The sequence below is a fragment of the Heteronotia binoei genome, chromosome 17 (genome assembly GCF_032191835.1).
Source record: "Heteronotia binoei isolate CCM8104 ecotype False Entrance Well chromosome 17, APGP_CSIRO_Hbin_v1, whole genome shotgun sequence".
In the NCBI taxonomy this organism is placed as follows: domain Eukaryota; kingdom Metazoa; phylum Chordata; class Lepidosauria; order Squamata; family Gekkonidae; genus Heteronotia; species Heteronotia binoei.
In genome coordinates, this window is record NC_083239.1 from 22,095,679 (window position 1) to 22,166,903 (window position 71,225).

The window sequence follows — 71,225 nt, forward strand, 5'->3', positions numbered from 1 at the left end:
TGCACACGTAGCAGAAGACACTAGTATTTTGAGCAGTTTTGGAGAATGAGGTGGTTGACAGACAAATGATTATTACTCTGTAGGATTTACAATAGAGGTAGTACAGAATCCCTGACATGGTGCAGTTCAATTAGAACAATCTGCTCCAGAGAAAAGTGGATCCAAATGGTTTACTGACAGCCCTTGGTTGATCTCAAAGCAGGAGGTCAGCTCCACAATAAGACACAATGGCTCCTAAATGCTTTCTGTTGCTTGCAAAAGGGTAATCAGTAGGGATGCTGTGAATGTAGAGTTGCCAACTCAGATAGTGAAATTCCTGGAGGTTTGAGGGGCGGAGCCTGGGAAGGGGAGGAACCTCTGCAAAGTATACTGCCATAGAGTCCATCCTCCAAAGCAACCATTTTCTCCAGTGGAACTGATTCTTGTTTTCTGTAGATGACTTGTAATTCTGGGAAATCTTTAGGCCCCACTTGGAGGTTGGCAGCCCTATGTGATTTTTTTGAATGTGTTGAACAGTCAGATGTATCAGGTCTGAGTGTGACAATCAGATGTGAGCAGTTCACTGGGTCTGTTTAGTTTGACACCAAACAGCTCGAACGCCTGCTGGTTGGCATCATACTACCCCAAACTCTGCATGCACAAAAATGTTGCTGGTCCAATAAGATCAGCAGCTATTAACTTCACCAAGGACTACTCAGATCAGGGGTCCCCAACACGGTGCCCGTGGACGCCATAGTGCCCACTGATATCTTTTCTGGAAAGAAAGTGGGCAGGACCAAGTGGGTCTTCATCCAGCAAAGCTTCTGATTGGTCACTGGAGATTTGACTGGCTGCACAGACTTCTTTAAAATGTTGAGCAGCCACTGCCAACACAACACAGGGATCTTCACTGTGTGACTGAAAGTAAGCTGTGAAAGCCATTATGTGGCTGGCTGTGCCTCCTGGTGGCATTGTGTGACAGCCATTTTGTGGCTGTGCCCACCATGGTACTCCAGAATTCCAAAGGTGCCTAAAGGCTCAAAAAGATTGGGGATCCCTTGCTTAGAAGCACACTGTACTATGCTGTGAGCAAGGAATATGGTGCAGCCTGCCAAACAGACATGGAAGAGTCAGTAGGGAAAGGAGAAGGGCGAACAGCCCCCCAGGATGCCAATGTGCTTGGAGGCTGACCTAAATAAATTGAAAAGGGTCCAGAGCAGATGAATGATCCAAGAAGACCTGAAATTGTTCCACAACTGCTTTCTCAGCCACCTAACCTAGAAAGGGCAGATTAGAGAAGAGTGGGTGATAGTTGCTAACTATTACTTGGCCTACTTGACTGCATCATTTTTCTGTCAGTTTTTTGTAAGGATAACTGCCTCTTTGATTGACTGAGGGGAAGGTGTCCAGAGCCCATGACTGAGTAAGGAAGTGTGAAAAGAGACCTGGTGGTGGTGGTGAAGGTAAGGCCTCTTCTGAAAAAAATTAACATTAGATCCTTCAGATCTGAGCAGTGTTTAATGCATCTTTTCAAAAAATATGATACTGGGGAAAATGGTGGTTTCCCAACACCAGACATTTCTAAATGAGGCAAATTATTTAGATCCTTTTCAAGGTATATTTTGTCCTAAATGTAGCTCAGAAATCACCTTCATCACCCTCATTGACAATCAGCACCAGTGTACTAATAGTGGGACTCTCCTGGACCTTGTTGGCTCTCCTGGATCTCTTAGCAGCTTTCAGTACCCTTCTGTAAGCTCCATGATGGTGTGGCACTGAAGGGAAATTCAGTCCTTCCTCAAGGGTAGGCCTCAAAAGGTGTCACTGGTCTTCATCTTAGCCACTGGCCTTGATGGTTTATCAAGGTTCCAGCTTGTCCTTCCTGCTGTTTAACATCTCCACAAAACTACTGGGAAAGATCATCAAGAGATTTGGAGTTTCACTAGCATGTGGGTGACACTCAGCTTTCCTTTCCATCTAATTCCAGGGAGTTGGTGAAGAATATGAACAAACTGAAACTCAATCTAGACAAACCAGAAGTGCTGTGAATTGGAGGTAAAGCTGATTAGGGGATGGATATTTATTTTGTTCTGCACCCACTCTGAAGACCAAATTTGCAGCTTGGGAGCACTCCAGAATTCTTCTCTGTATATATTTAGGAACTCCGGAGCACTTTTTAACTATGTCAGGCATGTTTTCCAATTGCAGCTGTACCTGGAGAAAGCTAATTTGAGTACTGATAAACATAACTTGATAATATCCAGGTTGAACTATCTTTACAGGCTCTACCTGGGCTGCCTTTGAAGGCAGTCCAGACTTTTCAACTGGGTAAGCATCTAGTAGCCAGAATGCAGCCAACATGTGTCATAGGGTTGCCAGCCCCCAGGTGGGAGCTGGAGATCTTCTGGAATTACAACCAATCTTCAGACGACAGAGATCAGTTCCCCTGCAGAAATTGATGCTTTGGAAAGTGGACTGGAGTCCCTCCCCTTCCCAAACCCTGCCATCCCCATCTCCCCCAAAATTCCAGGAACTTTCCAACTGAGAGCTGGCAGTCCTACATTTTATACCTGCAACACTGGTTTTTCTTCCAAGGAATACAATGGGTTTTGAATGCTGGGCAGGACTTTGTATGTTGCCTGGAGTCACTGTGATTTGTGGGAATTAAGGTTGTTGATACCAGGTTGGGAAATTCCTGGGAGATCTGGGGGCGGAGCCTGGAGACAGAGGGGTTTGGAGAGGGCAGTGACCTCAGTGGGGTATAATGGCATAGGTTTCACCCACCGTAGCAGCCATTTTCTTCAGGAGAATTGACCTCTGTAGTCTGGAGATCAGTTCTAATTATCTGGGAGATCTCTTGGCCTCCCTCATCTGGAGATGGGCAACACTGAAGGGAAAGGTGGAATATAACTATTTTGATGAAAATGAATAGTTTGGGCCCCAGGTAAACTCCACCAATGTATATCTGCCCATGCACTGAAACTGTTCAAGAAAGCACTGCTGTGGGAAGAAACCTACTGGTTTCAGGCAAGGCTGGCTGGGACTCCCACAGTATCCCACCTGCACCAGATAGGTGTACCTTGCTTGGGATGACAACATATTTTAAGCCAGTCCTGGTGAGAAGTGCCAGCTGTTTTTCCAGCCATGCAGAACCATCAGATTTGTGAAGTAGGGTTGTCATCCTCCCGGTGGGACCTGGGGACCCCCTAGGGCTGCTATCCTCCAGGTTGTATCTGTAGATCTCCTGGGATTATAACTGATCTCCAGGTGACAGAGATCAGCTCCCATGGAGAAAATGGCTTTGGAAGGTGGATCATGGCATAATACCCCATTGAAGTCGCTCTCTTCCCCAAACCCTGCTATAGCAGCACCAACTTCACGGCCTCACTGGATCTCTATATTTCAGTCTCTTCGGGGTATTTTACCTTGTTATTTGATGGAAATAGAATTCTCTTCATAGGGGACCACAGCAGCTTTGTTAGTTTTTCCCAAAAATATAGGCTCTCAAGAACTTTAACTCAAACCACAGATTTATTATAACACAAAGTCTTAAACTGGGGATATGGGAGATATTTACACAGGCTAACACGTTGCTCAGTTGTTTCAGGCTTCACATTAACTTTTTCCTTCTTGAGTCTCTCAGGTTTCAGTTCACAGTTTCCCTATAACTCACTCTCCACCTCTAGCCAAGGTCTGGCCTCTTGGGAATGCTGTGCCAAGTCTCACCCCTCGACTGGAGCCACTACTACCAGTCCTTCTGGTGTCTCAGACCCACATCCACTCCCTCAACCACCTCACTAGATCTTCAGAGTTGTCTATAGGTGTCTGTGACCGTTCAGGTCTTGACTGACTCACACTTGTTCCTCACACACAGCCCTCTTGGCTGGTTTTGTCGAGCTTGCAGCCTCTGGAAGTCTTTCCCGCCACTGTCTCAAGCTCCTTCACAGGATCAGCTGCCCTCCCAGCCTCGGTCAGGCATGAACTGACCCACTCAGTCTCTGTCAGGCCCCAACACTGACAGACTTCTCTGACAGGCACCAACTCTGTCAGACACCAACTGACTGAATGACTGCCTCAGCAGTTTCTGTCACTCAACCACTTTCCTTCCCTGAGAGCTCCGAGCACTTTGCCCCCACCCTCAGGTCACCTGACGCAGGCCCTGTGCATCTTCAGTTACTGGTTAACCCCTAGCTTTCCGTCACACCTGCCCTCAGGTTCCACCCCCAAATCTCCAGGTATTTTCCACCCCAAAGCTGGCAACCCTAGGATCCCCCAGAATTGCAGCTCATCTCCATACTGCAGAAATCAGTCCCCCTAGAAAGAATGGTTGCTTTGGAGAATGGACTCTGTATGACATTGTATCCTACTGAGGACCCTGTCCTGCCCAGGGTCCATCCCCAAATCTCCAGGGATTTCCCAACCTGGATCTGGCAACCCTACTCCCCCCACCCCCATTGGTGACTGGAGGAGGGGACCTGGGAACCCTACTGTGAAGGAGAGATGAAGCTATCATCAGTTAAAACCCCCAGTGATATTTTCTCTCCCTCCTCTTCCTGGGATCCTCTGAAGCCTTGAAATATTTATGAAAGATTTAATTGAAACAGTTAATTAGCAAGCCCAAGGGAGATAGGGATACCTCCTTCCTGGGGGAGAGAGGGTCTGCCGTCTGCCGCTTTAGCAAATGAGCATGCACATATTGGGGAGGAGGGGTGTTCCTACTTCCTGAGACCAGAAACTCTTTGGTCACAGAGACGTTCTCTCCTTCAGCCAAAGACGCACAGTTCCTGGGAGCAGAGAGGAAGGTGGTGCCCTTGGAGGAGACTGTGTGTATTTTAAAAACATTCACAGGTGCCGTTCCTTCCCTTTCCAGCCTGGGACATAAAAGTACATTGGGTACAGAAAAAATACAGAGGACAGAGCCACTCCCATGTAATCTAGTGGCATGGCTTGTCCTTCTCACTTCAAGGTATGCTGAAAGAGTGACATAACAATCAAAATCTATGTCTCTGAACAATCCATAAAGGACTTTCCCTCTTGGTTATGCCCCATACATTTTGACCTGCACATTGAAATTGTCAGTAGGGCTGCCAGCTCTGGGTTGAGAAATACCTGGAGATTTTGGGGGGTGGAGCCTGGGGAGGATGGGATTTGGGGAGGGGAGGTACCTCAGCAAGGTACAATGCCATAGAGTACACACTCAGAAGCAGCCATTTTCTCCAGGGGGACTGATCTGGGTACCAGGAAGTTGTGATAACCCTAGCTGTCAGCCTTAGAACATACATTTTAGGTGTGCATTGAACAGCTGTTGGATCTTCAGAAATTAGCCAGTGATAATATTGTTCTCAGGCCCTATTTCTGGGTTAAGAACTACCTGGAGATTTTGGGGAGTAGAGCCTGGGTTTCCAGAAGGGAAGGAACTTAAGTGCTGAATGCAATACCATCCACCTTTCAGGCAAGCTGATCTCAGAGTCTGGAGATAAGCTGGAATCCCAGGAGATCTCCAGCCACACCCTGGAAGTTGGTAACCCTAGGCCCATAATAGGGGGGCACCATTGCTATCATTTTCAGACGGGCACCAAACCTAATGCCCTTTCAGTGCCTGTCTCTTTTTCTACATGTGTTTTTTAAAAAAATTCAGCACAATCGTATGCAGAATTACTCCTGTCTAAGGCAACTAAAATTAATGGGCTTTGACTGGAGTAACTCAGCTCATGATTACATTGTTTGTCATGTTGCTAACCTTCCATTTGAACTGTTTGTTCCATAATATGTGCAGCTGCTGCTTACTTTAATTTATTGTTTTGCTGCTGGATTTTATTATTATCCAGCAGCTTTATTGAATTAAATTTATCATATTGAGATCATTATATTTTTTAAATCTGTTCGTAATCTGGACAGTGCCTCAAGGACTCTGTTGAAGATGGGATAGAGAAGTACATTTAATAAATAAAGCATTAAAAATACCAGCCCCGCTTCAAATGTTTAAAACAGTAGCCATCAAATAAAAACCATAGAGCCACAGTGTGATGATTATAACACACAGAGGCCAGAAAGGTGGGATTCAGCCTCCAAAAGCTGTGATACCTCAAAGAGGATTGAGAAAGCACAAAGCAACGTTAATTTGGGAGGGAGTCCATCAGACAATGTGCCACCTGCAGGAGCATCCCAGGATGAATTCTGATGATGATAGAGTTGCCAGCCTCCAGGCAGGGCCTGGAGATCTTCTGGAAGTACAGCGGATCTGCAGACTATAGAGATCAGGCTCCCTGGAGAAAATGGCTGCTTTTGAGGGTGGACTCTATAGCATACCCTGGTCACTCCTCTTCCCAAACCCCTCCTCTCCCACTCTCTATCCCCAAATCTTCAGGAATTTTCCAACCTGTAGTTGAAAAGGTTATCTGGAAGGTCAGGGGAGGTGAGGTTCTGCTTCTTCTCTCTCAAGTTGCCAACCTTTAGGGCTCTCCGGGGTCCCAGGCAAAGAAGGCCACTGGACAAACCTTTCTCTCAAGAAAGCCCAATAATGAACATGGGACCTCCTCCACGCAAAGCATATGTTCTTCCACTGAGCTATGGCCTTCTGGGGGAGATGGACTAGGCCTTTCTCAGGCAACCAGCTACAGGCCTTTTGTTCCCAAAGCGGGGGAGGGGGGGAAAGAGGTGGCAGCAGCCCCAAAGTGACCATCCATTGACTGTAGCACATACCCCCATGGAATTTGCAGACATGCTATAGTTCACCCTCACCCCTGCACATATTTTAAAAGGAGGTCAAAAGACATGGAGATTGTCTTGCCTTTATTTTGTCTCTCTTGTGGTTGAGGTTCTGGCTGCTTGTTGTTACCCCAATAGTTTGTTTAATACACTTCTTTGTTGTCTTTTTTCCTTAGCTTGTTGCTGTTTCGCTTTCAGTGCGCTCAACTTATAATATTGCTGAGAGTTTGGCAGTTATACTATTGTAAGTGTGACTCCTGGACTTTTAAAAAGCTAATGTGGTGTCACCTGACAGAGTGATAGGTTTTGACAAAAGAACCTGCGTCTACCTTTAAACTGTTGTGGACATTTTCTGAATGGGCAAGTCATGTGCCAGAGGGGAGGGTCTCAGACCAATGTTCTACAAGATATGTATTTACTGGCGTTGAACTGCAGTCTTGGCATCTTTTAAAATGAGAATGTGGGAGTTTGAGAGTGAGTTAGCTAAATCTGGGGGTGCATTTGAGAAGGTCACCAACATAAGTCTGGGGAATCTGCTGACTGCTATAGGAGAGCTTGTTTGAGTCCACCTGTGTGCTACTTATAGCTTTATAAATCAGCAGCTGTTACAAAGGTGCTGTAGACCTCCAGGGCTTTTTAATCCAAAGGTAACTAACCTAGCCATTCTGCCCCTGGGAGCATATAAGGAGTGGGATGATGTCTCTTTGGAGATAAATTGTGAGCTGGTGTGGTTGAACCCCAGTGGAAAAACTGAGGAGCATTTTATATGAAGAATTCAGATCATTGTTGCAGTGAATGGAAGGCCTTGAATCATGCACAAACAGCTTAAAGTGGGACGGAACCTAAACGTAGCTGATGTGGAATGGGGTGTCACAATCTGTGGAGACACACGGTGAGGTGCTACTGGCATAGTATATGTCAGCACAGTATATACCAGAGCAAGATTCAAATCCAGCAGCACCTCAACAACCAACAAGATTTCCAGGGTAGAAGCTGTTGAGAGTTAAAGCTCATAGGGATGCCAGTCTCCAGGTGGGACCTGGGGATCTCCTAGAATTACAGCTCATCTCCGGACAACAGAGATCAGTTCCCCTGGAGAAAATGGATGCTTTGGAGGGTGGACTCTATGGCATTGTACCCTCCACTGAGATTCCTGTGCTCCCCAGCCTCCACCCCCAAATCTCCAGGAGATTCCCAGCCTGGATCTGGCAATGCTTCCCGCCATCTCCCACAGGTGGCCAGGAGGGATTTGGCAACTCTACTGACAAAGCTTTTGACTTTTGAAAGCTTATATCCTGGAAATCTTTAAGGTGCTACTGGGCTCAGATCTTGCTCTTCTGCTACAGACCAGAGTCTACCCACCTACAAATATACTAGACAGATGTCAGTATGGCAGTCTGGCCCAAATCTGCACTTAAAGCAGCTTGAGTGTAAGGAAGAAACTTTCCTTCCACTTCCTCCCACTCCTGTGCTAAGGGATCTGCGGGCTGAGTTTTTACACCTAGCTCACGAAGCACTGCAATCTGGGCAGTGACGTGCATGAACACACACAGAGCTAAAGGGATCCTCTCACAAAGTGGTGAAGCTTCTCTTCAAGCTTGAAAGAAATTCAGAGGCTCTGGACTGGGTGAAATGAGATTATTGAGGAGCACAGTACTATCAGTTGACCTGGGGAATGAGTGGACTCCAGCAGGCACCACAAGATCAAGCATTCAGCAATGTGGCCCAACTTGTCCTTGTTGGGCAGGATTGCTGCAATTAAGATGAATATTTTGCCAAGAATAATGTATTTGTTCCAAACTATTCCGATTGTGAAAGATAGCAAACAATTCAATAAATGGCAAAGGAAGATTTCCGATTTTGTATGGGCCGGGAAGAAACCAAGGATTAAGATGAAAATTTTAACAGATGCTAAGGAGAGGGGAGGTTTTCAGCTTCCAGACTTAAGATTGTATCACGATGCAGTTTGCTTGGCATGGATAAAGGATTGGATAATGCTGTTAAATAAAAAACTGTTATGGCTAGAAGCTCATGGGAATAAATTCGGCTGGCATGCTTATATGTATTATGGGAAAAATAAGATGGATGGTCTTTTTTCTCACCACTATATTAGAAATAGCTTACTAAACACTTGGATAAAATATAAGAAATATGGTGATGAGAGAAAGCCGCTTTGGATAGTGCCAGCAGAAGTAATAAAAATATCAGCTGAATCTGATGAAGAAAGAGCGATGTCATATAATCAACTGCTAAAAATTCAAGGTGATAAAGTTGAATTAAAATCTGCAGAAGAGTTAAATAATAAGTATGACTGGTTTCAAATGCAACAAATAAAAAGCTTGATGGAAAATGATATTAAATCTGATGGAATTAGACGTGAGCAAACGGAATTGGAAAGGGTTCTGCTTGGAGATAACGAAAAATTAATATCGAAAGTATATAAATTATTATTGAAATGGTCTACAGAAGAAGAAGTAGTAAAATCTCAAATGATTAAATGGGCAATTAATGTGAACAGAGAAATACAAATGGATACATGGGAGTATCTTTGGAAGAACTCGAAAATATCAACATGTCAGAATATTAAAGAGAACTGTTTTAAGATGATGTATAGGTGGTATATGACTCCGAAAAAACTGGCAAAGATGAGTAAAAAGATGTCGGATAGATGTTGGAAATGTAAAAATCATGAAGGTTCTTTTTTTCATATGTGGTGGACTTCTGAAAAAGCGAAAAAGTTTTGGCAGATGATACAACAAGAAATTTCAAAAATTTTGGAATACGACTTTAAGAAAATTGCAGAGACTTTTCTGCTGGGATTACAAATGGAAAAATTTCCAAAAGAAGATAGGACTCTAATTTGGTATTTGCTCTCAGCTGCTAGGACATTGTATGCGCAGTTGTGGAAGCAAGAAAAAATACCAGAGAAATGGGATTGGATTGTGAAAGTTTTATCGTGGAGTGAGATGGACAAATTAACAAGAACTTTAAGAGACTATGATTTGGATGTGTTTAAAAAGGAGTGGAAGAAATTTAGAGGATACATAGAGAAAGAGTGGAATGTAAAAAAACATTGGACAATTTTTTAATATGAATATGAGAAAAGAAAGATATTGAACTTTGATTGGTTAAGGGTACCTTTATAACTGAACTTAAGTATATAACCTCGGCGGGAGTCTAGTAACGGAGGGAGGGGGGATTGGAAAATATTATATGGGTTAGAGATAATGATATAATTAGATATTGTTACCATATGTTATCAATAAAATTGTTTAAACCATAGCAATGTGGCCCAACTAGAATATTTGATTCAAAGAATCCAAAAAACACTCCCCCCTCCCACACACTGGATTCAGTCATTGACCGATTCTTCACCTTGGCAAGGTTCAGATGGGCAACAAAAAATTTAGAACATAAGTATATAAAGATGGACCCTAAGGTCCATCTAGTCAGGCTTCCTGTTTTACACAATATCCTGCCAGTTGCCCTGAAAAGCCAGCAAAGAGGGCTCAGAGGCCAAGACCTTTCTTTGATGCTGTCTCCTTGTATCAGACACTCACTATCTCTGGATGTGGAGGTTCCCTCAAGTCAGCTAGGATCCCTCCTCCCAAATATGTCTAATCCTGTTTTAAAGCACATCTATATTAGTGGCTGCCCTGATCTGGATAGCCCAGAGTAAAGTTCTCTCATCAGTTCTCAGAAACTAACCGGGGAAAGTCCTGGTTAGGACTTAGATGGGAGATCACCAAGAAAGTCCAGGGTTGCTGCATAGAAGCTGCAATCACACACGCTAAATAATGCACTTTCAATCCACTTTCAGTGCACTTTTCAACTGGATTTTGCCAGTTCACACAGTACTGCACTTAAAACAACTTGAGTGTAAGGAAGAAAGGGGCATTGTTTAGTATGTGAGATCGCAGTCAGAAGCAGGCAATGGCAAACCACCTCTGAACATCTTTTGCCTTGATAACCCTACGGGGTTACTGTAAGTCAGCCACATTAGCAAGAAACCCCAAACTTGTGAGCTACTGGTAGCTCACTGACTGCTGCAGATTAGCTTAGAAGACTGAGAAAAAGATTGTGGAAACATCCACTGTGTGCTTTAAAACTGTTTTTTTTTTAATAGGATTTTTTTCTGTGCTGCTTAGCCCACGGCTTCATTTCTGGTGGTCTCTCTAGTGCCTGTTCTGTTACTAGGACAGAATAAAACTTAGCAACATGCTGGGGGGATATTTTTCATTACTCAGAACTAGGTCTTATTACATAAAAGGTTGTCGACCTCTGCTCTATCTTGTCTTCCATTTTCTTTTGTTCTAAACTGAAGAGCTCCAAGCCTCTCTTCATAGGAAAGGTGTTCTAACCCCTTGGTCATTTTTGTTGCCCCATTCTGCTCTTTTTTCTAGCTCTGCGGTATCCTTTTTGAGATTACAACAACCAGAACCATACACAATATTTTGAATGTGAGCATGCTGTTGCTCTATACAAGGGCATTACAATATTGGCGGTTATTCCTCAATTCCTTTCCTAATAATCCCCAGGGTGGAGTTTGTCTTGAAAGCCAGTTCGTAGCACACAGACTCTAATCTGGGAGAACCGAGTTTGACTCCACACTCCTCCACATGCACCTGCTGGTGGTCCCAGTTCTCTCGGAGCTGTTCTTAAGAGCAGTTTTGAAAGAGCTCTCTCAGCCCCACCTACCTCACAGGGTGTCTGTTGTGGGAATGGGAAAGAAAAGGAGAGTGTAAGCCACTCTGAGACTCCGAGTGAAGGGTCAGGTATAAATCCAAGCTCTTCTCTTCTTCTTTTTCACTGCTGCTGCATGCTGAGCTGACATTTTTCACAGAGCTATCCACTACAACCCCAAAGTCTCTTTTCCAACAAGTCTGACCAAGTTCAGACTTTGTTAACATATAAAGTTGGGATTCCGCCCCCCCCCCCCCCCCCGGATAGGAATCACTTTACCCTTACCAACACTGATCGTCATTTGCCCTGTAGATGCCCATTTACCCAATTTAGAGTAGGTCCTGCTTGAGCTCGTCACAGTCCACCTTGGTTTTCACTACCCTGAATAATATGGCATCATCTGCAGACCTGGCCACTTTGATGTTCCAGGTAATTTATAAATAAATTGAATGGCACCAATCCCAATCCTTGTGGAAGCCTATTGCTTGCTTCCCTCCACTGACAGAACTGTCCATTTATTCTTATTTAGTGCTTCCTGTCATTTAACCAATTGTGATCCATAATAAAAGCCATGATGTTACACATATTCTCATTTCAGCTCTTTAAGGAACCCTCAGGCATTTACCATCTGGACCCAGACATATTTTAGCTTTTAATTGGCTCAAGAATCCTAGAAGTCCAATCTCTCATCACTTCAGTTTAACTCAGTTCTTCAGACACCCTTCCCAGAACAGCAGGTCTGCCATGAGTGTCCACCCACATCTTCCACGGTAAAAAGAGATGCCAAGAGCTCATTCAGTTTTTCTGCCCTCTACCCACCTTGAAGCAGTCCTTTCCTTCCTTTGTCATCCAGTGTCATCCTTGGTTGTTTCTCCGGTTCAGTCTGGAGTGGAGAAGCATGGGCAGATCCAGCACCCCGATGAGCCTGTATATTGTGCACGTCATGCATTGGAGCATCCACACCATTGCAGAGTGCCATCCATTTAGAAAGGTTTTAAAAGAACACTTACCCATGTACATAAGGGCACCACCAGACTTTGAAGAAAGAAAAAACCTGCCTGGAACAGATTGGCAGATTCACACCACCAACTTTGTTTGCACTCCTCTGCAGTCAGACGTCCAGAATTCGGGAGGAATGTGCTGGGAGCCGTCTACTCTGTCTTGGAGTTATCAGAGAGTGTGGCCAGTGCGAGAGGGGAACAGCCAGTAGCTGTGCCCTTTAAATCCATTCTGGAAAAGTGCCTATGATGGGCTAAAATGCCCATCTGAATGCAGCCCTAGTCTAGCTTGGTAATTGCTAACCATTACATCTGACATCAATCAAGGTAAGCTGGATGTGGTCAAACAAGAGATGGCAAGACTGAACATCAAAATCTTGGGAATCAGTGAACTAAAATGGACGGGAATGGGTGAATTTAACTCAGAGGATCACTACATCTATTACTGTGGGTAAGAGTCCCGTAGAAGAAATGGTGTGGCTTTTATAGTTAACAAGAGAGTGAGGAAGGCAGTAATGGGATACAATCTCAAAAATGACAGAATGATCTCAGTCTGTATCCAAGGCAAACCATTCAGTATCACAGTAATCCAAGTCTATGCCCCAACCACTGATGCAGCTGAAGTGGACCAGTTCTATGAAGATCTACAACACCTTCTAGAATTAACACCAAAAAAAGATGTCCTCCTCATCATAGGGCACTGGAATGCCAAAGTCGGAAGTCAAAAGGTAACCAGAACAACTGACAAGTTTGGCCATGGAGAACAAAACGAAGCCGGGCAAAGTCTAATAGAGTTTTGTCAAGAGAACAAGTTCGTCATAACGAACACCCTCTTCCAGCAACCTAAAAGGCGACTCTACACGTGAACATCACCTGATGGGCAACACAGAAATCAGATTGATTATATACTCTGCAGTCAAAGATGGAGAAGCTCCTTAACAGTCAGCAAAAACAAGACCTGGAGCTGACTGCGGCTCAGATCATGAGCTACCCATTGCAAAATTCAGGTTTAAACTGAAGTAAATGTCAGAACTGGAACGAACTTCAGACGATTCCAAGACTTGTTACAAAGTATAGGATCTTTATTAGAGAACTACAGTGCTAGAGCTACGAGATAACAGTAATGCCGAGTCCGGCATTTGGTTACATTTTATGCCTTCAGCAAAAGTACAATAAAACGATCATTCACACGGGTTACAGACAAGTGTCTCTTTCCCAAGCTCTGTTATCAGAAGGGAGGATGCTCTCCCGTGGCGAAGGCCAAACGGCCCGGCTTCAAAGGGCACCTGTGGATGTTGACCAGAGCCTATCTGTCACCCTTCAGTGAGCACAGAATATTTGGAATAGCTGCAAGGCACTTGGGTTAATTGCTTAGGCTATATGTTCTGGGTTAGTGTTAGGTTACAACATGGAGTCGGTTTGGCTAACAATAGGCAGAGAAAGTTACAAGTTCTGACAGTAAACTAGGGAAGCTATTAGGCCAACCTTGATCACATTCCTTATGAATATAGAGTGGAGGTGAAGAATAGGTTTAAGGAACTAGAGTTGATAGACAGAGTGCCTGAAGAACTATGGGCGGAGGTTTGTGACATTGTACAGAAGGCAGCAATCACAACCATCCCAAAGAAAAAGAAAAGCAAGAAAGCAAAGTGGCTGTCTGATGAGGCTTTACAAATAGCTGAGGAAAGTAGGAAAGCAAAAGGCAAAGATGAAAAGGAAAGATTCACCCAACTGAGTGCAGATTTCCAGAGAACAGCAAGGAGAGATAAGGAGGCCTTTTTGAAGGAACAATGCAAAACAATAGAGGAAAATAATAGAATGGGAAGGACAAGAGAACTCTTCAAGAAAATTGGAGAAATCAAGGGAACGTTTCGTGCAAAGATGGCCATGATAAAGGACAAAAATGGTAGGGACCTAACAGAAGCAGAAGAGATCAGGAAGAGGTGGCAAGAATACACGGAAGAATTATACAAGAAGGATCTCAATGTCCTGGACAACCATGACAGTGAAATCACTGATCATGAGCCAGACATCCTGAAGTGTGAAGTCAAATGGGGCTTAGAAAGCATTACTAACAACAAAGCGAGCAGAGATGACAGTATCCCAGTTGAGCTATTCAAAGTCCTAAAAGATGATGCTGTTAAAGTGATGAACACGTTATGTCAACAGATTTGGAAAATGCAACAGTGGCCACAGGATTGGAAAACATCAGTTTATATTCCAATCCCAAAGAAGGGTAATGCCAAAGAATGTTCAAACTATCACACCATTGCACTCATTTCACATGCCAGCAAGGTCATGTTAAAGATCCTACAAGCTAGGCTTCAGCAGTATGTAGATCGGGAACTACCAGAAGTTCAAGCTGGGTTTCGGAGAGATAGAGGAACTAGAGATCAAATTGCCAACATTCGATGGATTATGGAGAAAGCACGGGAGTGTCAGAAAAATGTCTATTTCTGTTTCATTGACTATGCTAATGCCTTTGATTGTGTGGATCTCAACAAACTATGGCAAGTCCTTAAAGAGATGGGAGTACCAGACCACCTCACATGTCTCCTGAGAAACCTCTGTAAGGGTCAAGAAGCAACTGTCAGAATGGGATATGGAACAATTGATTGGTTTAGAATAGGAAAAGGAGTTCGACAAGGATGTATATTGTCACCCTGCTTATTTAGTTTATATGCAGAGTACATCATGCGGAATGCTGGCCTGGATGAAGCACAAGGTGGAATTAAGATTGCCGTGAAAAACATCAACAACCTGAGATATGCAGATGACACCACTTTAAAAAAAAAAAAAGTGAGAAGGACCTAAAGAGCCTTTTGTTGAGAGTGAAAGAGGAAAGCACAAAAGTAGGCTTGAAACTCAACATCAAAAAACCTAAGATCATGGCATCCGGCCCCATCACACCTTGGCAAATAGAAGGAGAAGACATGGAAGTAGTGACAGACTTCACATTTCTGGGATCCAAGATCACTGCAGATGGTGACTGTAGCCATGAAATTAAAAGGCGTTTGCTCCTTGGGAGGACAGCTATGGTAAACCTGGGCAGTATAATAAAAAGTAGAGACGTCACCCTGCCAACAAAAGTCCATATAGTCAAAGTGATGGTATTCCCAGTAGTAATGTATGGTTTTGAGAGCTGGACCATAAGGAAGGCCGAGTGCAGAAGAATAGATGCTTTTGAGCTGTGGTGCTGGAGAAGAATCTTGAGAGTCCCTTGGACTGCAAGAAGATCAAATCAGTCAGTCCTAAGGGAAATCAACCCAGACTGTTCCTTGGAAGGTCAGATGCTGAAGCTGAAACTCAGATACTTTGGCCACCAAATGAGAAGGGAGCAGTCATTGGAGAAGATCCTGATGCTGGGAAAGACAGAAGGCAAAAGAAGAAGGGGATGGCAAAAGATGAGATGACTGGACAGCGTTTCTGATGTAACAAACACGAATTTGAGCAGACTTTGGAGGATGGTGGAAGACAGGAGGGCCTGGCGTGACTTTGTCCATGGGGTCACAAAGAGTTGGACTCGATTGTGCAACTGAACAACAACAAAACATCTGACATCATGTGACTGTTCAGAGAAGCCTGTGGCTCAGTGATAGAGCATCTGCTTGGCATGCAGAAGGTCTCCAGATAAAAGGACCAAGCAGCATTTCTGGTCCCAGGCCTAGGGAGGGCACAGGATCCACTACAGGTCCTTTGCTGAAGTTAAGCAAAGCTGGATCAGGTCCGTACCTGGATGGGAGATTTCCCGAGGCACCCCCCCAAAAAAAACTCCCCACACAGACTATGCACACTAGCTTTACCGGGATGGCTCAATCTCATTGACTCTCAGGAGCTAAGCAGGGTTGGCCCTGGTTAATGCTTGAATGGGAGATCACGAAGGGAGTCCAGGGTTGCTATGCAAGGTATTGGGAATAATCTCTGAACATCTCTTGCCCCAAAACCCCTATCGGCCCCAGTCTCCCATATGTACACAGTTCAAGTTGCTTTCTGTGGGAATTTTCTGCTTCTTCACTTCTGCTTATGCTCTGTGGATTTGTGAATAACACAGATATTACAGAAACCCCTAATGCTTTTCAGCTGAATTAAATACAGTGCTTTTCTAGGAATTTTTGCACAGCTTGGGGAAATGGGGAGCACAAAAGCAAGTATGGGCTCATATAAGCAGTCCTCTGATCCATAACATTGGATCAACTATGTTAAGGAGCTCTGGTTGGATGCTGTTTAAGTCTGGGAAAGTTGAATCCTGCTGCAGAAAGGCCAGGGAGGCTTGTGCAGAGATGATTCCAAAATAAATGAGTTGTTTTCTGACCGCCAAACTTTAAAAAACAGTGTCTTGTAATGAATGATGCTGGACCAGCAGAGGGCGCAAAAGGAAGCCTTTGACAATCTAAATGGGTCCTGCCTAGATTTGGTAAAAGAAAAAAAACATGTACCGTAATTGATAAATGGCAGATCAAGAGCCTGGCCTCTCTTTTTGGAACTTTTGGTCACTTAGAGCTCTTCATTTTTGGGAAAGGATTATAGGGAGGGAGAAAAGAACTGTGCTGGATAAGGCAGAAAGTCCAAGTAGCACCCTTCGCAGGTGGAGGCCTGCAGTTGCCATCCTCCTGATGGGGTCTGGAGATCTCCTTGAATCACAACTCCTGGAATCACAACTAATCTTGTGATAACAGAGATCAGTTCCTCTGGAGAAAATGGCTGCTTTGGAAGGTGGATTTTACGGCATTATATGTTACTGAGTTCCTCCCTCCCTAAACTGCATCCTTTCCAGGCTCTGCCCAAAATCTTCAGGGATTTCCCCACCTAGAGTTCATAACCTTAGGTGCAGCAAGACATGCCCCCTCAAAATGAGAGCCAGTTGTGAGAGCCAGTTTGGTATAGTGGTTAAGTGCATGGACTTGTATCTGGGAGAACTGGATTTGATTCCCCATTCCGTCACATGCAGCTACTGGAGTGGCCTTAGGTCAGTCACAAGTTCTCAGTAGAGCTATTCCCTCAAGAACAGTTCTTGGAGAGCTCTCTCAACCCCACCTACCTCACAGGCTGTCTGTTGTGGGGAGGGGAAGGGAAAGGAGATTGTAAGCTGATCTGAGACTCTTTCAGGTAATGAGAGATTCCTTTGCGTAGTGAATCAAATTTCTTCTTCTTCTTCTTCTCCCTCCTCGTATTCTTTTTCTTCTTCTTCTAAACATATGAATGGGAGCGAAATGCTATGCAAGGCACCTGTGTGCAGCAACAGTGCATTTCAGTGGGGCTTGCGTCTGCATGCCCCATGCTGCCTATTCACCAGTTACCTGACAATGCTTCGCCAAGGCAGGGCTGCCTCTGCAGTTCTGACTGTAGCAAAGTGATGCTGACCAGACAAATGTGTTTTCTGATTGGGCACATCTTAAATAGAGTTGCTGGCTTTGGGTTGGGAAATGCCTGGAGATTTTGGGAGTGGAGCCTGGGGAGGGCTGGGTTTAGGGAGGAGAGGGACCACAGCAGGGTATAATGCCATAGAGGCCACCCTCCAAAGCAGCAGTAGGAGGCACAAAGAGGAAGTGGGGAGGGAGGATCCGCTGTATATACCCTGCTGACTCCTTCCCCCCTTTTATGACCTGAGGCTGAAACACTTGTGTTGCACATCACTGCCTCCCCCACCTGCAGGTGGTGGTCTGCTCTGAGGGTGGGGGAGCCATGTTGCCCCCCCCCCAGGCAGAATAAAGAGGAAGACACATGAGTTGGGATTAACTAGGGCCACTGGATTGATTATTTGCCATTACTGCAGCAAAGGCATACTCTGGATGCAGACTTCAGGCAAGGCAGGTGTTGGCCCACTGATGAGCTCCTTGCCTCATTCTATGTGTGTGCCCCTGCCCTGGATGTGAGCCATGCCACCTGGCTCGCCCCCCAGCCGACAATGCAATTAGAAGCTGCCTTGCAAGGGCCCAGCCTCCCCAGGCCATGAAGCCCACAGAGCCAGAGCAGCTCCTAAGGCAGCCCCGCAAACGCTGTGCCCTAGGTCGCAAAGCCTGTAGGCAGATCCTGATGGACCCCTTGTTCCCCTAAACAGGGCAGGTGTTCTCTGATGCTCACCATGTCGGCTTTACCCATTTCCCCCAATCTGCCAAGGCCAGGGCTCTGCATCCCTTAGGACTCTGCATCCACCAGGCAGCCCAAGGCAGCCCAAAGCCCTTGCTGCAGGTCTTCTAGAAAGATGTCATTGCCCTTCTCAGGTGCACCCCGTCCCCATGATCAAACCCTGCCTGTATCCCAGGATGTGGTAAAAACCATCCCAACCCCTCCCTTGTCCATGGCCATTTTCTTCAGGGGGAGTGATCTTGGTCAGCTGGAGGTCAGTTGTAATAGCAGGAGGCTTCTGGGTGCCACCTGGGGGTTGGCAACCCTACCTTTAAACTGGGCTGCTGTCCATGCCAAGGGGGCTGTGAAGCTGCAGCTTTCTTTCTAGAAATCCTGTGGGGGGGGGGAGGGACAAAAGCCCAGTGAGGAGACAGGGGAGCACCTTTCCCTTCCCAGCAGTTCAGTTCAATCAAGCTTCATAGTCCATCCTTAAAGCTCCAGCCAATGATGTATAGCCGAAGCTGGGGAGCAATAGTCCCCTTCCAAACAGCTCCCTTGGAGGTAGGCTTGCAAACACTGGGGTGGGAAATTCCTAGAGAGGTCCTCAGCAGGGTATTCCATGCTACAGTCCATCCTCCAAATCTGCCATTTCATTCTGGGGAACTGATTGCATACACTTGTCATGGATGTTCTAATCTAGGCTGATCCTGCATTGAGCAGGGGGTTGGACTAGATGGCCCTTTCCAACTATGATTTTGTGATTCTATCTCTGTTGTTTGGAGAACAGTTATGATTCTGGATCTCCAGGCCCCACCTGGAGGTTGGCAGCACTATTTGGAGGAAGGTTTCGGTATTTCCATCTCTTAGCCCCACAGCAGTCAGATCAAGGGCAACCTAAAGATCTGCAGTAAGCTGGTTAGTGTTCCTGGGCTTTCTGTCCCAGCCACACTCTGCCCCTCCTGCCTCCTCATGTTCTCCTGGCTTTCCACAATCTTTTTTAGATGCTATATTTTGACGCTCCAACTGCGTGAAATGGGAGCACAAGCTAGGTGTGCTGCTGATACACCCTGTCAACGTTTTAAATGAATGGGGCAACACGTGCATTTTCCATGTGTGGGCAGCTTTGCTGTGCATAAACAGGACCTTAAATCTTGGAGGCAATGAATGCATGCAGTCCTCTCTGCCTCATCCCACATCATCACATCATTTCCTCCTGTGACAACCTTCCAAATACACTCAGGAGATTGATGGATGCAGCTTACCTTTTGAAGACAGCCTTCCAGAGCACTGATATTGAAGATGATTCCAGGGCAAAAACAACAGCTGTCCAGGGCCTCCATTGCTACCTCGGTCTGTCCTCGCCCGCATTTTATCAATGTTCTCTGTCCCTCTGTTTGGCAGAGAAATTTGCAAGTCAATCAGTACTCCTGTCCCTGCTGGCAGAGGGCTTAATATGTTGGGCTTGAGGCAGCTTTTTCACATATGCTTTCACACCAACTGGGGGGTGGGGAAATAATCATATATCACCATTCTTTGAAAAGAAACTCCCTGGTTGGGCTGGAAAGCATTGGTAGGTCAGTGGCCACAGGCCTGACTGGGGTCCAGCAAGCAAGATGTGGCCTATATGTACTCAGAGCCCACTGAAAAGTGAAGTTCACAGTCAGCAGCTTATGCCAGGCCAGTAGTTCCAGTATGACCCTCCAAACATGGGTAGAGGAGATGCTGAAGGGAAACAGAGAACATATATATGAACATATGAAGCTGCCTTATACTGAATCAGACCTTTGGTCCATCAAAGTCAGTATTGTCTTCTCAGACTGCAGCGGCTCTCCAGGGTCTCAAGCGGAGTTTTTTCATACCTATTTGCCTGGACCCTTTTTTGGAGATGCCAGGGATTGAACCTGGGACCTTTTGCTTCCCAAGCAGATGCTCTACCACTGAGCCACCGTCCCTCCCATTCCTACCCTCTGCTCTGCTTGCAAATTTCTACCAAGTGTGAAGTGTGCTTGTGACTTTGCAGTGCCTTCTGGCTGGGGTTGCTAGGCTCCAGGTGGGCCTGGAGATCTCCCGCTTTTACAACTGATCTCCAGCTGGCAGAGATCAGCTCTCCTGGAGAAAATGGCTGCTTTGAAGGGTGGATTCTATGACATTGGACCGTGTTGAGGCTCATCCCCTCCCCAAAGCCCACCCTCTCCTGGATCCACACCCAAAGGCTCCAGGTATTTTCCAACACAGACCTGGCAACCCTACTTCTAGCCATTACCTCTCACGCTAAATGGCTGCAGCTGCTCAGGCAGGAAGAAGGGGCAGTCTGCACATGCTCAAAGGAGCCGCTCCTTGATGACTGGCATCACTAAGCTCTAGTGACTTGGTGCAAATTAAGCCCTGGGCATGCCTGCTCATCTACATGGAGCCAATGAATTTGTAAGCAGGGAACCCGTCTGTCAAATATTGTACATAACAATGACAGTATACACTCACACTATATACATAGGCTTATACACAGCTGTGCCCCCTTCCAGTTTCCGCAGCCAGCAAAACAGCTTCCCAAAGGCCAGTGTTGCATGTTTTTTTTAGAAAATGAATAAACTTGTATAAACCCACTGTTTTCCCCAGGTGGGTCTTTGATTGGTTGCACAGAAATAAAACAGCTGATGGAAGAGAAAATATAAGCAAGCATCCAACTGACGAAATACAACGTAATCCCAAGTTCTCAGGGGATTCCATTAATGACACAGGATCCTTATTGGGGAAGGAGGGGGTAGGATGGAGAACCTGGCAGTATAGGCAACAGAAGCCAGAGGAGAATTGTCTGGAGAGACCCAAACCCTGAACATCTGCACTGCACCATCTACGAGGGCACAGAAAAGCATCCTGAGGAAGACATCCAGGTGCTTCAGCAGTGCACCTGTTAGTATTGTCATCCCATATGGCCAATTGGATACAATTACGACCCTGCAAACTAAACCAGGTGGCGTGTACATCACACCATTTCTGCAGTGTAGTGTACGGTTAGAGTATTGAACTAGAATATGGGAGACCTAGATTCAAATCCCAACTCTGCCATGGAAGCTAACTGGGCAACCTGGAGCCAGTTGCATGCTCTCAGTCTAACCAACCTCGCAGGGTGGTTGTGAGGATAAAATGGAGAATGTTATAAACTACTTTGGGTCCTCATTGGGGAGAGATGTGGGGCACAAATGAAGCAAAATAATTTTTCAAAAAAGTTGCCTCTTCCCAACAAGCAGACTTGGCCTGATTTTGCCCAGGGTGTGTAATGCAAAACTCTGTTATGGTCCTTTTAAGATGTCCAGATATGACTCTTTGTGGGTTCCAGTCATGTGGTTTGGGGTTTTTTTTACAGTGTGGATTCTCTCTCTCCCCCCCCCCACCTGCCCCAATGCCGTAGAGCAAAGGCAAGTGCTACAGAAGCACATCCATGTCCAACAGCAGCCATCCAGGAACATCTGGAACACCATAGGCAGGCATAGTAATGTCACTTTGCCCTTGTGTTGTGCCCAATGACTTGCATTCAGGGTATACTGCCTTGATACCTGGAGGTTCTGTTTAGTATCATCAGCAGACCTATCTACAATGAATGTGTCCAATCATTTTAAAAGCTTTCTTAAACTACAGACAGAGGGAAAGCAGCATGGTACAGCCCAATCTCATTAGATCTTGGAAGCTACGCAGGGTCAGTACTCAGAAGGGAGACCACCAAGGAAGGCTCTGCAGAGGAGGGCAGTGGTGAACCCGCTCTGTTTCTCAGGAAGGAAGCAGCAGGTGGACTGATCTCATTTGGCCCGGGGATAAGTTGTAACCCCAGGAGATCTCCAGCCACCACCTGGAGGTTGGCAACTCTACTACCACCAAGCCGCCAAACGCTGTCCACCTGCCTTGCTGTGATGGCATGGCTATAGTTAGAGGCATGGGTGGGTGGCGCCTCCTCCGTGGACCTGTCTGGAGGTCCTTCCTCCTCTTTCCAGGCTTTCCCTCCCAGGGAGTCTGAGGTCAGCTTTCTCCCCCCAGGGGTCAGACTGTAGAACCACCCAGAGAGGAACAGCAGTAATAGGGTTGCCTACCCAGGTTAGCTGCAGTCCTGCAGTCCAAGCTCTGCTCACAACCTGAGTTCGATCCTGGCGGAAGCTGGGTTCAGATAGCAGGCTCAAGGTTGACTCAGCCTTCCATCCTTCCGAGGTTGGTAAAATGAGCACCCAGCTTGCTGAGGGGAAAGTGTAGATGACTGGGGAAGGCAATGGCAAACCACCCAGTGAAAAAGTCTGCCATGAAAATGTTGTGAAATCAACATCGACTGGTGCTTGCACAGGGGATTACCTTTACCTTTTATCTAGGTTGAAAAGTTCTGCAGATTTTGGAGTTGAACTAGGGTTAAAAAGGTAGTCCCCTGTGCAAGCACCAGTCGTTTTCGACTCTGGGATGACGTTGCTTTCACAATGTTTTCACAGCAGACTTTTTACGGGGTGGTGACTCATTTTACCGACCTCGGAAGGATGGAAGGCTGAGTCAGCCTGGAGCCGGCTACCTGAACCAGCTTCCGCTGGGATCGAACTCAGGTCGTGAGCAGAGGGCTCCAACTGCAGTACTGCAGCCTGCAGTACTAGGGTTTACCAACTTCCAGTTGCCACCTGGCAAAATCAGTTCCCCTAGAGCAAATAGCTGCTTTGGAGAGTGGACTCCACTGAGGTTCACTCCCCTCCCCAACCCTGTACTCTCCAGGCTCCATACCCAAAATCTCTGGGTATTTCCCAACCCAGAGCAGGCAACCCTAGGCAGAACCTGGGAAGGGTGGGGGTTTGGGGAAGGGAGGGACTTCAGGGGGTTATAATGCCATACAGTCCATCATCCAAAGCAGTCATTTTTTGCCCAGGAGAACTAATCTCCTAGTCTGGGGTTATGATTCCAGGAGATGTCCAGGCCCCAACTGCAGGTTGGCAACCCTGAGCAATAGGGAGGGAAGAGGCGAGGCCCTGCCAGGATCTGACCTGGTTTCTCCAAGGCGCCTCCTTCCTGATAGGTTGCCTCCATTGCACATGGATGAGTCTTTTTCGTATGGCTGGCTCAGCAGCACAGCAATGACCATATATGGGAGAGATGCTGAGCTCTTCACAGTGGCAGCATCCGAAGAGGGGGAGGAGGGGGGTCCCTGGTGGACACTTTTCTGTGTCACTGTGCAGCTCTCTCCACACACAGCTGGCTCCTTCTCATGAGCAAAAAGGCAATTCTCCTCCTTAGCAGAACGTGTCCCCCAGGCACAGCTGGGCTCCCCCGGGATTGCTCTCTTGTTCTGAAAGCTCTGCTTCCTTCTGAAGATGCGGAGGGGAGCAGTCCAAAGGATATGCAGTAAAGCCCTGCTCAGGTAGATCATGAAGACCACCCTTCCAGCCCAAGAGTTCCACGTGCATCATCCCCATCCACTTTACCATGACCTGGGTAAGTGGGCCAATATCTCCTACCAAAGCTGAGAGATGATACCTTGCCCAAAGCTGTCTACAGAGTTGCGACTGGGGCCAGAGTTGTACAGGAGATGTCCCAATTTCCAGTTTGATCCACCATCACTGGCAATCGTGCACTGAGACAGGACCTCTCATGGACATGGGGCCTTGCCTGGTCTCCGTAACAGGGCAGTTGAGGTGTGTCCAGCCACAGCCCATACAACACAAGCTTGTCACCTGCAAAATGGGCAAGCCGTGGCTAACAGTCTTGTCTGTGCACAGCTCATGTTAGGCAGGCACACAAGCTGGGAGGAGCTCCTGTCGAAGGCATGATCTGTGTGCACACGCAGTCCTCCAGGATCTGCGAGCTTCGGCAGCCGGCAACAACCCCCAGAAACTGCAGGAGAGCAAGCATGGTGTAGTGGTTAAAGTGTTGGGCTAGGATTTGAGAAAGGTTTGAATCCCCACTCGTGCCATGGAAGCTTACTGGGTGTCACACACACAGCCTGACCTACCTTACAGGGTTGTGATGACAGAATGGAGGAGAGGAAAATGATATAAGCCACTTGGGATCCACATGGGGAAGAAAGGCAAGATATGAATAAAGCAAAGTTAAAAAAAAATACGAAACTAGACAGCACAGATCTTTCTCCTCCCCCCCCCCCCCCCCATCTTTCTCAGCCATCTCAGTAGGGAGTGGTTCAGTGCAGATTGGAGCACATCTGTCTTGGGGTCTCAAAGGTGGGAGCCACGCCATTGCATCTGGCTGAAACTGGACGCCCCCAAGCATGCCCTCCCTGAATGCTTCTTAGCACAGTAACTGACAATTCCTAGCCTGCTCTGCAGGGGAGTAGAACATCCCTTCCCTCTCTTCTTGAAAGACAGAGGCGCAGCTCCATTGTCTTCCTTCAGCTTTGCCGGCTGTGATCCAGGGCCAGATTCACACGCTGTCCCTCAGCGCCACCACCATTTGCTCCTCATGTCAATATTCAAAGTAATTAGAGCACAGGCAACACATTTGCATCTCGCCTTTAAACGCTTTGATGGGATTGAGCAGTGATGAATTTCGGGGTGGAGAGAGAGAAGGCAAGGTCCACCTCTGATTGGCTGTCTCCATGGAGATGCGAGACGGACTGAGCTGCCTTGGGTGATGCAGGGCAAGACAGAGACCCGAACACATTTTGTCTGAGTGGATGGTCTGGCGTCCCTCTGAAGTCTGGATGCTTTTTACAACATTTAAAGAGCATGGCTGTGCCAGGGTGCCAAAGGAATAAGTTGCCTTGTCCTGGCAGGAGTGGGGAAGTATCCTGGGGATGGGCATGTTCCAACTGAATAACTGTGTGCATAAGTAACTCATGGCGACCCCTAAGAAAATAGGGTTTTCAAGGCAAGAGATGAGTAGAGGTGGTTTGCCAGTCCTTCCTTGACACAGCAATTCCATCTTCCGAGGTGGTCTCCCATCCAAGTGCTAACCAGGACTGACACTGCTTAGCTTCCAAGCCCTGTTAAGACTGAACTAAAAAGGGCTGTCCTGGCTGCTGCTGCTGCCCCTGCTGCATAAGCAACCCAAATTTGGCAGCACGTTTTTATGAAGCAGGCTACACTGGAGACAAGTGCCAGAACCAGATCTTGCACTGCACACCTTTGCTGACCCTCCAGATTGATCGTCTTGGAGCCTCCTGTGGTGCATCTGCATAGAGTCGCTCCCACCCCAGACTTCAGCCGAGGGTTGCCAGCACCAGGTTGGGAAATTCCTGGAGATCTGGTGATGGAGTCTAGAGATGGCAGGATTTAAGGAGGGAAGGGATTTCGGCAGAGTTTCCACCTTCCAGAAGAGCCATTTCATCCCGGACAACTGATCTCCATAGTCTGGAAATAAACTGTAATTCCAGGAACAGGGCTTTTTTTGTAGCAGGAACTCCTTTGCGTATTAGGCTATACCCCCTTGATGTAGCCAGTCCTCCAAGAGCTTACAGTAGGCCTTGTATGAAGAGCCCTGTAAGGTCTTGGAGGATTGGCTATATCAGGGGGGTGTAGCCTAATATGCAAAGGAGTTCCTGCTATTGAAAAAGCCCTGTCCAGGAGGTTGTCAACCTTACTTCAGGTACAGAATGAGGCTATTGATATGTCCAGTTTAGGATTGCCAATCTACAAGTGGACCCTATAACCTGGAATTACAAGTGCTCTCCAGACTACAGAGATCAGTTCTCCTGGAGGATATGGCTGCTTCAAGAGGTGGGTGCTCTGGCAGCAACACATATCTGCTGAGCTCCCTTCCCTCCCCAAACTCTGTAGTCCCCAAATCTCCAGGAGTTTCCCAAACCAGAGTTGGCAACCCTATCATTTAGCAGGGTTTGGTTTCCCTCATCCCTGGAAACCAGCACTGGAGTTTCTGCTGGAGGTTCATTTTCAGATATTCAATATCCAAGGCAAAGGCTTCTTGGGATCAATAGATCTACAACCTGTCAGCTGTTTGGGATCTGTCTGTTCCTGGGCTCTACTATCTTGGATAGTCAGGCAGCCCTGCTTCCAAAGATTTCCCAGAGTGTAGTTCTCCCCTTCACACACACACACACCACACACACACACACACACACACTCACTCACACACACAGCTTCTTTCTAGCCATTGGGCAATTGATGCATTCTGCATTGCCAGCTCACATGAGACGCGGAGAGCTCAGCAACATTAGGTTGTCAGAGCCGATCAACATCACCTGCTTTGCCAATGGCCTAAGATGAAAAATCTAGTTCAGGAGGCCAATGCATTCCAGCCCAGCCCCCGGAGCAGGGGGAGTGTCCTCTCAGACTCTCCTGCTTTGGGAAGAGGGCCAAGACGTTCTGCCTCCCCTCTTCTCTGGGTAGCAGCATGCAATGCATTTGCCCTAGATTTTCCAAATAGCTCTGGACCCCGTTTGCCCAAATGCATGAGCCAGCAAAATCCCAGCAGATGCAAATGAATCATCCTCTTGTGCTCATAACAGGGGAATATCCATCATAATAATCCCAGGATCCAGGACTTTTCTTGTAGAAAAAGCCCGGCAGGAACTCATTTCCATGTTAGGTCACCCCCCATGTCACCATTGTTTCGCACAGGGCTTTTTAAAAGAAAAAGAAAAAGCCATCAGGAACTCATTTCCATATTAGGCCACAACCGCTAATGCCAAACCAGCCAGAACTACATTCCTGTGAGTTCCTGCTAAAAAAAAAAGCCCTGGGATCCCTTGCAGCCACATCCATCAGGGGCTGCTTCCTCTTCTCTTGAGCAGCCCTTTGGGAGGGGGGCTTGCAAGTGGTTTATAACATAGTGAATGGGGTGGAGAGTAGACAGAAAGCCTTGTCCTTCTATTATTATAATTTCAACTAGCAGCATTGTTCAGGTCATGAAAAAAAATTTCTTAAGAGCCCCGTGGCACAGACCTGAGTTCAATCCCAGTGGAAGCTGGTTCAGGTAGCTGGCTCGAGGTTGACTCAGCCTTCCATCCTTCTGAGGTTGGTAGGATGAGTACCCAGCTTGCTGGGGAAAAAGCGTAGATGACTGGGGAAGGCAATGGCAAACCACCCCATAGAAAGTCTGCCATGAAAACATCGTCATGCGACGTCACCCCAGAGTCAGAATTGACTGGTGCTTGCACAGGGGACTACCTTTACCTTTTAAGGAACTGACTGCCACAAGATATGGTCATGAGAACCATAGTGTTAGATGGTTTGAAAGGGATGCAACACATTGGACCATATTTCCAGTGTGCTGAAACTGAGCCTTCATGTTTAAAAGCAGCATGTCTGCAAATACCAGGCGCTGTGAGCAAACACCAGAGGCAACCATTAAGACCAGAGCATCTAACCAGCCCATGATTGGAGGCTGAATGCTAGATGACACACTCCAAGAGGATGCTTTGTCAGTTCCTCTGGTTCCAGGGAATGACACTTGCCAGTTTTCTGTAGGGAATACTTGTGGGGACTTGGAGCATGGGAAGCAAACCATGGAGCATAGAATCATAGAATTATAGAATCTGAGATTTGGAGGGGACCTCCAGGGTCATCTAGCCCAACCCCCTGCACATTGCAGGAAATTCACAAATACCTCCCCCTCACACATACATATCCAGTGAGCCCTGCTCCAGAAGATCGCCCAGAAGATAGCAAAAAACTCCAAGATCCCTGGCTAAACTGTTCTGGAGAAAAATTGCTTCCTGATCCCAAAGTGGCAATCAGCATTCCCCTGGGCATGTAAGAAAGGGCCATGGTGGCCACGCCCTCCTCAGGGACCAGTCTGAGTGGACGCCTCACAGACTCTTGGGAGTGATGGAGATCACTCCCAGTCCAGTCCAGTGAGCAGTGAGTAATGAAACAGTGAGCTGTTAATTGAGCCCCACATTGGCCCCAGAGCTGGTGCAAACAGGGTTGGGGTTTTTTTGTGTCCTAGGCAAATGACTTAACTGCCCCCTCTCCCTGCACCACAGGGAAGCTGTGCCCTCCTCATCCTCCATAGACAGGAAAGGAAAGGCCCCCTGTGCAAGCACCAGTCGTCTCCAACTCTGTGGTGATGTTGCTTTCACGTTTTCATGGCAGACTTTTTACGGGATGGTTTGCCGTTGCCTTCCCCAGTCCTCTACACTTCCCCCCCAGCAAGCTGGGTACTCATTTTACTAACCTTGGAAGGATGGAAGGCTGAGTCAACCTCGAGCCAGCTACCTGAAAACCCAGCTTCCGCCAGGGATCAAACTCAGGTCATGAGCAGAGCTTAGGACTGCAGTACTGCAGCTTTAACACTCTGCGCCAGACAGGGAGACAAAAAACAACCTTGGAAAAAGGCCTGCCTCCAGTCCACACCCAGCCCTGCTCCCCCAACTCCGGGGGAGGGAAAAAGAGAGAGGGCCCCATGCTTCCAACAGAAGGAAGAAGGCTTGCCATGAGGCTCCCAGTGAGGCTGAGGCACTGCCCAAATGGCTATTGATCATAGTAGGCTCTGGTGCCATGGCTGGGGTGTGTGTGATAGAGCTAGTTTGGGCTCCTCCCCCCTTCTTGCACCCGAGGTGATGGCCCAGCTCTGATTGGAACATCCTTTGCCTCCTGTAACAGCAAATGGATAATTTGTGGATTAAAAAGGGTGGGTCAAGCCCTCTGACCCTGCAGGCACCCTTTTTCCTATGCTCTCTAGTCATGCACTGCAGCTGCCCAGACAGACATGACCATGCAGATTTGAAATACCTCTTAGACTTAATGGCTTATTACACATAGACTCTGTTTCTCCTGTTCCGGAGGCTGATATCAGGATATGCATAAAACCTTCAAGGTACAGTAAAATAAAGACCTATATAGATTTGCAGTATGTCTACTGTAAGTATTTTTACTGCTTATAGGTGCATGAAAATGTCTGTGCAAAATGTGCGTATCTGTGTTTTAACCCTACAGATTATATCACATTGGGCTATGGACCTCCTGGATCATAGAAAAAAGTGGCAAGATGTTCACAAGTCCATCTGGGGCTACGACCTGATAACCTGTTTTGCCAATTATTCTTGTATGGGACTTGATGTTTCTGATTATATATGCTGGTCGGCGTCCAGTACCTCTTTGAGCTGTGAACAGAGTCCAAAGGACTTTCCAAAAGGGGACTTGGCTCAAAGAGGGACACAGCCCCCCATCATTTCAACACTCTAAAAGTCTCCTGAAGATTGACATTTTCCACAAGGCCACACTGTGAATTTCATGTGTTGATGAGGGATTTGAACACATACTTCACCAGCCTCCTGGATTTCTCCTAGAAATACAACAGATCTTCATGATCAGATCCTCCAGAGGAAATGGCAGCCTCGTCTCCCCGCCAAGCTTTCTCCCCTCCCTGACCCCTGGCCCAATTTGAGAAATCCCCTAATCTGACATTGGCAAACCCACACATTTGCAATCACCATGGAGCACAGCATGGGGCTTTCAAGAGGTCCTCCAATTGTGGCAGAAAAGTATGTCTCTAAGATGAGAGGTCCCAGAATTCCAGATTGTTCAGCCTTCTGACTATTGTAGGGATTAGTTATGGTCCCTGTCTAAAGAAGATTAAGAACTCTGTCCATGCTCCAACACACCGTATGTTTCATTAAACCACATGCCCCGAGTGGAGCCAAGGCATGACATGTGTTTGTGCTATGTGGCACAAACACAGCCCACCTCAGGGTTCAGACCGAGGTGGGTGTGCGGTGGGAGCAGACTTGCCTGGGGCAGGGGCTAGGCTAGATGACCTCTCAGCATCTTCACTCCCGGCTTGACTTCTTTCCCCTCCTGCTTTGGAGAGGCAGACCCAAAGGGTGGGCTTGATGCCGCGAGGCAAGGGTTAACCAGCCCCAGCTTCCTTGCACGGAGGACGTCACAGATGTTTGAGAAGGAGGGGAGGGGGCGAGCCGTGGTCTATGGTGGTCTTTGTGATGCATCGGAGACGGATCGCGGCAGCTGCACCAGCAACGCTGCCTTCCCTCGGTTGACACACAGAGAGAGGCTCCCCCCCCCCCGCCCCACAGCCGCCTGCCTTTCTCTCTCTCTCGGGGCGCAGAGGGCTCCTCTTCCCAGACACCAGCAGGATCTGCAGAAGACTGGGGGCAAAGATTCTCCCACCCTTCCCAACGGGCAGCCTCTCCTCTTCCAAGACCTGCGGGCTTGCCTCTTCCTCGGCGGAAAGGTGGGTGTCTCTTCCATCAGTAAGGAATGGAAGCCGAAAAGTCGGTGAATGGAGAATGGCTTTGGGGGAAAAATAGGTGTGTGTGTGGGAGGGAGAAGAACAGAGTCTTTCGAGAGTTCTCTGAAAGAGGGTCTTCCACGAAGCATTTGGAAAAACCTTCATGCTGTGCAACTTGCATGAAGAAAGGGCTGTGGCCAGCTGGGTGGGGGACCACGGTGGGTTGGCTAGGCACTCTGCATGCGGCTCTGCAGCCTCTCTGCCCGCTTCTTTCCCTAGGCTTTTTTTTTAAAAAAAACCTGGGCATCTCGTTTTACAGCGTCACCTCTCTTCTCCATCCCCAACCCACACCCTGTTTACTGTTGCAGTTGGGTGCTGGTCAGCACAGGCGACTGATGGGCATGCAGGTGGGGCTGGGGTGCCAGGCAGCTGCAGTCTGAGCCAGGGTTAATGTGAACCCCCCCTTTGCCAGTGTCAAACCAGGCCAGGGTTTCTCTGCTCTGTCAAATGGGTGGAGTGCTTGTCTCTGCACCCCTCCCGCCAGATTGCACTCTCAGCTGCCACAGCTTCATCTGTAGCCCCCCTGCGGAATTTTTTTCCCCCTTCGCTCTTTGCCTGCAGTTGCAGGAAATGAGATGCCAGCACACTGCCCTCGGTGCCTCCTCTCCAGCCCAGTGTCTACTCAGTGAGGTTCCTTTGTGTGTGCAAGCCGCTACACTCCCTGCCTTGTCAAGATTCTCTATTTGGAAAGGGCTTCTGGAGTACAGAAGCCCAGTCATTGGGACCCAGTTTCAAGGGACTAGTAAACCTGGCTGGGACCTTGGTTATTAAAGGGATGCTGCCAATGTATGAGAGCATGACTGGGAAGGGCTACCTCCCCAGCCTGGGGCCAGGGGACAGATGAATTGCATCCAAATTGACCTTCACAGTTTTGCAGTTCCTCCAGTTGACATTGGTCCATGCAGAGGTCAAAGTCTCCTGGGATGCTGGACAGATCTTCATCCCAATGCAACGTCTTGTTCCTTCTGCAAAAATGCTCGAAAGCTTGTCACTACCCACCTCCAATAGTACCTGAGCCCTCTGAATGAGGAGAGGCTGGGGTCAGAGACGATGGGAGGGGGAAACTGTAGCCTTCATGCCCTGATTGGAGGCTTCTTGGAAGCATCTGGGTAGAAACAGGATCCTGGTTGAGAGGCATCCTTTCATGGATGCTGCAAGGCTTTTTGGATGCTGGTATGTGAAAAGAGGGGGGGGGGCTCTGAGTGTCTGCTGTACAGTACAAATGACAAAGATATTCTGTAGAAACTGGTCTTTACTACACAGTAAAGCGTTTGATTGTCCAGAGTGGATTCTGCTTGTGTGGATCATTGCAGTTACTACAGCAAGCTCTACTCTCTGGAAACTCCCCGAGGAGAACTCATAGAGAAAAATCTGAGCAATGGGGGAGGGGATATCCACTCTGCATCCACACCTGCCTGAGGTTGATTCAGGTCATTCCTTGCTGGAATCTGAGGCAGGAGTTTGCAGCCAAGCATGCTCTGCTGTTCCTGTTCTGACAGCCCCTTGGAGCATGTTGGTGATCTTCTCTGTGATGGTCTCCTTTCTGTCTCTCTGATTCAGAGATGCAGCAGGATCTTGAGCTTTGGTCTCCTTCCAAACTCCGGCTCAGGAGCAGGATTTGGTCTCTAGATATGAGGTTCAAGCAGTGAAGCAGAAAAGCATGAGCAGTGTGCACAAAGGACACATGTGTACCCCCCTCCCCTGCCAATAGATAAAGCAATGTAAAGGCTGGCCACCATTGGGTAGGGGGGCAGGAGGGAAAATCTCTTCCAAGCAAAGGCAGGTCCAACTTCCCATTGAAGTCTCCATCCTTGACTGGTGCATCTCTAGAGCATCAAGAAGGTGGATGGCTAGGTGAGTCCAGGAATGAAACCTGTTCACAGGTGCCAGAGTCACAGAGAGGGAAGGAGGGGACCCTCCCCCCAACAAGCCATTGCCAAATGGAATGATGCTCCATATTTCCCCCCAAAAGAGCCTGCCCAGCCTCCTGAAATGGGCATACCTGGGGAATTTATTCTGCCTGGACTGAATAGCTCGTTTTCTCTCCCTGTGCCTTTGGCCTAAGCTGTTCTTAGTCCTACATGGTCCTTGCCAAAGCAACACTAGCAGCATCCAGAATCAGGACCTTGCATCACTTCAGGCTTTTCTTGGGTACCATTTAGTGGATTTGGTTGCCCAGTGATCCTGGTTCTTTCAACTAGTCACACCCCTTCATGTGCTTATTTTCATGGCTTTGCCTCTGTTCTTTTGCTGCGCAGGAACATAGGAGCATCATGCAGTGGCTGTAAGAGAGTAACTCTTGTGCCTGCAAGGCAAGAGTGGCATTTCTTCCACCTCAGTGCTGGGTGCCAGAGGCTGAGGAGTTAAAAACCTGGATGCGGCAGGGGATGGGGGTGCGGGTTTGTTCTTTGCTCACAGTGCTTGAGGGGAGAGTCTCCCCCTGTAGGGCAGGGGTCAGCTTGAAAGCAGACTTCCTCGGCTCAGAGTTTCTGGCATCGTTCTCCCGAAGAAGGAACTGACTTCCTCAAATCCTCACCCCGTGGTGTGTTCCGGTGGTGCTGGAAGTTATGGTTGCCAACTCTAAGTTGGGAAAATCCTGGAGATTTGGCGGTGAAGCCTGGGGAGGGCAGGTTTTAGGGATGGGAAGGAGCTCAGCAGGGCATAATGCCACAGGGTCCACTCTAGCCATTTTCTCTGGGTGGTCTCTGTCATCTGGAGATCAGTTGTAAATCCTGGCGATCTCCAGGCCACAGCTGGAAGTTGGCAATCCTAAACTTATGGGATGATGGATAGGAGTAGAGGACAAAACGCAGCCCAACAAAACCAGTTCCTGGTAACTGGTTGGCATCTACCAGGACAGGTGCTGGGAGAGACCCAAGGACAACCAAAGGTGATGCCATAACTGTAACTTACCTCCTTCCCAAGGGAAACGGCAGGAGCTGGCTAGAGTTTCCAGCCCCCAGGTGGAGTCTGGAGTTCTCCCAGAGGTAAAACCAGTCTCCAGACTGCAGAGTTCAGTTCCCCTGGAGAAAACACCAACTTCAGTTCTATAGAGTACCACAGATGTTAGGGAAATCCTTCCCCAGATTCCACCCTTCACATGAACAGTCCCCAAATTTACAGGGATTTTCCAGGCTTGAGTTGGTAACCCTAGGGTTAGCTTTGGCTTAGGGCTTGGGATTTTGGCAGCAGTGAAAGGTTTCTGATGGTGCCCTCTGCCTTCTCCAGCAAGGGCCCTCAGAAGAGCAAGCTGGGACCCATCCAGACTCCTCACTTCAAAGGTCTGAGCTGCTGGCCCCCAGGTTCAGTCTGCTCTTCCATAGGGTTTCCAACTTCCAAGTGGGGCCTGGGGAGCTGGAATTATAACTGATCTCCTACACAGATCTGTTCTCCTGGAGAAAAAAGGCTACTTTGGAGAGTGGACTCTAGGCATTATATCTTTCTAAAGTCCCACCATCCCCAAACCCTGCCTTCACCAGGATCCACCCCAAATCTCCAGAAATTTCCCAACCTGCAGTTGGCAACTTTGCTCCCCAGAGTGGTCTGCAGATAATCCATTTGGGTGGATTCAGGGACCATGAAGTCTCTCTGGCAAACAAAAATAAAAGATGGTGTGGAGTTGTTTTCTGTTGCCCCGGAAGGTCAGACTGCAACCAACGGGTTGAAATTAAATCAAAATAATTTGGGGCTAAACATTAGGAAGAACTTCCTGACAGAGTGGTTCCTCAGTGGAACAGGCTTCCTCAGGAGGTGGTGTGCTCTCCTTCTTTGAAAGTTTTCAAACAGAGGCTAGATAGCCATGTGACAGCAATGCTTATTGTGTGGGACAACAATCCTGAGCACTGGAGAGTGACTCCTTTGGAGCAGACATGCTGATAGGCTGGAGCACAGGGCAGACCTTGAGGTGGAGAAAACAAAAGTAGCCCCATAGAGACGCAAGACGGCCAGCACGAGAGAGATTCAAGGGAGGCTTTTCTTTCTGCTGAAATGTAGCCATGGAGGGGTCCTCTGGCCTTTATCAAAGCAGCAGAGATGGGTGCTGGATCCTCCCCTCAGCTCTTTTCTTGCCCCTCACACCAAGCTGCTTTCCCATTTGTGGTCAAAAGATAACCTCTTCCCCCTTTCCCCTCTGTTGAAGGGAGATTTGTCTCTCAAAAGTTTACACCCCACAAATCTTGCTGGTCTAGAAGGTGCTACTGCACTTGAATCTTGCTCTTTTACTGCAGACCAAAACATGAGAAACTCTCCTCCTGCAGGCAAAAATGCCACTGCCGGGCTGCTTAACTGGGAAAGGGTTTAAGCATCTTGAGCTGCTGTAGTCAAATTCAATACCCTACCTATCACCACTGGTTTTGACTAGGTTGCAATGCAAATATGACACTGTGAGGGGAGGGACTTTCACCTGGGGGATTTTGATCTTGTACAGAGTCTTGGTTAAATGGGGCTGCCTACTATGGGTGCAGAGTGACTGCAAAGCTGCTTTGCACAGGGAGCATCCCCGGGCCCCATAGGTGACTGCTTTTTCCTCACCAATATCCTACAGAAATCAGGTCCCAGTCAAAATCCAAAGTGCCAGAAAAGGTCCTAAGTGTGAGGTGAGATGTCTAGTTAACCTTACGCTAAGGAAGTGCACAGTGGCAATTAATGGAAATGTTAAAGTTCAATTAAAAAGACCAGAAGTACTGTCAAATAAAAATTCCCTAGCCAGGACAACTTAAACTGCAGTAATGGTGGTGGAGGAGGTGGATTTCTGGCATAAACTGAGCAAATGGCACTAGCTTGCCTGTCAGGGTTGCCAACTTCCAGGTGGGCCTGGAGATCTCCAAGAATTACAATTGATCTCCAGACTACAATGATCAGTGCCCCTGGAGACACTGGAGGGTAGATTCTATGGCATCACATCTTTACTGAGGTCCCTCCCCTCCTCAAACCCTCCCTTCCCCAAGGCCCACCCCCAAATATCCAGGAACTTCCAAACCCAGAGTTGGCAATGCTAACTGTAGCCTAAGAGGAATTCAATGCTTCAGCCATTTCTGGGAAGTCTATGAGTTGCATATAGAATTTGACCATTATCAAGCAAGTCTATTGCATGGGGATTGAGAGTGATGAAAGTCTGGTTGCTGAAATCCCTCCCTGAGGAGATCAAAGTAGAGAATAGTAAGAGGTCATGGCTCAGTGGCAGAGCCTTTGCTTTGCATGCAGAAGGTCTCGGGTTCAGTCCCCAGCTTTTCCAGTTAAAAGGATTAAGTAGGAGGTGATGTGACAGACCTCTAACTGAACACCAGGAGAGATGCTTCCAGCCAGTCAATACTTTTCCTTGATGGACCAATGGCCTGTTTCAATTTTTTAGGCAGTTTTACATTTTCACATGGTGGGAGCCTTAGAAGATAATTCCACAGGGCAGACAATTGAGATTTATGAGCAGGTGGGATTTAATGCCTGCATTCCAGGGCCCTCAGAAACTGTGGAAAGAATCCTGTGATTCAGGGTCCACAAAGGAGACTGCCTTGGAGAAGATCTTTATGACAATTGGTCAAAGCAACTGGATCCACAGTTTCTAAAATCCATTTCACAAGCTGAGTCAGTTAAGCAGCACCAATAGTATGCTCAAGATTGGTCAAGGCAGAAGCAAGGTGTGTTGCCAAAAGAAGGAGATAAAACATACAAGACGAGGAAGGAGGATGTGAGAGTCACCATCAAGACCAAAGCAGGAGACATGGCCCAAAGCCAAGGATGCAGTAGAGAATCCAGGAAGTCTCCAAACAGGGTTCAGTTGATGAAGAAATCGTGTTGTGTATTCAGAACTTGTTTGATATAGACATCTCAGTAGTCGAGGTCAACATCCAGGCAGAGATTCCGGATGTCAGCTGCAGTCCGCAGAGGCATGAAACTCTCACCTCTGCTATGGAATTGGTGTAGGTGCCAGGCAACACACACAGCATTTTAGCATCTTTTATAGCAAACAACAGCAATGCAACACAAATGTGTAGAGCGAGAGAGAATCCCAAGGTCTGCCATGGCTGCTAGCTGTTTACAGGTTGTGAAGGGGCTGGGTGAAACTGCTGAGTGAGAACCTTCTGGTACACTTTTAACAGGTTTCATACCATTCTGTCTTTACAGACCTGCATCTGAAAGTAGGTTTATTTATCTGAGACATTCGTATTCTGCTCTGTTTAAGCCCAAAGCATTTACATCATAATCAAACAATATCAAATTTATATAAAGTTTGCAAATGTATCAAATCAGTATCAAAATGATCTAAATTCATAGCGATTCATTGGGTTGCTGGCTCCAGGTTGGGAAATACCTGGAAATTTTGGGGATGGAGCCTGAGGAAAGTGAAGTTTGAAGAGGGGAGGGACTCCAATGGGGCATAATGCCATACAGTCCACCTTCCAAAGCAGCTGTTTTCTCCAGGTCTCTGTTACTTGGAGATCAGTTGAAATCCCAGGAGACTGCCAGCCACTACCTGGAGGTTGGTAACTCTAGCAATTCAGTTTGATATTAATAGCAATAATTAATAGCAATTAAGATTGTTTTTGATCTTGCTATCTACTGTCAGCAGCTTTTATCACGCAAGACCCTTGCATTTCACTTGACGTGGCCCTGGGCAGTTCTAATTAAGGTGATGTTCCTCAGTCTCTCTAGAATGCTATGAGGGGCTCGAAATTTTTGTCCTCTCCTTGGTAGGATAGCCATCTTCCAGGTAGGACCTGGAGATCCCCTGGAGACAGATCAGTTCCCCTGGAGAAAATGGTTCCTTTGGAGGGTGGGCTGTATGACATTAGACCCCACCAAAGTCCCTCCTGTCCATAAACTCCACTTTCCCCACTCTCAACTCTCCAATCTCCAGGAATTTCAAAACCTGGAGTTAGCATTCCTAATTACTTTGTGGCGAAAACCCTGCTCTCTTCTGTGCTTCACAGAAGAATTCATGATCTCATGACCATGGCTGGCTCATATAGAGACAGGTGGCCCTGCATGGGCTACAGATACAAGATCATGAAGGGCTATAAGGTCAGCAGCATCGCCTTGTACAAGGCCTAGAATTTCATTGATAGCCAACATGATTGCTGCAAAACTAACTGGAGAGGTGTGAGATTGCCCATATTCATTAGTGGCCTGCTGTGCCTGTTGTTCCCCCTGAACAGTATCCAAGGGCTCTCCAAGATGGAGCGTAGTCAGTCCTCAAAGCTACAAAAGTGTGGGCCAGTTTTGCAGTCTGTATTCATTAAAAGGCCACCCTCGCAGCTTGTTTGTCCTTGAGTCAGGCAGGATCTTGAAGTGTTGCTGGGGATGACTCACACATTATACATTCCTTGTGACCCTCATGTTCACCTCAGTCCTTTTGAACTGACATGTGCTGGGAGTCCCTTGTTCAGAACACAATTCCCAGGTGTGTGTGGGATTGGGAGTGCAGGGAGAGGGGCTGCACCATTTTCCTTGCCTGAATCAGCACTAGAGAGAGATCACTATTTGTCCCACTGGGGAAACTTACAGGTAACCCATGAATAGAAATGTAGCTCCTCACCCCAACAAAGGCTTTTTCCGTTCAGAATAATGGTGCAGGAGAAAGGGTTACAGACCCTTTCCTCCTGCACCATGGTCCTGATCTGAATCAGACCTATGTGCACCTGGGGAATTAAGCTCCTGGCACAGAACTCTCAGCACATGTTTGATCAAAAGGAGTAAAGCAGGCAAAAAAGAGCAAAGCAGAAGGTCAGGAGGACTTCAAACGGTGTGAATCAGAAATCAGGCACCACATCTGCTCAGACCGGATGAGCTCCCATGATCACCTTCGAAGACAGGAAGAGCACCCACCACCACCTTTGAAGCCCCTCAACAATTTTGGGGTTCCTCATCAGCATCACCTCCATCTTGTCTGGGTTCAGTTCAGCTTGTTTGTCTTCAGCCATTGGCCCACAGCTTCACTGGCTCAGAACTCAGATAGTTTTTCCTCGATGCTTTGATAAAGAATTAGGTGCCATCTGCTTACTGACAGTCCTGAAGCTCCAGAGGATTTCTCTCAGCTGCTGCATATAGATGTTAAACTGCACCAGTGAAAACACCCGGTCTTGTGAACCCCTCTTGAGCAATTCCTGTTGGACTGACCTTGCATTTCCTCATGTCATAAGTATCTCCGGGGGAGTGCTGTTGTAGAAAAAGAAGAAGAAGAAGAAGTGATACTGTAGTTTGAAGAGTGCTTAGACTGTATCTATGCCAACACCCAATGGCACAATCAGGATTTGTGTTGACTAGACATAGCTGGACCAGTTTGTGTTCCAGAAAGATGCAGCAACCCTTTGGCACAATTAGCCGTGAGTAACAGAAAAATTGCAGATTCCCCTAGCTGAGGGATCATCCACATTAACAATCTTTATGGAGATTTTCATTTATGAAATTACCCTTTGGCATTTCTTCTGCCTAGGAGCTCTTTCAGTTTGACAAACCACACATGCTAGATGAACTGGAAGATGTTTCCTGCAATGCTGACGGCATTTTAAGTTTTGAACTCCACAGGCCCACACCACCATTTTCAGTATCACCACGCATTGAAAATTCCTTGAAGCAGAGACTTACCTTGACAAAAAAAAAAAAGTGCACTTTTGCCCAATATCTGTTTATGGTTTGGGGACATGGGATCACACTGTAGGCATCTAGGCACTGTCCCCCTCCTCCCAAGATAAATATATGCAAAGGAGGTAAAAAATATCTGGCAAATGCGCAGGGTTCTTGGAATGGTCACCAATATGACCTGTTGTGTTTCAAGCTTGACTACAAAACTACAGAACATTTTGTCATTTGTGAAGAACACTGGAACTTAATGCTGCCAACAAGAAGTAGCTTTTAATATAGACCAGCTGAGCCATTCTTGAGCAGTTCTGGGCTTTATAAACATTTAAGGCCAGAGGGAATGGTGTTTTTGTTAGGGTCAAATACTGTTCTGGGCAGAGAGAAAAGACTTCCCTCACTCCTCACCAGCATATTTTTAAAAACGGCCTTTTTCTGGAGGATTGCTGCAGCTCAATTTCATGTGATTTACAAAATAATAATAGTAGTAGTAGTAATGGTAATAATAATTTCAGCCTCAAGAGAGAGGTTTTTTTATCATGAGGGAAAAAAATCATTTGAAGGAGCTGTAAACTTTTGCAACGTTTAGTGTTAGTCTGAACACCTCTTCAGCCTTCTTGGTGCTTCATAATTGATCTAGCATAGGATGGGGGACCACAATGGAAGGAAGGGGAACTGAGTATAAAGAAGGCCAAATCCACACATCCACTTGTTCTGGGCTGAAACACTTTGTCTGCATCATTCAGCACAAACCACCATTTTCAGTATTTGTTCCCAAAGATGAGCTGAGCAGTGGTATGGAGACGAAAACCTGCAGCACGAGTTTTTGGTGAACAGTTTTGATGGGCAGTTTACAACAGCCCTGGTTTTATCCAGGGAAGGAGCAATGAAAGTTTTTGAATAAACTCAACAAGATAATGTATTGTGATCTGGACTGTAAATGCAAATGGTTACCATGCCTTGAATGCAGCCCACTTCCCCCTTCCTTTCCACCCATCTTTAAGTCTTTTGTGTATTGCCCAGAAGCTGTACTGTTTTATAACATTCTGTTGCTTACAGCTTCTTAATAGTTAAGAATGCAGATGGACATTCCATGGCATCACAGCAGTAGTGAGCGGCTGGGAGGTCTTTGTGAGGAGAGCTGAAAATAATACAAAACCAACTTCTGAGACGTCTGCCTATTGAACATACACAACTTTTGAAACTAAAACCTTCCAATTAATGATTATAATAAGGTATCACTTGCTTTGTCTTACAACAGCACACAAGGGCAAGGAAATGATCTCTTCTAAAGACAGTTCTTTTTGCCAGCTCATTCCCTGGCAAATCTACCCAGACCTGATTAAGTGGAAGGACAAAAAGGTACTTCCTTCCAATTTGCTCTTTTCAGCCGTCCAAAGCTGGCTTAGCTAAGGAGAACAATCCATTTTCTAGACAGATATGGCTCCATGGAAATTATTGAGATGATGTCTATTAAGAAATGCACACTTCTTAGCAAGAAGGGCCACTTGCACACTTTGGGAAGGCTCAGGGGTAGAGTGTCGGCTTTACATGCAGAAGATCCCAGATTAAATCCCTGATAGCATCTCTGGGGCAGATGTTGATAGGGCTGCCAACTCCATGTTGGGAAATTACTGGAAATTAGGGAGTGGAGCTTGAAGAGTTTGGGGAGGAGAAGGAGCTCAGCAGGGATGTGATTCCATAGAATCTACTCTCTGACACTGCCATTTTGTCTAGGGGATCTGATCTCAGTATTCTGGAATCAGTTCTAATTCTGGGAGGAGTCCAGGCCCTACCTGGAGGTTAGCAACCTTAGATGCTAATGCCCAGGGTTTCTGGCAGGGCTTGCTGCTGCTGATGTCCCGTGCACATTCACTTGCTAGCTCTCCACTACCTATGCTCTCTGCTGCATGCACAGCCCAGTGCCACTGGGGAAAGGGCTGAAGTGGCTGTGAGCAAGGATGGAGGGAGGGCTCTTAAGCAGATAATGTCAAGCATTAGATCTCAAAGTAACCAGTCCTTGAATTTTGAAACAAAGTTTGGTTTATTGATAATCCATGTGGCTCAGCTGAGCAAAGTATTGGAACTGATACAGTGTAACAGTAAAATGCATACTTAAAGATGGCACATCAAAGGTTCTATAAACAGTTCTACATTCTCTAAACAATTCTACATTCACGTGTGAAAGTTCTCACTGTAACTTCCTTATCTCTACTGAGGTCAGCTCTTCCTGGCTTCCAGCCTTGCTGGCATGGGAATTAGTCACAGGAGGTTTTATCTTCAAAGAGTACATTCCTGCATTTGTTAATAAAGCGAGAGGAACAAAAGGGGTTTTTTCTACTTTGATGTGCATAGGCTCAATTCATGGTTAGTAACATTTCTATACTTTGGTAACTATAATAATAAAGAAATAGACAATGCTTGATATACTGCCCCCCCCTAAGCTCTTGCTCAGGGTTTGTCTGGGTGCAGTAGGTAAAATCTTTTCAGGAGGAGGAGGGCTTGGAGATCGGATGATTTCACCCATTCATCACAACTGGGGGGAAAATACTTCCAACGAAGAAGATAATACAGCATCCCTCTTTTTTCTTTAACATCCAGTATCTCCTGCACCTCATGGTGACTCTGGGGTTGCTTTAGTTGAGCTATGGAGGCTATTGTTGTACCCATATTCTGCAAACGGCAATAGCTCCACCCAGTTGGTCTGCTGATAGTTCACATAGCACCACAAGTACTGCTCCAGAAGCGCGTTCACGCATTCTGTCTCCCCGTCCGTCTGCGGGTGGTAGGCAGAGCTTAATCCTTGCTCCATGCCTTGCTCCATGCCTGCTTGAACCCCTTTCAAGCAACATCTTATCCGGGAAGGAGTGTATTTTAACTATGTGTTGGAAAAACAAATAGGCTAGCTTTTTTGCTGTAGGTAATTTCTTGCAAGGAATAAAATGCACTTGTTTTGAAAAAGTATCTACTACCACTAATATTACGGTTCGACCTTGGGAGGCCGGCAACTCTACTATAAAATCCATAGAGACCACAGACCAAGGGCGTTTCCCACCTCGTTTCTTTGCCATTATGCACACTGGACAAGTACTCACAAACTCAGAAATGTCCTTTTTCATTTGCGGCCACCAAAATTGTCTGTTGACTAGGTGCAGTGTTTTCGCGTACCTGAAGTGTCCAGACAATTTATTACAGTGACAATGTTGTAACACTTCTTGTCGCAGGGTCTTTGGAACATATAATTTCTCATCATGGTACCAACCCCCTCCCCCCGGCCCCCTTTATCAGTCCTTCGGGTCTTTCCTCCCCCTCCCGTTCGGTTTCTTCAATCAGTCTGTTGCCCCCCCCCCCCCCACGGTTCTGGCATCTTTTTTTTCCTCCCCGATCTAGTGGTCACTGCACCCGCTACGGTGCTGGGAGGGATGATAGAATCCACTACCTCCTCCTTTTGGCTCTCATGTTGGGGCAATCGAGATAGAGCGTCGGCCAAGAAATTCTTCGACCTGGGGATGTGCCTCAGGGTGAAGTCGAATTTTGCAAAAAACCCTGCCCACTGGATCTGCTTCTCTGTCAGTTTCCTACGCCCTGTCAGCGCCTCTAAATTTTTGTGGTCTGTCCAAATTTCAAATGGCACTCTCGCCCCCTCCAGCCAAGACCTCCATGTCTTTAATGCAAAAGTCACTGCAAATGCCTCTTTGTCCCACACCGACCAGTTGCGCTGTTCTTGGGAAAACTTTTTGGAAATGTAAGCGCACGGCCGTAACCTCCCTTCCGAGTCTCTCTGCATTAATATTGCTCCGAAGGCCACATTGGAGGCGTTGCACTGGACCACGAAAGGCTTACGCTCATCTGGGTGGGTTAACATTGGCTCGCTTGTGAACAACCATTTGAGCTTCTCGAATGCCTTTTGACAGGCGGGAGTCCAAATTAGCTTCGCCCCCGACTTTTTCACTTCGGGACCCTTCCCCCTAGTCTTAAGTAAGTCTGTTAGGGGTAACATCACCTGGGCGAACCCCTGAATGAAGTTTCTGTAGAAATTTGCGAATCCGAGGAAAGATTGTAGCTGTCTAAGTGTCTTCGGGGGTTCCCAGCCTAGCACTGCCTGTATTTTGGTCGGGTCCATGGCTAGCCCCTTCCCGGACACTCTGAACCCCAAATAGTCCAACTCTGTCTGATGGAATTCGCATTTGGACAGTTTGGCATACGAGGGAGGGTCACACTGGTGGGAGGCATGGAGGCGGGTGGGGTAGAAATAGGGCATGCATACTTGGTGGTGGCAGAGGAAGGGAAAGGACCCTGGGAACTGTCTGCCCAGCCCCTCCCCGAAAACGTAGAACTGTCCCAGCAGGAGGTGTTGTGCAAGAACTCTGAGACCTCAGACAACCGCTGCCAATCAGAGTTCGTCTTGATAGACCAGTGGTTCCAGTGTAAGGCAGCTTCATTTAGAGAGGGTCTCAGTGTTAAAAAAATCTGTTTTATATGCTTAAGGGCACGGGTTTAATCCCTGGCATCTTCAGTTAAAATGATCTGGCAGTGGGTGATGGGATAGACCTCCACCTGAGACCCTGGAGAGCTGCAGCTGGTCAGAGTAGAGCTTGATAGCCCAAATGGTCTGACTCTGTAGCAGGCAGTTTCATGTGTCTGAAGAAGGGGCACAATCCAAGCCTGTTGCAGTTATGCTGCTCTTGCCCATTCCCATTAGGTCTGTGCAGAAAAACGTGTGGAATTGCATGCAAAATCTTTTCAGTTCAATAAAATCATTAGATAGGGAGGGTCAAGCTAGTGTTGTGTGCAATCTCCCTCATCCCCTCCACAGAGGCTGCCTTTCTGGACAAGATATCAGTGCCTTTGAGAACATAGGAAGTGCTTTTTGCTTGTCCAGTTTCAGAACATCTCAGAGGAGCAAACAGGGTTACCAACTCCAGCGTGAAAATTTAGCAGCAGACTCTGGGGAGAGAGGAATCTGAGAAGGGGGGAGAGCAGCAATGTGATGCCAGAAAGCTGACCCTTCAAAGCTGCCATTTTCTCCATTTCTGTAGTCTGGAAATCAGTTTAAACTCTTGGAGATCTCCAGGCCTCACCTGGAAGTTGGCAACATTGCCCAGAGATCACATAACCAGTGATCCATTGCAGAAAGAGCTTGAGTAATGGAAGGGTCTCTTAACATTTATACTAAAGAATGTCTGGAGGTGACTTGGCAGTGCAAGGGAAGGCAAAGGGCACTGCTGGAGCCAAAGGTCCTTGGCCAAAACTCCTGCCTGCCTGCAAGAGCGCCTGGTGATATTGATGAAGACTCTCCCTCTCGCTGAAGCTGGGTTTAGCTATTGTGATACTCCAGGAGTCCACGAAAGACATTGTTTCATCTGAGCTGCCTCAATCAGCGCTTTGAAGGGGAACTGCTTAGCTCATGAGAAAGGTCTAAACTTGGAAACCTGACAAGGCATTCTCTCCTTCCCTCCCTCCCTCTCTCTCTTCCATACTGCAGGTTTCTCTTGGTTGATGAGGGGTTTTATGAACCCTACAGATCTTCCCTTCTTCCCGTAGAGGCTGCTGAAGCATCAGGAATTAAGGTAAAGATAAAGCACCTCTGCTGCTTCGGAGGCAGAATTTTTGCTTAATTGTCAGCTGTGGGCAGGCCCTTGCCACTCCACCCCCATGCCCCCCAAAGGGTGACAAAACCCCTTGCATTCCCATGCAGGGTTGCCAACTTCCAGGCAGGCTCTGGAAATCTCTTGGAATTATTACTGGTCTCCAAATGATGGAGGCCTACTCCCTGGAGGAAATGGCTGCTTTAGGGAGGGTTCTATGGCATTCTCCCTGGCAGAGGCCCCTCCCCAAGCTCCACTCCCCGAATATCCAGGAATTTTCCATCTCAGACCTGGCAACCCTAAAGCCTGAGGTCTGCCAGGGCTATCCCCACTCCCCCCACCCCCGTGAAGCTGCCAGGCGCTTCAAAGATCAGTGCTGTGGAACCATCACACCACCTTCTCTTTATCAGGTGCAAAGCCTTCTTGTCTGCAAAGGCCACGGCAACCACCACCCCTCTCCCTCTCTTCTTTCTGCCTCCCTGAAGCAAGTTGAGCTGGCAACCAGTGTGTCACAGGAGATAGAATGGGGTACAGAATTCCAAGGCCCAGGAAGCCAAGCCTGATGCAATGTACCTAACCTCAGCAAACATGGCTGTCTGTGTGTGTCCTTCTGTCTGAATGCAAGAGGGGACTAAGGGAAGCTCAGCTGGGAGGACTAGAACCCCCCACCCAATTCCTCATTCCAGTGGTCTCAATAGAAACCCCACAACCACTTCTACATTCTCTCCTTGATAAAATTTTAATTGTTATTTAACTTAATCTGAATTGTATTTAACTATTTTAATGTATTGATAGATTTTAATGTAATCATGGTGTAAACCATGTCATGTGAGCCGCCCTGAGCCCGCTTCGGCGGGGGAGGGCGGGATATAAGAATAAATTTATTATTATTATTATTATCCTTTGTAGCTGGTTATGCTGCAGTGCAGGTTTCCTCTGGGAACCTTTGGTGAATTTCCAGAGCACTGCAGCTTCACTGGATTCCCTTGCAATCCAACTGCAGCATTCACATGTGTGTGTGGAACACTTCTTTTCCTTCCCATAGACTAACCATTTGAGCAGGTGTTACTCCACTACAGGCCAGAAGTACCCAGCCCCACAAGCCAGGGCTCCTTTATTCTCCTAATGGCTCCAACAGGCCAAGTACATACACACAGGTATCCCAACAGCTCCAGATGAGTTGCCAGCTCCAGGTTGGAAAATTCCTGGAGATTTTTTTTTCTGGTGAGAGCATCCTGAGGAGGTGGGGTTCCCAACCTCCTGGTGGAGCCTGGCCATCTCCTGGGATTACAATTCACCTCCAGGCTACAGAGATCACTTCCCCTGTGTCAGACCCAGAGTCAAGGAAAAGACAGTTGAAGTCCAAGATCTTTATTCCAGCTTCATGGGCATACACATGCATTGTCAGAACTGACCTCTCTGTCAGTTTCCCCAATTTATAATCCTTTGCCCTGGCCGTTATAATTCAAGCCAAAGCGCGCCAAGAAAAAGCAGGGGTTTTGCGCGGGGGTTTTGCTAAGCTCTCATCACTGCAGGTGCCCATTATCAGTTCATGGTTTGCATCTCCTCCAGCTCTTTGACCTTGGTTACCTAACAACTAGCCAATTCCCAGACATGCCATCCTCCCTCCAGATAAGCAACAAGTTAGTTATATCAAAGGCATAGCAAGCGCAACATAGCACTGTACAACTGAATACACATGACAAGAGGAACAAGATGGAGTGACCTTGACACCCTGAAGAAAAATGGCTGCTTTGGAATGTGGACTCTAGGGCATCGTACCCTGATGAGGATCCTCCCCTCCCCAAATTCCACCCTCCACAGGCTCCCCCCCCAAAAAAAAGAAGTTCTCCAGGTATTCCTAAACCTGGAACTGGCAATCTATAGGGAGGGAGTTCAGTAGGGTATAAGCCATAAGATTCACCCTCCAATGCAGCTGTTTCCTCTAGGAGAACTGAAACCTGTCATCTGAAGATCAGCTGGAATTCTGGGACATCTGCAGGTGAGGCCAGAAGATCTCCCAAAATTATCTCCAGAGATCAGTTCCCCTGGAGAAATAAGGATGGACTCTATGGCATTATACCCCACTGAAGTCCCTCCACTCTCTGGGCTCCACCTCCAAATCTCCAGGAATTTCCCAATCTGGGTTTGACCACCCTCTCTGGAGAGCCATGGCGGTGGGAAATGGAGGGGGGGTGTTTGCTGCTGCTGCTCTTTTCTCAGCTCCTTGGCTGTTCTTTGCCATTCTGTTCTGTTTCTCTCGCTCAGGTCAGCTGGTCATGGGCAATCTGATAAAGGTATTGGGCAAAGATTTAGAAAACTGCCCTCATTTCTTCCTGGATTTTGAAAGTAAGTCCCAAGCATGGGGAGGGGAAAATTTCTGTGGCTGGTAGCAGCTGGAGTCGCTCTTCTCCACAAATGCAGGGACTGGGAGAGGGAAGCATCCTTTGAGATAGATGTATATTAGGTCAATGCCCTACTTTGCTAGGAAGAGCCAGACAGTGGCAGCTAGGTACAGTAACAAAGTGTGCCTAAGTACAAAGGTATACCAGTCCAGCTTTTGTGGCTCCCCCAAAGAATCCTGATGGTAGTTTAGGAAGAAAGCTAAGAGATCCCTAGTTTCCCCAGAGATTTTGGAGACAGGGAATAAGCCTGAAGTCTGGCTAGTACAATGCAATTCAGGCCTTTTTTTTGTAACAGGAACTCCTTTGGATATTTGGCCACACAATACAGGGCCTACTGTAAACTCCAGGAGGATTGGCTACATCACGGGTGTGTGACATAATATGCAAAGGAGTTCCTGCTACAAAAAAAGCCCACAACCCTTTGCAGCTGTGCCAAGAAGAGGAAGGCCTCCAACAGGAAAGTTCCCTCAAATGTTAGAAACTGCCGCGCCTTTGTCCCCTTTAAGTCAAGCATCCCTCCATCTCCATTCTCTCCCAAATTTATTTACGTCATCATTTATATTCCACCTTACTCACTAATGGGAACCCAAAGCACAGCTCTCCTCCGCTTTATTTTCACAACAACCCTGTGAGGTAGATTAGCCTGAGAGTGTGTGGTTCTCCTATGGGAATTTGCTGAATGACCTTGGGCCAGTCTCATCTTCTCAGCCTAACTGACCTATAGGGTGGTTGTTGTGAAGATAAAATGGCGGAGGGGAGAATAATGAAAGCTGCTTCGTTGCGTCCCCATTGGGGAGAAAGCCAAGACATAAAAAAATAGAATAAATAATAAATAAATATACAAAGTGCTTGGAGCTCTCCTTCAGAGAGTGTGATGGAGGAGATCAGGGTGCCAGGGAACAATTTGTCCCAAATAATCCAGTGAGCTGCATGGCTGAGGAAGAATCTGAAGGTGGGAATGTCAGGCCCGATCACAACACTCTGTCCAGTGTGTCTCTAACTAAGAGAAAAAAGGGGACCTCTCTCGGGTTGGCAGTGACCCATTTTAAGTCAGCTGTTCTGGTAAGAGTGCAAGATAAGGTTTGAGTCCAGTAGCACCTTAAAGATCAACAGGATACCTGACAAAGGGAGTTTTAACTTTCAGCAGCTTATACTCTGGACATCTTGTTGATCTTTTAAGGTGCTACTAGATTTGAATGTTGCTCTTCTCCCACAGACCAGCACAGCTACCAACTTGAAGCTATTCTGGTGTCTTTCCATTGGGAAGAGCTTCTTCTGTCACTCCCTTCTCAAAGAAGTGGGGCCCAGTTTAAAGGTGGCAGTGGACAAGTGAGGGCTCCTGTGTCCCTGTGTGGTGGGACAACCCCGGCTGGGTCCATGACTGTAACTATGACAGGTGTCTTTAAAAATGTGTGTGTGTAAATGTTTTTAGACAGTCTCCATCCTCTTTAAATGGATCCTGGATGGGGCAATTTTAACCTCATCAGCCTCTGGCCGCCCACATTGAACAAAATGCATAACTGAAGCCTTGTCGGAGAACAGCGACTCTCTTCCTTATCTGTTCCTTATCATTAATCTCCTTCCCCATCAGTCAACACTCATCTCCACTCGGCCAGGAAGAGGCAGAAGGGACCAGGCTTTAGTCAAAATATGGAGCCCCGGCCTCTGGTCTTCATGTCACTGTTAATGGGGAGGTTATACAGCATCTGTGCTCTTGTCTCCAAGATGGCCCTCGGTGTGGGCATGGAAGAGCACCCTTGCTTAGAGGCCAAGATTGGTTGCTGGAGGACTCTTCCTGTTGTCGTGGTGGTGGTGGTGGTGGGCGCTTTCCACAACCACATCGTCCCACAGATCCCTCCCCTCCCTGCCCCCACTACCCAACATGCTTTTCTCCCTCTTGTCTCTTCTCTTGCAGGTGTCACATGGGGAACCTTCTTAAAGTGTTGACTTATTACGAGCTTGACCAAGGCCCTAGTTTTTTCCTTGACTTTGAACGTGAGAAGGGATTTTTCTTTTCTTTTTTTTGCCATTTATTTTGAGTCATGATTTGTTTCATTGATTTATTCATTCTTAAATGTTGATTTATGCCATCTCATGTATCCTTGCTGGGGGCGGGTGGCAAGAGGTGCAGGAAACAGGGCTGGTGAGCCAGAGAAACATGAGAAGGTCCAATGTGGGGGAGAGAATAGCAAGGCCGCTGCAGGGGGCACTGTTGCCTGGAGACACCATCTGGCAAAGAGAGGAAGCAGGATAGGGTTGCCAACCTCCAGATGGAGCCTGGAGTTCTCCTTGAATTACAACTGGCCTCCAGACTGTAGAGATCAGTTCCCCAGGAGAAAATGGCTGCTTTGGAGGGTGGACTTTATGGCATAATACCCTACTCAGGTCTCTCTCCTTCCCCACCCCGCAATCTCCAGAAATTTCTCGACCTGGAAATGGCAACCCTAGGGACAAGGAAGGTTGGACAGGGGAGGGCTGGTGTCACTCTTAGTGCCACAGAGACCTGGCCTGGGAGGAGGGCTTAAGAAACCAGGCGGCAGCTCTGTTCCCAGGTCTCCCAGTTTCTTTGACCAGCAGTCCAGATACTGCACCCCAGCCTGGATGGTGACCCTGATCTGAGCTCCTTTTCCCAGATGTGTTGGAGGAAAGGCAACTCTCTCCTAAATGAGACTCTGACAGCCTCCCAAAGGCATGCTCCTGGGCATGCTGGCAGCACAGGGAGGATTCCTATGGCACCCTGTGATGAACAGAAGCCAACCTGAGGGCAAAGCCTCTGTGTGCCTGGAACATGGAATACTCCCCTGAATCTGCCACTGTCACTCAGCTGCCTGCCAGTGGAAGGATTTGTGCATCCTTAATCACAAGAGACCAGGACTGTGCTAAACAGGATCTAGGCAGAGGGGGAGAAGTAGGAGAGAAGGGACCCTCGAGAGAGACTGAAGCCTTGTCTAGATAGAGGTGGGCCACTCCTTGCCAATGTTGCCTATTGACTTGGTCTCTGTTTGGTTTCCATGCTTCTGATTTTCTTTGTCCTGCATCTTTATTTTCTAACTTTTCCTCCTGTGCAACCAAGAGTCCCCAAAGCCAACCTGCAGGCTTGCTAGAGAGATGCTCTGCAAATCCTCTCTCTTGCAACCCCCCAGTTCCTTAGTGGCTTGCCCAGGCCCTTCTGGGGTGACCCAAGAGCTTTTCACACCCCCAAGCAGCATGTCCCAGGAGGCCTGGCTATGCTGCAGAGGGACCAGGACGGGGCAGAGCCCTGAGCTCACATGTGACTGCTCCATTGACAAATGCCCCTAAGAATGTTAGGTTTGCTTGTGCAGTTGGGCCAACCTGGAGTGTCTGTCCACAGAAGGATGTTTTTGGCACCTTCCCTCCCTCCTTCATCCCTGCTCCACCAAGCCCTATAGACTTCCCATGTCCACCCTGCATAGGGACCAGGCTGACACCCCTGCTGGGCAAGGCATCTTCTGAATGCTTTCTTTCTGGGTGGGTTTGGATGTAGATGCACAACCCACAGAAGCTGAGACGGCTGTGTGGAACCAGGTGAACGCTGTCCTGGAAGAGGCCCAGACCATCCTGGCGGAATTGCAGTCTTACACGGGAGCCGGACAAGAAATTAGAGAGGTATGTACACAGGGTGGGGCATACCCTGAGATGGGGTAGATGCTGGGGCCTGAGTTTTTAGCAGGGTTCACTGCAGCTGCCATCCTCTGCCCACTCGCTTGCTAGCGCCCATGCTCTCTGCTGTACACAATGCTGAATGTCACAGGGAAAAGGGCTGCAGGCAGCTGTGAGCATGGGCAATGGCAAGGCTTGTAAATAGACAAAAGAAGGATGCACAAGCAGAAGGGAAGCATGTGGGTGGGTTACGAGTGCTTGGTGGTGAGTGGAGAAGGAAACAGGGGCCCTGGGAACTCTCTGCCCAAGAGCCTTGAAAATCTGGAACTTGCCCTGGAGGTACAAATGGAGCAGAGCCTGCCACTCAAAATGAGCTTGATTCCCACAAGGCCAACCAACGAAGTGCCTTTGTCCATTGCTCTGGGCTTTGCTGGATTCATCGCTTGCTTTCTTCTAGTCTTCCCTGGGGATCTGACACTCTTGATGGCCCCTGCAAAAAACAAAAAGGTGTTCTCTTTGGCAGCACAAACACTAAATTTGGAATGATAGAGAGAAGGTTGCTGTGGCCCCTGCAGAAAGAGAGCCCCAACCACCCACTCACAGTGCACATGTTCATTAGATTGGTCCAGATTGTCTGACAGGACCAGCATAGGCTGGAGAGCTTCTGGGGACACTGGGGCATGACAAGGAACTTCATGGGCTGAGGCTATGAAGCTTGTTGAGACCCTTTGTGCTCAGGACACAGAAGGAAAGAAGCAGGGCGCAACATCAGCCTTTGGAACCGGCAGGCAGAGTTAAGGCCAGACCTGGGATAAAGCACAGGAGAGACGCTGACCTTCTGCAGAGGGAAGAACCCCTTGTGCCTGGAGAGTTATTGTAGTATAGGTGAAAGTGTTTTTGTTGTTGCAGGCAATCCAAAACCCCAGTGACTTGGAGCTGCAAGAGAAAGCATGGAATGCCGTTTGTCCTCTCGTGGCAAAGCTGAAGCGGTTTTATGAGTTCTCTCTTAGACTTGGTAAGCATATGCTTAGCATCAGGATTTAGAGGAGGAGGAAGAGAACCAAAGCTGCACTTCCTCCTCTCCTTCTGCACTCCACAGGTGGTGTCCTACTACCCAGTTCAAGTTCACCTGGGAACTATTTCCCCAGTGACTTGAAAACTATGTTTCCATCTTGACTGAGTGGGGGAAATGTGCATGTGCCCTCATGTGGCAAGAAATTGCATTTACCACACCCACAGGGTGATGTCGGGTAGGCATGAGAGCTGGCTGGTAATAAGAGCAAGATGGAAGGGGGGGTAGGCCATGCAGAGAGCAGGGCCAGTCCTAGACTGTCAGGTACGCTTGGGAAGGCTAACTTCTGGCACCCCCCCCCCACACACACACTGATAACATCACCAAGTCACATGAGGTCACCCAAATCAGCGCCCCCAGAAGGCTGGCATCCTAGGCGATTGCCTAGTGGCAGGGCCGGCCCTGGCAAAGAGAAACCTGTCCAGGCTACCTGGAAGCAGTGGGTGTGGGAATTTTAAAGCTGGCAGTGGTGCAGGATTGGCTCTTAGAGATCATCTGATTCACAGGACCAGGCTGTTCTTGGTTGTGGCTCCAGTGGCCTCTGATCTCTAGCCAGCTGGCAACCTGGTGGCATCCAGTGAGCAGCAGAGCAGTGCCTGACGCGGAAGGTCAAGGCTGTGAAAGCTAGGACTGGATATTGGGCTCATTTACAAACAGGCTGTGGCTCATTGGCAGGGCATTTACTTGGCACGCAGAAGGACCCAGGTTCAATCCCTGGTATCTCCAGTTAAAAGAATCCAGTAAGAGGTGATTTGAAACACCTGAGCCTGAGACCTTGGAGAGATGCTGCGAGGTCCAATGGTCTGATTCATATCTACAGATATGATTATTGTACACTGGAAAATGGTCAACACAAAAGTAGAGGGGAAAACCCAACTAAAAAATGGAATTGGAGCCCCGTGGTGCAGAGTGGTAAAGCTGCAGTACTGCAGTCCAAGCTCTGTTCACGACCTGAGTTCAATCCCAGCGGAAGCTGGTTTCAGATAGCCGACTCAAGGTTGACTCAGCCTTCCATCCTTCTGAGGTTGGAAAAATGAGTCCCCAGCTTGCTGGGGGCAAAGTGTAGATGTCTGGGGAAGGCAATGGCAAGCCACCCCATAAAAAGTTTGCCGTGAAAACGTTGTGATGTGATGTCACCCCAGAGTCGGAAAGGACTGGTGCTTGCACAGGGGACCTTTACCTTTTTTTTTTAAGGTTTAGGTTATGAGCAGTTTTGCCTCTAAACTGAGTTAGTGTGAGCTAGCTCAGTTTTTTAGCCTCTGGCTCACACATTTTGTCTTTGCTCAGGAAGGATGGCCCCAGAGCAAACTAATTTATACAGTAGGCAAATTGCTCGCTCGCAACTTTAATGCCAGTAGCTCATAAAGTAGAATTTTTTCTCACAAGACTCCACAGTTTAGCGGGAGCATTGGTTATGAGCATGTATTTTAAAAAGAGTAAACAAAACACATCTTTATTATAGTGCACTTAAATAATTAATTAAAAACATACAGATCACACACTGTGCAGTACGCATTAAATACAATATAGAATACTCTTAAGAGCACTGTTTGGAACCAATAAAGCAATAAAATAATAACCAAACACAATTCGGCCTCACAGGCTTTCTTCGGTTGTCTCAATTTAATACCATGTACACACTATATGAAAGAATCTGTAGTTAGAAGAAGAAGAAGATGCTGGATGAATATCCTGCCTTCACTACCAAAAGGAGTCTTAGAGCGGCTTACAATTTCCTTCCCCTTCCCCTCCCCACGATAGACACCCTGCGAGGTAAGTGGGGCCGAGAGAGCTCTCAGAGAACTGTTATTGAGTGAACTGCTCTTGAGTGACCCAAGGTCACCCCAGCAGTTGCATGAGGAATGGTGGGGAATCAAACCCGGTTCTCCCAGATAGGACTCAGTGCACTTAACCACTACACCAAATTGGCTCTCAAGCACTTAACTACTGGGTCTCACACACTTAACCGCTACGCCAAACTTAGCCACATAAGATATGGGGGCATTCCAAAATAGATACTGCGGCACAGAAATACTCAGTGGGATTAGTACAGGTGACTCCTGATGTTTATAGCCACACCAAAGGGAATGAGTAGGGTTGGCAGCTCTGGGTTAGAAAATACCTGGAGATCTTGGGGGTGGAGCCTGAGGCAGGTTTGGGGAGGGGAGGGGAGGGACTTACATGAGGCATAATGCCATAGAGTCCACCTTCCAAAGCAGCCATTTTCTCCAGAGGAACTGATCGTTGTAGTCTTGAGATGAATGGTAATCCCAGGAGATCTCCAGCCACCATGTGTAGGATGGCAACCCTATGAGAGATGGTATAATCGTACTAAATAGAGCAGTGCCTTCACCCACAGTATGCATAGATGTGTTGCACAAGTAAATTAAGAAGAGCTCTATGTTTACTCATAGGGCTTGCTCTGCAGCAGGGGTGGCCAAACTTGCTTAAAGTAAAAGCCACATAAAATAAATGTCAGATGTTTGAGAGCCGCAAGACAGGAAGGAAGGGAGGGGTGAAAAGAAAGCAACTGTAACTTTAAATGCATTTTCAAAGCCACTGGTTAGCTTGGTTTGGAGAAGTGATTTAAAAAGACAAATGCCTTTTTCCAAGCCAGCCATTGGGGTGGTGGGGGCTTCAAGAGCCACACAATACATGTGAAAGAGCCACTTGTGGCTCCGGAGCCTTGCTCTGAGGCCTTGACTTCAGAAACCAACTGTGCTGAGCAGCCTCCCCCTGCCTCGTTCCCTGGTCAGCAACCCACCTAACAAAATGGAATCTGGGTCATGGGTTCCCTCTGCTCTGTATGTGACGTGCCCTTTTCTACCTTTTGTCTCTTCTAGAGAATGCATTGCGGAGCCTGCTGGAAGCCCTCACGAGTCCGCCATATGCACCGACTCAGCACCTGGAGAGAGAACAGGCCCTGGCCAAGCAGTTTGCAGAAATCTTACACTTCACTCTCAGTTTTGATGAGCTCAAGGTACTGCCGGAAGGGGGTCAGGAGAGCGCCCAGCTGGCAGGATTGTGTTCGCAGACGGGGTCCTTTGCCTTCTAGTCACCCTAGTGGGGAATGTCATCTCAGGATACAGTGCCACAGCCCTGCCATAACAGCTTCTGAATTGTGCTTTATGCAAACAATGTTGTGTGCATTGGACAGCTTGTGTACACATCTGTGCACACGCACAAAACACGTTCTGAATGTTTGGAACAGGTGAGGACCTGGTTTATGAAAAGCATGCTCAGTTTTCTCTCATGTCAGGAGAGAAGCAATCTGTTTTGCATTGCGAGGCCACTAAAAACCCGCTCTGCTCTCTCCCTCTGCCTGCCAGATGACCAACCCTGCCATCCAGAATGATTTTAGCTACTACAGGAGAACCATCAGTCGAAACCGAATCAACAATTTGCAGGTGAGCACATTTCTGCCCTTCCCAGAGCAATGCAGATGGGGAAATCCTCACATACTGAGAATCAGAGAATGAAGCCATCGCTGTCAGCAACGGTGAGCAGAAATGTCCCCCCACCCCACCTGTCAGCACCCTTTCTCCTTTCCTGCCCCACAGTTAGATGCAGAGAGCGAAGTGAACAATGAAATGGCCAATCGGATGTCCCTGTTCTATGCAGAAGCCACACCAATGCTGAAAACTCTGAGCAATGCCACAACAAAGTTTGTTTCAGAGGTGAGTGACATCTCTGCAGAACAGATAGAGCAGAGGTTCTTCTCCATGATGAAGAACTGAGGAGGCCTCTTGCTTTCAGGAACTACAAAACCTAGAGTGCCATCGCTGGCTGAACTGACAAATTTGTAGCTGGTAGTAGACATCCCTGACCTAAGCTAGCCTGATCCTGACAGATCTTGGAAGCAAAGCAGGTTTGACCCTGGTTAGTAGTCAGATGGAAGACCACCAATGGAGACAGAGGTTGCTATGTGAGACAAGGCAATGGCAAACCATCTCTGTTTATCTCTTGCCTTAAAAACCCCAAGACAGGTCACTGTAAGTTGATTGTAACCTGATATACACAGCTGGTATTATTGTTAAGGGCAGACTCCCCCGCCCCCAAAGAGATAATCTGTTGGTGTAAAGATCTGAGTGGCATTTCTCCCATCAGGTATGAGTTCTCACTCTTGTTGTCTCCCAGGAGTGACAAATAAGGAGATCAAAACACCAATCTTGTCTCTTTCCTTCATTTCAGAACAAAACTCTCCCCATAGAGGACACGACTGACTGCCTAAGCACCATGGCTTGCGTCTGCCGGGTGATGCTGGAAACTCCGTGAGTTCTTCACTTTCATTTACTTAATGTAGAGTCTGCTTTTTGGCCCTGTTTCCAGCTGGGATGGTTCACAGTAAAATCCACATACATCAAATGCCAGAAGAGAAAGATACAAAATACGCAGGAGGAGTTAGGATCAGTCACCAAGGACTGTCCTTAAACAAAAAGCCTCTGGTGGTCCTCATGTCTCCTTAACCTGGATGGCCCACATTAACTTGATCTCCAAAGTTAAGTAGGGTCAACCTAGGCTAGTCCTTGGATGGGAGACCACCAAGGAAATCCAGGATTGCAACACAGAGGCAGGGAATGGCAAACCTCCTCTGAACATCTCTTGCCTTTGAAACCCCATGAAGGGTCACCATAAGTCAGCTCTGACTTGATGGCAAAAATAAAAAAAGTCCTCATGTTACAAGGGCCTCTCCAGGCAGCTGGTCTCATGGCACGAAAACCCACAGCAAAGCTTGCCTCCCTTTTATCTCCAGGTGTTTGGAGCCTAGGTTCTCCCACTGACTTTAGGGGACTTTTGTGGAAACAGGAAAATCTTCAGGGACTTTGGGTGTTGCATTCTTGGGTCTCACTCTCCTAGGAGTACCACTCATTTGTCAGAGGCATCAGTGCAGCTTCCTGTGAGTTGTCTGGGACCTGGAGAGGGTCAAAGCAGCCTAGTGCAAACTTAGCTCTGCAGAGAAGTGCTTGGCAGGATCCAGATCTTCATCTGGCAGTGCCAGCGAATGAGAAGATGCTGGAGGAGGCTCTTCCCTGAAACTCTCTTCTTTGCCACAGGGAATATCGGAGCCGGTTCACCAACACGGAAACCCTCTTGTTCTGCATGCGAGTGATGGTGGGGGTCATCATTCTCTATGACCATGTCCATCCTGTGGGGGCTTTTGCCAAGACCTCCAAAATTGATGTGAGTGGCATTTCAGTTTTCATACAAGCAGTAAAAACCTGGGCTCATCTGAAGGGGGTGGTGGTGAAAGAAGCTGTCCTGCCATCCTTGCATCTGTTAATGGGTGTATTAATAGTCCTGCATCCCACTCCTAAAGTTTACTTATTTATTTAGTACATTTCTATCCACTCTTTCTCCAAGGCACTTGGGGTGGTGTACCTCATCTAAAGTTCTTTTGCAGTTAACTTTCTGGTTCTAGAGTGTTCATTGTTTAAGTTCAGTTGTCTGCTTTCACACAAATTGGGTAATGCACTTTAGCAGTTGTTTGCAAGTGGTTTTTCCTGGTTTTTAGCAGTGCATTGAAAGTACATTATCTAATGTGCATGAAAGCAGCTGAATCTCCCTCAGTGTCTTTCCTCCTGCCCATGGTCTTCTCCTCTCTTTTTTTTTTTTTAAAAAAAAAAACAACCCATCGGAGTTTTTTCTCCCTGTTACAAAGTCAGGTTTTGAAATGCCCCCCTTCCTGTTCAGCAGGTCCACAAATGGGAATTCCATTGCTTATTTATGAGGATGTAAGTGTATTTTGTACCCTTCCAAACTATAAATCCTTTGCTCTGTAGAGAGTCAGTCCTACCAGCAAAAATGTTGGAATTTGCATTGTAATTGCTGTCACGAGTCCCTTCCACTGTTTAGTGGAACTAAAGTGGATCACTTGGGACTGGAGTTCTCTGGTCCCTCTTTCTTAGTGAAGGCCTCCTCTTTGCCCACATCAGCATCTGCTGAACTCAACCTCTGGTCTGTTGTGGTCAAAATCCTTCTGATTCTCCGAGACCAGTCTGACTTCCTTGGGTTGGAAACAGCAGAGCAATCCTGGAGGACTTTAATGGAAGACACTCTTATTTCCTGCTGTTCAAACTTGCAGTTGTCTCCCATCCACAAAGCCACACCACCCATCAGAACACTTGTCCAAATATGCTTCTATCCATCTTGCTGTGCCACCATCCACCAATGTGATGCACTCCCAAGAACATGGACGCTCTTACACTAACTGACAGTGAATTATCCACTTCCCTTAGAAGCGTATCCAAGACACCTGCATAGGGGGAGCCTAAAGTTGTTCCTGTTTCAGAGGTTGGCTTTCTGCGTTGCCTGCTTCCTCAAGCATATTCACATATTCTAGAAAAGCTCCAATGGGGACAAAAAAGATTTCTCTCTCTCTCATATAAAAGCTCTTCCTAACATGGGAGGCTATTGGGTTGCATTTCACCCGCCCCTCCTTCTTTGACCATTGGCTAACCAAGCTTCTCGTTTGTTTTAATGCTCCTAGATGAAAGGGTGCATCAAGGTCTTGAAAGACCAGCCTTCCAACAGCACAGAGGGCCTCCTCAACGCACTGAGGTATGGTCACCTAAGAGGTTTCTTTGGAAGGCAAAAGAATTCAAGGGAACTTGAAAGCTCACTCACTCCTGTGTGATGATTGTCCAAATAGCCCAGTTTGGCTTGAGCTCGCCATCTATCTAGAATCTGAAACTAACTGAGTGGAGAGAGAACAGCTCAAAGATTTAATGTTACTAGGCACAGGAATTCAGAAGCCAATTGGGACAGACATTGCCAAGAGCCACCAGCTGTGCTAGCTGCCCATTAATCTGCCTTAGTTAAAGGAACTCCTCCATACTATTAATTATTATTTACTTCATGTATAGCCACCTTTCTCCCCAAAGGGAACCAAAGCAGTTTACAGCTTCTCCTCTCCTCCTTGTTACCCTCACAACAACCCTGAGAGGTAGGTTAAGCCCAAGGTCACCCAGCAACCTTCCTTGGCAGTGTGGAGCTTTGAATTTGAGATTCCCAGATTCTAGTCTAATGCTCTAATCCTTGCACCGTGTTGGCTGTCAACACATTGACTTCAGAGCCACCCTAATGAGGTGGAGCGCTGTTATTCCTCATTTAACAGATGGGGAAGTGAGGTTGGAGTACCTTTCCAGAAAAGCAGAGGGCTGGCATCAGTCCCTCCGAACCACTAGTTCTAGGCAGGGCTTTTTTTTTGTAGCAGGAACTCCTTTGCAAATTAGGTCACACACCCCTGATGTAGCCATCCTCCTTGAGCTTATAGTAGACCCTGCACTAAGCTCTTGGAGGATTGGCTGCATCAGGGGTGTGTGGCCTAATATGCAAAGCAGTTCCTGCTACAAAAAAAGTCCTGGTTCCAGGGAATTTGCAATTCAGTCATTCCTCATTCCTGCACCTCTCCCTCACTAGCCCTCCACTCTTCGCCAGAGCCCTGCATGTGTGGTGATGAGCTTCACAGAGTCCTACAGACCAGTACCCAAGCAGGCCTCCCACAAGGCAGACAAGGTGCACATTTGCTCACTACAGCTCTTGGCTTCTTCTTAGGTACACCACTCGGCACCTCAATGACGACACCACGTCCAAGCAGATCCGGGCCTTGCTGCAATGAACGCCTCCTGGGGGTCAAGGGGAACCATTCACCAGCGGCCCAGAAGAGAATTACTCCATGGAACCTTCAACTGAAGTTTTAATGTTGACATGTTGCTATAAATATCCATTGGCCACCATATTCTTCATTTTGTAAAAAACAACAACAACCAAAACAAAAACAAGAGGGGGGAGGGGGAGATTTTAAATATATATAAATAAAAATATATATACATATATGAAATTAGGACAGAGAATCTTGCCAACTCCACCTGCCAGCTTTTCCCACCTCCTGAGGTAACTTGGCATTGAACTCTGACCAAAGGGCCACTTTTTCCTGTCCCCTCAGCCCTCCAGGTAGCGTTGCCAGCTCTGGATTGCGAAATATCTGGAGATTTTGGGGGTGCAGCCTGGGAAGGGTGTTCTTTGGGGAGGGGAGGAACCTCTGCAAGGTAGAATGCCCTGGAGTCCACCCTCCAAAGCAGCCATTTTCTCCAGGGGAACTGATCTGGGTCATCTGAAGATCAATTGTAATAGCAGGAGCTCTCCAGGTGCCATCTGGAGGCTGGCAACCCTACTCCCAGGCTGTCCTGTGTCCAATCCCATATGCATTGTCGTGATCTGTCCTTTTCTCAGCCCCTACATGTCGTCAGAGTCTGACCAAGCTTCAGGAAGGAAGAAGGATGGAATTTGGCCCAGAGAGATCAATCCCTTGCAGAAGCTCCGAAACAGCCAGTTTGGGACTGGTGGGGGAGGGGAGATGGTCTCTTCAGGGGTCTGGGAAAGGGGGTGGGGTCTGGGGGGAGCTGTGTGAGAAGGTGACAGAGATTTCTTCCTGCCTGAAATGTAAATAATGTCTGGAGAGTGACTGTTGACTGGGGAGGCCCAGGAGCATTGAGGGATGGTGAAGGGCATCATCGTTAAAAATCTTCAGCACTGATTCCATTCAAAATGGCTCAGTCACACCTTTTAGATTTTTAAATATAAACAAAAAAAATTCACTCACCCGTTATTTTGTACATTTTTGTGTCAAATAAAATGAGATGGGGGAAAAACACGACCTGAAGTGTTGAAAGAGACTTCCCTGCTTGTGTTGTTTGACTATGTTGACACGCTGCATATGCTCAGAGGGATTCCTTTCTCTTTATTATTTCATATTTACATGCTTGAGGAGCCATTCTGGCTGTGCTCTGAATTACCCTTACCCTGGAAGGAAATGTCATTGAATAAAATGGCTGTGTCTCAGTGGCAGGGCATCTGCTTGGTAGGCAGAAGAGGAAGATACTGGATTTATATCCCACCCTGTACTCTGTATCTCAGAGCGGTCACAATCTCCTTTACCACCACCACCCCCCACACACACAACCACACACATACACAACAGACACCTTGTGAGGTAGGTGGGGCTGAGAGAGTTCTTTCAAGGACAACTCCTTGAAAGGGAGCTATGGCTGACCCAAGGCTATTCCAGCAGCTGCAAGCAGAGGAGTGGGGAATCAAACCCAGTTCTCCCAGATAAGAGTCCATGCACTTAACCACTACACCAAACTGGCTCTTGCTGTGTTCGCATGTTCAATCCTCGGAATCTCCAGGAGAAAGGATGAGATAGGAAGTGATGTGAAAGACCTTCCACTGCCAGTCTGAGTAGATGGAATAGACCTTGATGGACCCAGTGGTTTGATTCGGTATAAGACAGTTTCATGTGTATTCATAGACATGGTTTGCACCCTATGTGAACTAGCCTAAGGAAAGGAAAGGTCCCCTGTGCAAGCACCAGTCGTTTTCAACTCTGGGGTGACGCTGCTTGCACAACGTTTTCACTGCAGCCTTTTTTTTCGGGGTGGTTTGCCATTACCTTCCCCAGTCATCTACACTTCCCCCCAGCAAGCTGGGTACTCATTTTACCAACCTCAGAAGGATGGAAGACTGAGTCAACCTCGAGCCGGCTACCTGAAAACCCAACGGGGATTGAACTCAGGTCATGAGCAGAGTTTAGGACTGCAGTACTGCAGCTTTAACACACTGCACCACGGGGCTCTTTGTGAACTAGCCTAAAGAAATGGGCAAAAATCATTACCTACGACCAAAACCATAATCTTTGTATAAATCAAGCCTGTATCATTAAGCGGCATCCTATATTGCTATATTCAGAAAAAGACGTTTCCAGTTCATGCTGCAGAAATATTAGGTTTTTTGTTAATGCAGAAACTGCTGCTTGGTTTTATTTCTGTAAATGGAGAGTGACAGCTTGTTCCACTGATATCAGCATCTTTACCCAGTACCAGTTTTCAGGGGATAACCCTCTCTGGCTGTTCTACCAAGCTCTACAGCCTCTGTCTGCGCTGCTTCTCTCTACTGGTAGGTGGCTCTCGGAGACTGCAAACTGCTTCTAAGTAGAGCTTGCTTACCTGAATGGGAAGCTGCTGCCCTCCAGTCTGCTGGCATCAGCAGACAAGCAGAAGAAAATCTGAACACAGACCAGCCATTTCCCGTTCTGGAACTGCAAACATCTAGAGACCAGAACACAGGGACCAAGACACTGCAAGAGGCTATAAAATGGTGTGTTCACTCATTACTTTTTTTTTGGGGGGGGGGGGGGTAGGCTGTATCTTTAAGATGTTTATATTAGAAACTGCAACACATGAGCAGCAGAGGCAAATGTGTGTAGTAGAAACAGACTCCCTATGAAAATGAGTTTTCAGTGTCCAGTCTGAGTCAGTCCTGAGTAACGTGTGAAGGGGCCCCTTTGTGAATTCACCTGAAAAGCCTGTTTGAGCCTCCAGTGGAGGTGGTGAATGTGGGCAATCACTAGGATTGCCAGTCTCCAGTTGGCACCTGGAGAGCTCCCACTGCTACAGTTGATCTCCAGATGACCAAGATTAGTTCCCTTGGAGAAAATGGCTGCTTTGGAGAGTGAATTCTATGGTATTATATCCTACTGTGGTCCATCCCTTCCCAAAACCCTGCCTTCCCTTTTTTTAAATTTTTTTTTTTTGAAAAGCTTTATTAATATAAAGTTCAAGGTACAATAGTGATGAGACAGCTTCCATCCCATCCCCCAAATCTCCAGGAATTTTCCAACCCAAAGCTGGAAACCCTAATTACAAAGGAGGAAATGTAGAAGTAAAATCAAACATTACATTCAACGGAGCGTGACTTTCTGGTTCAAATTGTGCACTGGATTAAGGACAAGGGGCTGTTAAGTCTCACATGGGAACGCAAAGGAGTCTGGGTCATATTCCAAGGTGTGTTTCTGGCTCACAGAACATCTCCCCAGGCCTTGGAGCTCTGGCAGGACCTAACAGTGTGTCCCTAGAGCAGTCCCAACACTCCTGTGTAGCTCTGTGGTGGTGGGAGGCACTGACTTGTAAGAGGTCTCCTCCAGCTTTAGTGATGGTTTCTCTGAAGAGTTCTTGGTATATATCAAAGAACTCTGGGGCTCCCTAGAACCCTTTGGAAACCATTTATCTCAGCTAACAACAGTGCAAACCCCAGATCACAGGGAGAAGGATTTCGAAACTCGAGTGTTATCATTTTCCAAGATATTGGTGAATGCAGGTACCTTTTGTCCCGGGATCTAAGCACTCTCCCCACACCCCAGCACAGTCCCCGGGTGGGTGGTTCCTTTCCTAACTGCCACTTTTTCTCTCCCATTCACCGCAGGGCAGAAGTCCAAATTCCAATAAGCTTTTTCATTGTGAATGCAAATATACCTTTTGTGGATTTTGCCGCCAAACTCGCCAGACTTTCCCGCCCAAGATCTATTTCCCTGAATTGAAGTGGTTGGTCTAAACCGGCACAAGCCTTAGTGGCTGACCTCAATGTTAACTGCAGGCAAAAAAGTGACCTACAAGTTTAGGGGCAGCTTTCTGCAGAACCCTGAGACAGTTTTGATTACAGGGCTTAGCACTAGAACTTGCAGAAAAGGATATTGATATATATTTATTTCTAGGGGTCTTTTTAAGGCTGAAATTGAACAGGTCTCATCAGACTTGGGCTCCAGAACCTATGGCTTAGCCAACCCCTCCTCCTATAGCAGTGTCATCCACCAACTGCTCCCCCAACAGCACCATTTAGAATTCCTTCTAAGAATGAAGAGGAGATGCAGAGCATACTCTAAGTAACTCTCCCTAACTCATCCTCCGGCATCTGGAATTAGAAGAAAGCGTTTCCAAGCGAGCCCACTGGAAATTTCCAGCTAAAGAGCCTGGGTTGCAAGACACATGGTAGAATGCCAGGAAAAACCTGCAAATAAGATTGCCAACTCTGATATGGGGGAATTCCTGGAGATTTTGGGGTGGAGCCCAGGGGAGAGAGTCCTCAGCGGAGTTTAAGGCCATTGACTCCTCCCTCCAAAGAAGCCACCATTTTCTCCAGAGGAACTGATCTGTAGTCTGGAGAACTACAGTAATTCCAGGAGGTCTCCAGGTCATACCTGGAGGTTACTGAAGCGCAAGAAAATATGCCATGTCCCTTAGCAACATGTTCAATCCAATACACATATATTATGTTACAACTGAGGTTGATTTTACTGTCTATAATACACAGACACTATATATACTTCACACAGCACTCTTCCACACTTATGATATATGTATACTGGATTGAATACGTTGCTAGTCATTTAAAAAGACACGGTATATTTTCTTGTGCTTCATCATACCCGGAGGTTGGCAACCCTACCTGCAACTAAGCAGTGGCTGGGAATTGTTCCTTTCTCCCTCAAGCCCCTATTCTCTGTAGGATGTGACCAAGAAGCAGGAAGAGAGCTTGAAGACTCTGAAATGGGGAACTCAGCAATTGGTAACAGGAGGCAGCGATGATTGGAGGGCAGCAGCCCAGCATGGCCCATGATGTTAGGAGGCTCTCCTGATCTCACAGTGCTTCACTATTGCTCCTAACAGTGCAGCTGCCCCTAGAGCTGTAGACAGTTGCTGCACACACACCCATGGCAGTCCGGGAACAGGTCAAGAGCCAGCAAGATATCAGTATCTGCCCTGTTGGATGGGGAGTGGGAAGAGGGAAAGTTTGCACGGGGCAGTTTTCCTTTCTTTGCTGCAGAAAGCTTAAATGGAGCCAAGGGGGAGGAGGTGAATGGCAGGTGTTGAGGAAGGGAAAAAGAGCCTCCAGTTTATTCAACGGCTGCTCAGCTGGGCCTGGAGCCAGGTACCAGGGAGTGCCTTGAAATGCTCCACATATATACAAACCCAGCGGGTCTCTCTGCCTTTGCTGCCAAACTACAAGTGCTTGTAGCATGAAGACACACCTTCCATGGAACCCATCAGCTACAGAAGAAACACAGCATCTATGGGGCAGCCCCTTTGAATTGGGCTCCAGCACAGAGAGACTGGCACCACATACATAAGAGGTGTTAAATTGTAACCAATTTGCAGCAACCGCAGGAAGGGATTGCCATTTTGGTGGAGTGGTTATGAGTGGCAGATTATAATCTGGAGAACCAGGTTTGATTCCCCACTCCTCCACAGGAAGCCGGCTTGATGATCTTGGGACAGTTGCTGTCCTCAGCGCTCTCTGAGCCCCACCTGCGTCACAGGGTGTCTGTTGTGGGGAGAGGAAAGGAAGGTGCTTGTGAGCCATTCTGAGACTCCTGGAGAGCCACTTTGGTGTAGTGCAGGGGTGGCCAAACTTGAGAGCTGTATGATGGGAAGGAAGGAGGGAGGAAGGCAAATAGATGGGGTGAGGGAGGGGTGGAAAGAAAGCAGCTTAAACTTTACATGTATTCTCCAAGCTACTGGTTGGCTTACTTGGAGAAGTGATTCTGACAACGGCCTTCTCCAAGCTGGCGAACAAGGGGGTGGGGGCTTTGAAAGCCACACAATTTGTGTGAAAGAGCCATTTGTGGCTCCCAAGCCACAGTTTGGTCACCCCAGTGTAGTGATTAAGAGCAGTGGACTCTAATCTGGACAGCCAGGTTTGACTCCACATGCAGCTGCTGGTGTGATCTTGGGTCACTCACTGTTCTCTCAGAGCTGTTCTCAAAAGAGCGCTCTCAGCCCCACCTACTTCACAGAGTTTCTGTTGTGGGGAGAGGAAGGGAAAGAGATTGTAAGCTGCTCCAAGACTCTGAGTGAAGGGTGGAACATAAATCCAATATCTTCTTCTCCTTCTTCCATTGGGTAGCAAAGGGCAGGTTATAAAACCAACTCCTCCTTTCAAAGCAAGCAAGAAGCAGAGGTGATTTGCCATTGCCTTCCTCTGCAGAGCCTTCCTTGGTGGTCTCCCATCCAAGTACTGTTCTGGCTTTGCTTCTGAGATCAGGTCATATCATACCACCTTCCTTCCTGACCTTGATATTACTATTGATGTAGCACTTCTACACACTGCCTGACTTGCATGAACCCTGTGAGGTAGGTCAGTATTATTACCTCCGTATTGAGGCAGAGAGAGGCTTAGCTTGGTCCAAGAAAGGAGTTTGTGGCAAATGCAAGACTTAAATCTAGGATTTCCTAATTTGCCAGAATACTACACATGCTCTTAGGTAGGATCAGAGCTTTTTTTTTTTTAGCAGGAACACACAGGAAAGCAGTTCCGGCTGGCTTGGCACCAGGGGGTGTGGCCTAATATGCAAAGGAGTTCCTACTGGGCCTTTTTCTTTTAAAAAGCCCTGTGCAAAACAATGGTTATGTCAGGGGAGTGGCCTAACATGCAAATGAGTTCCTGCTGGGCTTTTTCTACAAGAAAAGTCCTAGGTAGGATTGATACCTGTGCAGTAGCATCGGTGAGGTGCTCATGCATCAAGAGATCTGCCCATAAATGGAAAATTTGTATCAGATGGCATTCCCCTTCCTGTTCTGGAAAAGCAGAACTGTGTGTCTGAACTCACCTCGCATTCCAAATGTCTTTACCAAGAAGGTCACCACATAGAGCAGAGAGCGCTAGCTGGTATCCGCTTTCTGGAAGTCAACTCCCAAGGTGATCTGGTAGGGGGATTCAAAGCCAGGCCATACAAACCAGAAGGTGGGGCTCCATAAAAATGGGTGGAGCCCTGCTGAGTGTATTTATTGTGTCTGGATCTTCCGTCTGCACATCTGCCTACATGCTGCAATGATGTGGCTTTAAATTTAAAAAAAAAACTAATGGAGAGTAAGCTATTTAAGAAACAATTACCAAATTATTTTGTTTGCAGTCCTTAGAATGGCGACCAAAACCTCCCTTGCAACAGACAAAGCCCCTTTGCACTTGGCTGTACTGGAGGTGGATTCCAGCCAGTGGAAAGTTGTGACTGGCTGCCATCTAGGCCTGCCAGCCTCCAGATGGTGCTTGGAGACTTCCCAGAATTACAATTGAACTCCAGATTATAGACATCAGTTCCACTGGAGAAAATGGCTGCTTTGGAAGGGGAACTCTATAGCATTGTCAGGCTGAGCTCCCTCCTCACCCCAAGTTCCACCTGCAAATCTCCAGGAATTTCCCAAACAGGAGCTGGCAACTCTATTGCTACCCTGCTCTTCTTACCCCAAGCTACAGTTGCCCTCAATCCTATTTGGCACTCAGCTTCTGTGCATTCGACCAGGGTTGTTGTTCCATATAGGAAAAGGAAAGATCCCCTGTGCAAGCATCAGTTGTTTTTGACTCCAGGGTGATGTTGCTTTCACGTTTTCACGGCAGACTTTTTATGGGGGGTTTGCCATTGACTTCCCCAGTCATCTACACTTTCCCCCCAGCAAGCTGGGTACTCATTTTACCGACCTCGGAAGGATGGAAGGCTGAGTCAACCTGGAGCCAGCTACCTGAACCAGCTTCCGCTGCCACACACTTAACCACTACACCAAGCTGACTTAAACCACTACACCAAACTGCCAACATTCTCTCCCCCTGCCACCAGACCCAATGGAATGAGTGAGTGGCTCAGGAACACTCCATTCTAATGCCTATGCCTCCCCCATGTCTTTACATCTAAAGGCCTCTTCCAGTTTATGGGACAATGGAGGGGTCCCTCTTCCAACCTATCAGTGGCCCATGCTAAGTCAATGTTACCTCTATGAGGAGAGGTAATATCTCTCTAATATCAGGTGTTTGTCTCTAGTTAACAGGGAAGGGCCAGCACATAGCCATGCTTGTGGGTTTTCCTAGAAGCATCTGGCTAGACCTTGACGGGAACTGAGTGCTGGGACTAGAGGCACCTGGGTCTAATCCAATAAGGCAGGTCTTATGTTCTTAATGTACTGCATGACACATTCTCAGAATTAGGAGGAGTCCTTCTGGCAACATCCAAGGAAAGCTGCAGCTTTGGAAATTCTCCTCTCCCTTTGATTATTAAAGCCATCGGAACTTCCTCCAGGAAGGATCCATTCCCTGGGGCTGGCTCAAGCTTTTCCTTTCTTCAAAGCCCCCAGATCTTCTTCCTCTTTCTCTGTCTAGGGCCTCTTGGCCTTTGTTTCTTCTGCTCTCTGGGCCGCAGCATTGTGGGGAGAGAGCAGGATAAAATAGCACTTGAGGATTCACTCCTTTGTTATAGGCAACTTCTTCCCACTCATTTGGGCAAACGGGGCACTGATTCCTCAGACTCCATCAGAAACAGAGTTCAATTGGGCTGTATTAATGTTCCTTCACTCCCTGCATCAATACAGCATTTCTTCTTTGAGACTTGGTGTGGAATCACTGGGGGAGGAGCTTGCTTCAGTTTAGTATCCAATTTTTTTTGAGCATTCACATATTGTCCAACTTTCCAGATTTCCCCAATTTAATATAATTGTTCTGCGAATGTTGTAGTCAACGCACCTTGCAAAATGTGTGGAGGAGGTATGCACTTTTGAAGGTCCTACCCAAATTGACCCCTACTGCTGGATTCCCCCAGCCACTGGCAGGGGATGGGGGGCAGGGTTGCCAGATCCAGGTTGGGAAGCTCCTGGAGATTTGGGGATGGAGCCTGGGGAGGACCTCAGTGGGGTACGATGCCGTAGAGTCCACCCTCCAAAGAATATATTTTCTCCAGTCAATCTCTGTTGTCTGGAGATGAGCTGTTATTTTAGGGGATCCCCAGGTCCCACCTGCAGGCTGGCATCCCTATCTGTCCCACCAGAGGGCTTTTTTAAAAAAAAAATGGAGATTGCTCCATCAATACAGTACAAAAATGTTCTAACAATCTATTGCTATTTGCCTCTGAATTCCCATTTTTTTTAAGTCTTTAGCACTCTGCATTGCATAAGAATTCAGAGGAGGAAGTAGATCTTGGTCACAGATTATGATGTTATTACACTATAGCACAATAGCAATCATTATTTTTAAACCGTCGTGGTGGTTGGGGGCATGGCACCCAGAGGGCTGAAGTACGGTAAATGTGGGGGGAAAGTGCCATGTGGGCACTTGGTTGCCCCTGCAAATGCCTCTGTACTACACGGTGTGGAAGCGGTCTAGATGTCAATCCCTCCCCCCCATACCACTTGGTGATACCATAAATGCAGCAAAACCATTTTCTTTTCCAGTGGAAACAACCACCACCCCAACTATTAGTTTGACAATGTTTTCCTTGGCAAGCCTGAAGACCAGACCACACCACCGGCCTTAATCCAGATCCTGTTTGGACACTTTTGAGGAAGTGGGGTAGGGGGGCTCTTCTTTGGAATCTGGATACACCATTGGGGGTAGCAGATGCCTTGGGGTGGGAGCTTGCAGCTTGCATTTGCACATGACCCAATCCCCTGGAGAGGTTTTAATAGTCTCCCCAATCTCCGTTTATCCTCCACAAAACATCATTTTAACTGTGTCCCATCGCAAAGCCTTCCTTGAATTCAGATCTGCTAACCTTGTTGTTGTTCAGTCGCAGTCGAGTCTGACTCTTTGCGACCCCATGGACATCCCATCAGGCCTTTCTATCTTCCACCACCTTCCTAAGTTCACTCAAATTCATGTTCGTTGCATCAGTAACATGGTCTAACCATCAAACATGAGCCTGCCAAAAATGTCAAGTGGTGAGGCAAAAGCTACTCTGTATATGCTCAGAGACATCTTCTTTCATTACACAGGATCACCTGTCATACAAAACAAAACTCTGGGACGGAGCCTTGTTCTAATTCAGCTCCTCTTCTGTTTTAAGCGCTTCTCCTTTAAAAAAAAAAAGAAAAGCCTGCAGTTAAAGTGACCAGTGTGGTGGGGCAAGGGAGGAAACAGTTACAGGCCAAAAAGGGAGGGGCCTGCGCTATTGTTAATCCCAGTGTAATTAATGACCTTCTCTTTAGTCCAAGCCGGTTAGCTAAAAGTGGCTGGTGGCGGAGGAGTGAGTGTGTGCTGCCTGGAAAGCACAGATGGGGAGCTGGCATTTGTCTGCGGATTAGCCACGGCCAGATGGAGCTAAGTGGCATTCCTAGTCTCCCCCCCCCCCCCCCCCCGCATACTCTCCTGACAACAGCATGAAAAGAGAGAACACACAAGTAATGTTTTGAGGGAAGGCAAAGGAACTGCAGGCCCTATCAGATTCACCCTGCGCCTTTCCAGGGAGGAGCAGGGATCACAGCCCCACCAACAGCCTTGTGTCAGGCAGGCCTGGCCCTTGGCTCCTCAAATGCCCCCAGGGGACCCACAAGTACCTTGTCTAGTCTAAAGGGTTTCCTTGTCTAGTCTAAAGGGTTGCCTATGCAGTGCATGAAGCCAGGTGTGTAGGGTATGACAGAGACTGTCAATTTGTCCTGCAGTCAGCAGAGATAGACTGCTCTTGAATGTGGAGGTTCCATGTTTAACTATCAAGCCTTACCCTCCTAGATTGACACTGATCCTAGTGAAATCCCCTTGACTAGTAGCTGGGCCAACACAGCAACCTGTGGCTATGAAAAGGAAGGGGCTTGGGGTTTGTGTGCGAGTGTCTGAAGAGAAAGCCAGTTTAGAGATGGCACCGTGCTTCAAAGCCACAAGGATGTGAGGGAGCACTGAGGGGGGCAGCCAGTACTTATTTTGTTTTTATTTATATCCTGCTTTTCTCCATTGAGGGTAACAATGGAGAAATCATACACCCTCTCCTTCACGTTACCCTTCTAACAATTTATCTTGTCAGTAGGTTTGAGATGGGCCAAAAGTCACCTGGCAAGCTCCGGAGGCAGAGTAAACACTTGAACCCAGCCGTCCTGGGTTCCAGTCCAGCGCTCCAACTACTACACCATACTGTGCCTCGATGGGGTGAAGGGGCTTCCCTGACAGCCCCCCCTTAAAACAGTACAGGGCAATGCTTCCTTTCCAGGCATACCTCCTGCCTCCCTAGGCATCAAATGAAACGGGGAGAGTTTTGCCTGTCACACAGACTGATGAAAATAAACACAGGTGTGTGTTGCAGGGGGTGGGGAGGTAAAAAGCAATATCATCCCAAATTTTAATACCTACATGAATATTGGGGAACTTTTAAGAAGTGTAGCTGCCTAGGCCAAAGTGCCTGCTTCTGAGTGCAAATAGCCTGCTCTCTGCTCGGGGCAAGGAAGAAACAGTTTGTACATGCTCAGAGGTATGTTACTTCTTATGGGCACCTTGCCCAGGAAGAGAGAGAGTGGTGCTAACTGGATGCAAACCTAAAGCTTGGCCAGAGCTAAATGTTCAAGGCCAATGACTCCTCCAAGATGACAGAAGAGCTTCCCCAACCCTAGTTAGATGTGCACTGAAATACAAGAGCTTGCTCCATCTACTGAAGTCGGATAATGCAGCTTAGTTTGAGGACACTTGAGAAGCAAAGTGTCTCAGTGAAAAGAGACTGAGCCAGAAAATCCAAACAGCAGCCTTCTCTCAAATTCCCGCTTCACTTGTTACCAACAGCACA

At 47.4% G+C, this 71,225-nt stretch overlaps 1 protein-coding gene across 3 annotated transcripts; it reads left to right on the plus strand.

Annotated features, from left to right (window-relative positions):
* The first annotated feature begins 30,207 nt into the window (after positions 1–30,207).
* Positions 30,208–59,707, plus strand: LOC132586332 (CYFIP-related Rac1 interactor A-like). Of its 3 annotated transcripts, XM_060258363.1 has the most exons (13): positions 30,208–30,557; positions 44,671–44,755; positions 47,042–47,122; positions 49,094–49,173; positions 50,684–50,805; positions 51,709–51,814; positions 54,715–54,851; positions 55,201–55,278; positions 55,432–55,548; positions 56,063–56,142; positions 56,926–57,052; positions 58,359–58,429; positions 59,426–59,707. In XM_060258363.1, the coding sequence occupies exons 4-13, from the start codon at positions 49,101–49,103 to the stop codon at positions 59,487–59,489; spliced, it is 975 nt and encodes a 324-aa protein (XP_060114346.1). In that variant the 5' UTR covers positions 30,208–30,557; positions 44,671–44,755; positions 47,042–47,122; positions 49,094–49,100; the 3' UTR covers positions 59,490–59,707. The 3 variants fall into 3 exon arrangements, with proteins under 3 accessions (XP_060114346.1, XP_060114347.1, XP_060114348.1); XM_060258364.1 differs by lacking the exon at positions 47,042–47,122; XM_060258365.1 differs by lacking the exon at positions 49,094–49,173 and having other exon boundaries at positions 30,209–30,557.
* Positions 59,708–71,225: the final 11,518 nt, after the last annotated feature.

Coding starts and splice junctions, on each gene's coding strand:
- LOC132586332 (XM_060258363.1), top strand. CDS start 49,101: ATGGGGAACCTTCTTAAAGTGTTGACTTATTACGAGCTTGACCAAGGC. Junction 51,815..54,714: donor TGAGTTCTCTCTTAGACTTG/GTAAGCATATGC, acceptor TGTCTCTTCTAG/AGAATGCATTGCGGAGCCTG. Junction 58,430..59,425: donor GGCCTCCTCAACGCACTGAG/GTATGGTCACCT, acceptor GCTTCTTCTTAG/GTACACCACTCGGCACCTCA.